The sequence below is a fragment of the Plectropomus leopardus genome, chromosome 19 (assembly GCF_026936395.1).
Source record: "Plectropomus leopardus strain MGB_pleo_1.0 chromosome 19, ASM2693639v1, whole genome shotgun sequence".
NCBI lineage: Eukaryota > Metazoa > Chordata > Actinopteri > Perciformes > Serranidae > Plectropomus > Plectropomus leopardus.
Window position 1 is genome coordinate 2,172,922 of NC_142194.1, and position 70,320 is coordinate 2,243,241.

Genomic DNA, 70,320 nt, shown 5'->3' on the forward strand with positions numbered 1-70,320 from the left:
GATGTGTGTGTGTGTGTGTGTATGTGTGTGTGTGTTTGTGTGCTGGTGTCCTCTGTCTGTCCTGCTGTGTTTTAACCCTGCTGTGTCCTGTCTGCAGCCCCTCTTATCGCTCCAGAGACGCTCAGTGCCGTCGCATGCTGCCGTCGGTTAAAGACAACAGCGGCAGTCATGGGTCGCCCATCAGCGGTAAACTGAAGGGCGTCTTCTTCAGCTGCAACACCGAGTTCAACACAGGAAAACCCCCCCAGGACTCCCCCTATGGACCCTACCGCTTCCAGGTATTATTGTTTTATTACTGTATTCCTGATACGAGCAGATCGACTTGCTGTCCAGAGCCCGGACTTTGAGAACGTCTGTTTTATGGTGTCTCTTTACAAAGTTACACCGCCAACTGCTGTCTTTGCATAAATATTACATTGTTTTTGCTTGTTGCTGCAGATTTGCGCACACGAGGATTGTTCTCTCAATTTTAACATATGTTTGTAATTTTTTTTTTAAAATGTGAAAGTAAACACCATTTTTTAGTAAGGCTATTCTTGTTTAAATGTGGCTTCAGAGAGGAGCTCAGACATCGGGGAGGAGCTCGGAGTAGAGCTGCTGCTCCTTCGTGTTAAAAGGTGTTTCAGACAGTGAAGACCCAAGGCCTGGAAAGGGTTGCTGGGAAGAGGGATGGCTGGAGTACTTTGCTCAGCCTGCTGCCTCTGGCACTAGATAAGCCGTTGATGTATTAAGAAGATCTGGATACAGCTTTGAGGCGGGGCACCGTTAATTTCTGAAGTAAAAAAGAAGCTCTACTTTAACAGTATGAAAGTACCAGGATCTTTCATATAATGGGGCCCATGAGGCTTGCAAACTAGAGACTTACAGCGGCCAAGCGTGACTGAATCTGCCCGAGCAGGTAACTACCATCGGCAGAGCGACTGACTTCCAGTGTACAACTTTGCTAGCTTCAATGGCGGTCTGCGCCTTTTTTAGACTTTTCAAATGTTATCGAACTGGACAGCTTCAGTCTCAATAGTAAAATTAGTTGTTTGCAGGGGGTTTGATGCTCACAAAAAGTTATTTACCGATTTACAGATGTCTCTTACCCAGTCTAAGTCAATGGGGAAAAAATGGGCATCAGTGACGGACCTGGACGAAGTAATTTCACTTTTGGCCACTATGTAAAATTAGCTTCAGAGCTGGGAGCATTTCCTGGGATCTTGGAATAAGCAGGGATGGATGGATGGATGGATGGATGGATGGATGGATGGATGGATGGAGAAGTAGCACTCACACTGCATTTGTCTTTGCACAGATCCAAGCAGAAATCCTCTTCAACCGGACCACCAACATCTACTTTGGGGATTTCTACTGCATGTACACGTCCTACCACTATGTCATCCTGGTCCTGTCTCCCGACGGCTCTGACGGAGACGCCTTCTGTAAAGGGAGGCTGCCGGCACTGGACAGGTCCGACAACCGCTTCCTGAGCTGCACCGAGGAGGAGGACGGCTCGCTGTCTTTCCGCCACGCCCAGGACGTCATCCTGGAGGTGATCTACACTGAGCCGGTGGATCTGTCTCTGGGGACGGTGGAACAGATCAGCGGACACCAGCTCATGAGTCAGTCCACCGTCAATGCCAAGAAAGACCCCAGCTGCAAGATCTGCAACATCAGCGTGGGACGTTAGCCGGATCTTTTGACTGGACGGCCGGCTAACCTGCTAATAAGCGACATGGTGATTTTAGCCGCTAATGAGCTACTAATTAAATTCACCACCTGCTCGTTGCGGGATGCGTGGATAGTTGCTTGTAATGCCTGTTAATCAAACACTAAAACCACTACTGTTTGTCGTCACCTTATCACACCTTCAACTGATTCTGGTTTTAAACCATCGCTCTCAGTCATCCAGAAATTATAGAGCCATAGTTACGTATGTAACTTTTAAAGATAATGCAAAGCCGATGTGAAACCAGAACTTTATGATTCTGTGAGAGATATGTGAGTCCGTTAACGAGTCGAGTGTCTCTGGTGGGTTAACGTGTCAAAAGTAATAGCAGGACAACAGGACTGAATTCTGAAATTTAACCTTTTAGGGCTCCGCTTTAATATTACACATACACACTCATGCTGCTCTGCGCACAAAATGCACTTTTCAAAATCAAGCTTTAAAAAGATATTCTACATAATAACATTTGCTTCTTTCATTTATTAATTTTTTTAATTGAACATCAGTCCTAATCGTAGTTTTCAAATATTAATTCATTTTCAGAATTTTAATCTTTGAAATCATTATGCTTTTATTATTATGTTTTTAGATGAAAAATCACTAAATTAATTGAGTCATTTTCAATACACTATATGCAAAGTAGATTTTTTTGTATTATCACAACCTCAGATGTGTCAGTGATTAGCAGCAACACATAAGAGCGCCTTGAGGGATTTTTTTTTCCAAATTTAGCACAAACTCAATGATGAACTGATTGGATTTTGGTGGTCATCGGTCGAAGGCACTATGACCTAATCTGTCTCATTCTTATGAACACAGTATCTCAAGAACACCTTAAGGGATTTATTTTTCAAATTTGGCACAAACGCCCTCTTGAGTCAAGGATGAACTGATTCAAATTTGGCGGTAAAAAGTAAAGTTTGGTGTAACCTCACGTCCCTCTCATTCTTGTGAATTGAATATCATTTTGAGAACATGTTGAGTACATTTCTTAAAATTTGGCACAAACATCCACTTTGAGTGGTCGAAAGTCAATGTGATCCTGAACACAATATTTTAAAAAAACATGAGGGAATTTATTCAAATTTGGCACAAACATCCACTGAGACTCAAGGGTGACTTTGTTTTGAATTTGGTGGTTAAAGGTCAAGGTCACTGTGACCTCACAAAACATGTTTTTGTCTGTAACTCAAGATCAACTTCACAGTGACATCATAATATTGAACAAAACACTTCATTAGTGTCGTATCTCAGGAACAGAAGGGGAGACATTTCGTTGCTGAATTGGTGACAACAACCTGTAAATTGGGCTGACTGTAGAGAAACTCTGTGTGACTCGTCCGTGTTTTCACTGACATGGATGTAATCTTTAACTGTAACTTGACTGGTTTGTGAAGCGGTAATTCTTGTCTTACATTTTGCCAATTTGCTGCTGACATTTGCAAAATGTCACCTTTACCCACACAAGAGAGAGACCCCCTGCAGAAGGCAGCATATTTGAAATGTCAGTCAGAAAACGTATGCTCACGTAAACGCCATCGACAGCTGCTGATGACGAATCAGGGCGTTGAACAGTTGTCCCATTTTATAGAGGAAGATTTCAACCATAAAGAATAAGAAGTGGGAACATATTTTTCAACATCTATTAGAATAGAAAAAGCTCCTCTAATTAAAAAGTATTTTTATCTGGCAGTTAATGTGTTACTTTTTAGATTTATTTCCAGACAAGTTAAACCTTGTTGCTGCTAAATGTCTCACTACTGACAAGGTGCATTTTCTCAAATATATATTTTAAATCAAGCCAAGACAAACAAAGTGTAGTCTTTTTTTGTGACGGATGTTTATTTAAGCTAGAAAATATTTTATGTGTGATTTTTTTTTATTAACTGTGTTCTGCTTGTCTTTCAGTTATAAATGGACAGATAATACAAGAGACTTAATTACCTGATTGTTAATATGTTTCTGCTCTCGGCAGGTAACGTCACCACACGCTGTAACACTTGAATAAGACAAAGGGCTGCTGCTGCTGTTGTGGAGATGAAACTCCATGCTGCAGATTTGAATATGAAGTTTATGAATGTTTTTTTTTAAACTGGTTAAAACACTGAATAAAGCAGTTCACGTTAAAAGTCAGTTTTTCTGATGCTGCTCATCCCAAAGGTGTTGCAAACTATGGTTCCTGAAACAAAAATCTGAATGTCCCTATCTGTCACCACAGTTTGGTGGTGGAACATGGCGACCTGCGAAGACGAGGATCTGCTCCCTATGAAGATATAAACGGCTCACTTTAAGGTAACAAAAACACAAAAAATCTTATTTTCAGCTGATCATACACTAAAGAAAATACACTGATTATATCATATTCCATTTTTTGCCGATATATCCCTCCTTATCCTACACTCAGAATACAATTTTACATCTTTTTCATTGTTTTCATTTTGTGTTAAGTAATAGTCAAAAATAAATTTTAAGTAGTACTTGAAAACCTTTTTTTTAAAAGAACAAATAGTCTAAGTTTCAGTTTTATTTATTATTAAAAATAAAGTCAAATTGTTTGAATCAAGAACCAGCTGAGTAATAATGGTAATACAGTCGGCCCAGTTGTCTGGTGGCCACAGATGCGTTAGATTTGTACGTATTTACATAGCAGATATGTTGAAACTTTTCAGCTCCATCAAAGCTGTAGTTAATGTGTGGTCAGGTTTAAGTACAAAAACCACTCAGTTATAAGTAGGAAAAGAGCATGTTTTGTTAAAAATATCCGTTTTTGATGGCACTAAACCAACAGGAAACGCTGTGATTTCTCTGTAAATAAGAAAATAACCACTTTTTGTGGCACTTTTGCCTGAAATACCATTGAGAGTTAATGGAAGACCGTATAGCGATAGGTCACGAGAAAATGCACATTTATAGGTCAGGTCACTAAAAAGTGTTTTGTCGTTTGTTGGTCTTGAAGAGTCGTCTGCAGCTCTAGATGAGCAAGTCAGCTCATGTATGTAATCAGAACTAGATTGATATGATATGTATGAAATGCACATATATAAGGTATCGGTAGTTTGCAAAAAGAAACTGGGAGTATAGGGCCACTGTTAGGAAAAAACATTTGATTTCCATATAAAAGTTGAAATGCATATTTTGAGCAAGGCATCACAGAGTAGAGACAAAGTTAGATTTTTATTTAAGTCTATAATCAGTAGTTTCACCACCAAAATTACTTTCCATGCATTTCAACTACAGTGCTTCATGAAGCTATGGAACTTGACAGTTTTATTTTGGATTTTTTCCCCAGATATGTTTAAGTTCAGCAGTTTCACAGAAACACTAATCTGATTTATGTGTCCTCTGTGTGTTTTATCGTTTCATCAGTTTCACACGTGTTCGCTCTGACAGGAAGCAGCCAGCAGTTTCAGCTCTGAGCAGATTCATCATGTGACCATCCGTCAAACCTCTCAGCCCCTTCACATCAAATCTTCACTTTCCATCCACTTAAGGCAAGAAAGTACAGGTGAAAACATGTTTTTTTTCATGCATGTATGTCAAGTTTTTGAGATTTTGGGCTTTGTTTTTTCTTTTTCGATCTACCTTAACATGTCCTCTGTCAGTCTAGTGGAAAGAAATTGTCCAAAATACACATCAAGGTGTTTATTTTAGATAGGATTTTTCTTCTTTAAATGATGCAAAAAGTTTGTGTGTGTCTGTGTGTGTGTGTGTGTGTGTGTGTGTGTGTGTGTGTGTGTGTGTGTGTATGTAATAATTTGCAAATGTAAACATAAAATACAAATGTTGCAATCAAAAAAAAAAGTCTTAATGTAAATAATAAACTGGGAACGTTTCATGATGATATCGATTGGTTAAAATTTTCAGCCCTGTTCACCTGTAGTTTCTTTTACAATATATGTCTTTAAAGGCCGTTTTCTCAAAATGAATTTTTCTTATGGTATGAGTCAAAAAATCTCAACTTTAGTAGCACTTACACACACCAAATATTCCAATTTAATTCTGAACCACATTTTGAAGGTTTTCACTGAAGGGTTTGTTAATATGTCATTTATAGCCAGATATAACATTTTATTCCTAAGAACATGTGATTTGTTTTATGGATGTTGACTGTGTTTTTTGATTTATAAAGTTATATAAACAGATATCCAAAATTCACTCTGTAAAAACCTTTGTCTGGAATATGTCAACAAAATGAAAGATTAATTTTAAATCTGGTAATTTACAGGTGTTCAGATTTTTTAATAATAATAATAATAACAACAACAACAACAACAATAATAATAATAATAACAACAATAATAACAACATTAATAATAACAATAACAATAACAATAATAATAATAATAACAATAATAACAATAATAATAATAATAACAATAATAACAATAATAATAATGTCAAATATTTTCAATGACAAAAGTCTGATGTTTTGGTGATGCTGCAGATATTATCAATGTTTATAGATAAATGAGGATGAAGACTAAGTCACGATATCTCAAAATCTGGTCACACCAGAACTCACCCTTATATTTGTCATATATCAGTTCTGAGAAGCTGCTTGTCAGATAGCTAATGATGAGATAAAACAAGAAGAAACAGGAAAGAGCATTTTAGCAGAGGAACGTTTGACGAGTCTCGCAGACGAGAAGAGACAGACGGACTGACTGGACATGGATCACCTGCTGATGCTGTTTTTCTTGCTGTGGAGCTCAGGTAAGACTCTGTTTTTAAGATAAACGTGATTTAAAAAAAACTCGGTGTAAAAACACTGAAATATAGTCACTCCTGCATATAAAGCTTCAGTAAAGTAAACATCATCTGGTAGTGTCTTCAGTTCACTTCAGTATTTAAAATTTAAAAAATAAATAAAAACAGATGAAGCCAAAAATGAAACACTAATTGCATCCTGTATGTAAGAATTGAAATATATTATTAAAACCAATATATAGATCTAAATAAAGTCTCTAATAGTATTTTACATCATTTCAGACAAATTAATACCACTGCAAAACTTTTTGTATGATTTTCTACTACTTGTTTTTTTATTTTTTATTTATTTATTTATTTATCTTTACCAGATATTAGTGTTTTTTAGTTTTTATGGAAAATCTATGGATTACAAGGAAACTGTCAAATACTATTAATGTAGTGAGGTGAAAAGTACATACACACTCACCTTTGTTTTTATAACTTTGTGTGGCACAATACATTTAAGTTCTCTGTGAGGACCACCTTTTCCACTGGAGGTACAATGGTGCAAAATACAATCCTTTCACCAAGTGAGAGTGAGAATATTACTTAAGATTTCAGAAAACTCCCCAAAAAAACTCTTTTGTCCATATATATATATATATGTATATATATATATATATATATATATATATATATATGCACAAATTTAAAATGTGCATTAAAACAGGTGAATAAAAACTTACCTTCTGTTGGCTTGTATTATGACTTTATATGACCTTATATAATTAAAATCATCATTAATGTTATGTGTTAAGTGTCGTAAATGATCTCTCACTTCATTAAAACGTGTGGAAATAAAATGCTATGTTGAATGGTATTTCTTCTCTGATTTTTTCCGCAGGACTCCAGGCTGAAGGAAATAACCCGACAGGTAAAAAAAACAACATAAAGATAAATGAAGTGGAGGGGTGGGTCAACATAACATGATCTCATCCCAAATCATCACATTATGTTCCTTTGTCTCACTGAGGCATTTCACTAATCGAGAGGTGTAAATAGTGCTCCAGGAGAGAGATGGTGTGTGCTTCAAATAATTCTCCAACATTAGTCATCACAGATGTAGTGTAATAACAAAGTGCAGTAAGGTTTTTTATTTTGTGCCCATTTTCATTATACCCAAATGTCTTTTTCTCCCTTTTTAAATGCAAAAATAAAAAGTTACAAGATAGCCGACGGGACTTAGATCATGTGGTGAAGTAGAGATATAAAGTTGTGTGTCGTCTGCATAGAAATAAATGACAGTGCAGTAACACGCATGTTTTTTCCCCTTTCCACGATGTCCAAAAAGTTTTTTCCTTTTTTGAATGCAGAGGTTAAAATTACAACATAGTCGGCAGGACTTAGATCATGTGGTGAAGTAGAGATTTAAAGCTGTGTGTCATCTGCATAGAAATGAAGCGGATTATATTCCAGAGAGAGAAGAATGAAGCCTTAGACAGAATTTACAGTAAACCACATAAAATGCAGATTGATGCCTTAACTTTTCATATAGCACCATCAGGTCAACATTTCTGTGTCCAACACTGTAGTTTATGACCAAATACCTGCAGAATTAAAGACGTTCCCATCAGCCTGAACTGAAGTATAAGCGTGTTAACCTAAACTAAGATTGTGAACATTGTACATTTTGTACCTGCTAAACATTAGCATGCTAGCATTGTTAGCATGATCAGGATAGCGCACTGATGTTAGCATTTAGCTCAGGAAACGACTGTGTCTTAAAATAGCCCCACAGAGCTTCTACCGCAGCTGTTAGTCTGATCTCTACATTTGGTCTTTTGCATATCATATCCCACAACCTTCTGTTTTTCTGCAGGTGCTCAGTGTGAAACCAAATTCGAGGCTGACATTGTTCTGTTGGTGGACGACTCTGGGAGCGCCTTTGACACCATCAAGTCCTTTGTCACTAGACTAGTTCAAGGTTTTGACATCGGCCCAGACAAAGTCCAAATTGGTAATATTAAGTAGTAGTAGATTAGTTCTTTTTTTAAAGTTAGTTTTGGTTTTTAATCATTGCTGTGCGTTTTCTGCAGGTCTGGTTCAGTACAGTGGCGCCCCAAGGACCAAGTGGCACCTCAACACCTACCAGACCAAAGATTCCCTCCTGGAAGCCATAAACAATCTTCAACAGCAAGGAGGAGACACCAGGACAGGTGATGGACAGCATGTTGTCTCTGCCAGGCTGTTTTCATGCACAGTTCAGATGTAGACTTTGTAACTTTGACTTTTTATTAAAGAAGCAGATATTTTCAGCTATTAGTCACCCAACAGTGTGTGACAAAATGAAATTGGATTTCACTCCTGAAACAAGGGGTGCTCGAAATAACTCCCCCACTTTTACAGCTCTACGCTTTTTGATGCCTTTTTATTACAGGAATTGCTTTGGAATACATCCTTAAGAACAACTTTAATCTCAGTGTGGGAATGCGAGCCGACTCCCACAAAATTGCTATCTTGATCACTGAACAGCAGTCCGTTGATGACACACGCCTCGCCTCACAGAACCTGAAGAACGCCGGCATTGAGGTCTATGCTATCGGTGATTGACTTTTAGTTTGAATAATGCCTTTCACAGGCTATTTAGACCCTGAAACCTGAGCAAACCAGTTTGATTTCTTTTGAGAACACAAGGAATAATGCATTGAGGAACTATGCAAAAAATGTCCAGCATATTGCAAAAAATTACTAAAAGGTGACAAAAAATGACCTAAAAATTAGGAAAATTGAAAAATTATAATTATATTATATATTATAATTATTACAACCATATATTCAAAAATTATGTATGTATATATATTTTTGTTTTTTAATTCCCTGCTAATTTCTGGCCCATGTCTTTTTAATTTACTTAATGATTCCTAAGCATGATTTTGAATGAAGTTAAACTAATTTGCCAACGTTTCAAAGTGTTAAGGTATTAAAAAGTGACTGGTTTTGTCTTTTATATCAGTTAATGTCTTTGTTAAAAAAAATAAAGTCAGCATGTTTCAAGCCTTTCTAATGGCTGCCCAAAAGGAAGACAGTCAAACCAAAAACACAGGCTATTCTTTGGCAGTTGTGAAGAATGTGCACATTGTGCTGGTTAATGGCAGTATGGTCCATCAAAGGTTTAGAATAAGCAGCAGAAAACTAAAATTGTATTACTTTAACATTGAAATACTTTTGTCTGTTTTGAGTTTCATTTTTCGGCCACAGTATTAACTCCGTATTTTTCTCTCAGGTGTGAATGATGCAGAAGCATATGAACTGACTTCGATTGCCTCTGAACCTACTGAAACTCATGTGCATGACATGATAGACTTTCAGCTCCTGGACATCATCGACAGCCTCACCATCGACATCTGCAGCAGCATTAATGGCTTTGGTAGGAAAGAGTCCATCATCATTTAACTATACATGTTAGCACCGTGCTCATCTGCTGGTTCCTGAATCAAAATATCAAGATTTTAAAGGATGTTAGACATCAGCTAAAAGCTTTTAAAACTGTTTCTTCTCTGATTTTCTCCTCAGGAGTTCAGACTGCAGGCAAACGTATCTTATCAGGTAAAAAGAGATCATAAAGATAAATGAAGTGGATGGACGGGTCAACACAGTGTCTGACTCGTCACCGAAGACATTATTTACATTCTGTTTCCCGCTAATATCAGTCAAACAATCAAACGCTTTTTAGATAGCAACTTTCATACAAATTGAATGCAATTCAAAGTGCTTTATGGTTTGAGTTAAGAAATAAAAGACGTAGCAACATAGGAAATAAGCAAAAAGAGTATAAACAAAAAATAAAAAAAAGTATAAACCATAATGTTGTGATAATAAAACTTCATAAAAGCCAGGCTACTTAGTTACTTCTTGTTTAAACATCTTGTAAATATCCACTGTGCAACACTGATGTGGATTGTGCAATGCCTGCAGAATGTGAATGTCCATCCATCCATCCATCCATGCATCCATCCATCCATCCATCCATCCATCCATCCATGCATCCATCCATCCATCCATCCATCCATCCATCCATCCATCCATCCATCCATGCATCCATCCATCCATTCATTTTCTTATCCGGAGTCGGGTCGCGGGGGCCGAATGTGAATGTGTGTGTGTAATGTGTCTCCTGTTTGAGGCTGCTATTTATTTATTATATTTATTTTTTTCACACTTCTTTTAAATTCTTTCTTTCTTTTTTTAAAACATTGTGAGTAGTTTTCTTAGACAGTTTTTATACAGTATCTCTACTTGCACTGTAAGAATTTCATTTGAATTTCGTTGTACTTGTACAATGACAATAAAGACAGATTCTGTTCTGTTCTATTCTATGTTTGTCTTTTTTTTATATTGTATCCAGCAGTCTCCTGTTTTATCTCCAGGTTCTCAGTGTGAAACCACAGCCAAGGCCGACATCGTGCTGTTGGTGGACAGCTCCTCTAGCACCGGTTTCATGTTTCAAACCGTCAAGTTCTTTCTATCTGGAGTAGTCAAAGTCTTCGACATCGGCCCTGACAGAGTCCAGATTGGTAATATTTTTCACTACTACTACTGTTAATACTACTTTTTGTCCTTAAATTTTGTCCTGTTAATTTAGAAAATTACACTTATTTGTAACTGTGCCACTAAACTTTTAACCAAAATGAGGAAGAGGGAACACTTACCCCACTGTGATCCGTCATGAGCTGTCAGATATTCTGATGATGTTTTTTTAAATACTTTTGAATACTATTATAAGCACAAGTAAAAACCAACATAGCTTTTGTTAATTGTTCTCAGAGATTATTGAATACCTTTCCAAAAGCCATAAGAGAGGCGGGCTCTGTGAACATTTTTAAATGACAGCTGAAACTTGACAGCTGTTTATTTAGTCTCACTGTTAATTCATGTAATTGAAAATGCCATTGTCATTTTATATCAGTTCTTTTATTTTTACAAGTATTACTGGTGTCTGTGCTTTCCACTTTGATTTTTATATTTTGTTTATTATTTATTGTCTTTTGATTTGTATGATGTTCATGTCTGATATTTTTTTGTGTTGCTTTTTTATTGTGTATATAAATAATAAAGCTAATAAAGTTCATAATAATAATAATAATAATTATTATTATTATTATTATTGTTGTTGTTGTTGTTGTTGTTGTTATTGGTAGTAGCAGTAGTAGTAGTAGTAGTATCATCCCAATACAAATATGAAAATATTTAAATTAAAAGAAATGCTGAGTCAGTGTTTTACACGTTGCTGTGTCTTTTCTGTAGCTCTGGTTCAGTACAGTGATGACCCAAAGATCGAGTGGCACCTCAACAACCCGCAAACCAAATATTTGCTGCTAACGGCCATAGCTGATATGCAGCCGTTATATGGAGGCACCATGACAGGTGATTTATCAGCCTGTTGTCCAGTCCAAACCAGGTCCACACTGTGAAGGACTGTGGCACCAGGGACTCCATTTGGGTCTTGCCCAAAATTTGGATTCAAATATATTTACACAGTCTGTGAGAAAATGAGGGGCTCCTGAAATAACTCCTTAACTTCTCTTTATTGCCTCTAATTTCTGTCATACAGGAAAAGCTCTTGACCACGTCCTCCATAACAACTTTGAACACGATGAGGGAATGCGAGCGAAATCAAAAAAAATTGTCATCTTGATCACTGATGGAGACTCCCAGGATGAGACAATTCTCCCCTCGCAGAACCTGAAGGACACAGGATTCGAGGTCTACACTATCGGTGACTGACTTTTAGTTTGAAAAACGATAACGCAGCACAGCTTTAGAAAAGTTTGTAAGCTGTGAAATGCACTGAAACTACATGGCTTTATTAAGTGAGCTCAAAATATACTACAAATTCTCAATGTTATGAAAATTAAGTCAACATCTTATTATTATTTGGGGGTATTTGGGTCTATTTTTTTTCGGCACATTGGTATAAACCTACATTTTTTTCACAGGTGTGGATGAAGTAAACATGTTGGAGCTGAGATCCATTGCATCAGATCCCGCAGAAAGTCACATGTACTTAACTACGGAGGCTTTTCTCCTGGACGTCGTCAACGACCTCACCAGCAACATCTGTACCAGCCTTAAAAGCTTAGGTAGGCAAAGAGGCCGTCAACATTAAACAAGGACACATGTCAGCACCATGCTGATCCACTGACACCAGAGTCAAGATATCAAGCTTTTTAAAAAAAGATAAATTGCCATGCCATTAGAAAAATGGCCCCAAAGCAAAGCAAGTTGAGTATCCCTGATTAGATAAGGTTTGCCCCAACTCTTCATGGTTGTAGATCTTGTTTTTGTTCTTCATTGCTGTCTTCCACAGTGTCATTCTTCATGCTCCTAAAAGACAGTGCCAAAATCAGAAAACTTTCAAATCCTGTAAATCCCGTAGATATGTGTTTTTAAGAATATTTTTATACATCTGAATCTGAGTGTGAATGTGCTCTCTGTCTCTCTCAGTGTCTGTCCGGCTGGTGAACGGGACGAGTCTGTGTTCAGGCAGACTGGAGGTGAAGTCTAACCAGTCTAACCAGTCAAACCTGTTGTGGTCCTCTGTGTGTGAAGCTGACTTTGACCAGCAGGATGCAGAGGTGGTCTGTCGGGAGCTCGGCTGTGGGGCCCCTTCAGTCCACCAGGAGGCGCTCTTTGAATATGTGCATGTTCAAATGTGGACCAAAGAGTTCCAGTGTTCAGGACACGAGCCTGCTCTCCGTGCCTGTACAACCTCAGACTCAGAAACATTCAGCTGCTCCCCTGGAAAAGCTGTTGGACTCACCTGTGCAGGTAGAAGAGGAGCTGCAGCTTTGATTTGGTTTAAAAACATACTTTTGCCAGTGACGCTCTTGTTTCTGTTCAGATCCTGTCAGGTTGGTGGGAGGATCCAGGCGCTGTGCAGGAACACTGGAGGTGAAACAGGGAGACTACAGACCAGTAGATGGCTCTGACTGGACTCTGACGTCAGCAGATGTGGCCTGCAGAGACTTGGACTGTGGCTCTGCTGTGTCAACAGAAATAATTAATGAGTCCTCCCGCAAATCTACATGGAAGATCATTCCTGACTGTATTCAGGCCGGGTTTAATGCGAGGGAGTGTGTGAGGTCAAGTTCCTCCTCCTCTATTGTGGAGCTCACCTGCTCTGGTAAGCCTGATGGTGCCGACATCTGGGACAGTGATCATCCAAGTTTGTCCGAACAAATTTGTTATGACATGGTTTTATGAAATGCTGAGAAACAGAGGTCAGCTCAACAACATGACAGATGACACTCTTGTTTCTGTTCAGAGCCTGTCAGGTTGGTGGGAGGATCCGGTCGCTGTTCAGGAGCACTGGAGGTGAGGCGAGGACACTGGAGACCAGTAGATGGCTCTGACTGGACCCTGAAGGAAGCAGCTGTCGTCTGCAGAGACTTGGACTGTGGCTCTGCTGTTTCAACTGCAGTAAGAAATGAGTCCGTCCGCAAATCTGCATGGAAGATCAGACCTGACTGTATTCAGGCTGGATATACCCCGAGGAAGTGTGCAACATCCGGATCTTCTTCTTCCATCCTGGAGATCACCTGCTCAGGTGAGCCCGTCAGTGACATTATCTCTGGCAGTCATTTCAATATAAAGTTCTTACAGACTGGACTAAACGAATCTGTATCCGACTTCCTCAATATAGTGTTCTGCCTCCTGTGGTGGATGAAGTATTCAGCTCCTTTACTTTTAAGTAAAAGTACAAATACTACCCTGTGAAAATACTGTGATACAAATGAAAGCTCTGGATTTCACGTTTTTTAAGAAAAAAGTAAGTTAGTAGAATCAGGAAAATGCATTAAAAGTATCAAATGTGAAAGTACCCAATGCAAAAAAAAATCTTTAAAAAGGAAGAAAGGAAGAAAAAAATCCCCCCAAAAATTATTATTAATACACCTAGAACTTCAAAATTAAAAAAAAAAGAAGAAAACATCCCAAAATCTTAGAACTATTAAAAAATAAACAAATACAAAAACTCAACTCAACTCAAAATTATTATTAATATTTTAAAAAGAAGAAAAAAAAGAAATTTTGAAAGACTCAAATGTTTACCAAAACAGCTGGCAACAAACTTTTTCTGTGAATCATCTTAATGAAATAATAATAAAAACCAATGTTGCAGTTGTGCTTGTATAAAGTCATAGGTAATTTAATTTATAAGAAAACACTGTACATTTTTATAATCTTATGTTTCTAATACGAACAGTCTTATTTTGTAAAGTAACTGAAGCTCTCTGATGAATGTCGTAAAGTAAAAAGTCTTATATTTCCCTCTAAAATGCAGAGAAGTAAAAGTATAAAGTGCATTAAAGTACATTAAAAGTCAATACTTAAGTACAAGTACCTCAGATTCATACTTAAGTGCTGTACCTGTGTAAATGAACTTTATTACATTCCACCACTGATTGCCTCCCATAGTTAATTATAAGTAGAATATAGACAGCATTGATATTTCTGCCCTTGTCTGCCTGTATGCTCAGCAGTGAAGCAGTTAATTAAACATTCAGTTAAAGTCTTTCATAATTCATGGGTATCATGTCTTTGATACTGACACAAATAAAGACCAGTTCTAAGATTTAAATTCTCTCCGTCTCTCCAGACTCTGTCCGGCTGGTGAACGGGACGAGTCTGTGTTCAGGCAGACTGGAGGTGAAGTCTAACCAGTCTGACCAGTCTAACCAGTTGTGGTCCTCTGTGTGTGAAGCTGACTTTGACCAGCAGGATGCAGAGGTGGTCTGTCGGGAGCTCGGCTGTGGGGCTCCTTCAGTCCTCCAGGGGGCGCTCTATGAAGAAGTGGAGGCTCCAACGTGGACCAAAGAGTTCCAGTGTTCAGGACACGAGTCTGCTCTCCTGGACTGTACAACCTCAGACTCAGACAGAAACACCTGCTCAGCTGGCAAAGCTGTTGAACTCACCTGCGCAGGTAGAAGAAGAGCTGCAGCTGATTTGGTTTGAAAACTTGCTTTATTGTTTTGCCGATGACGCTCTTGTTTCTGTTCAGATCCTGTCAGGTTGGTTGGAGGATCCAGGCGCTGTGCAGGAACACTGGAGGTGAAACAGGGAGGCTGGAGACCAGTGGATGGCTCTGACTGGACTCTGACGTCAGCAGTTGCATTTTGCAGAAAGTTGGACTGTGTCTCTGCTGTTTCAGCAGGAAGGAGAGAGGACTCCTCCAACAGATCTACATGGAAGATCAGCTTTGACTGTGTTGAGTCTGGATCTGCTCTGAGGGAGTGTGTGACATCAAAGCCCTCGTCCTCCTCCATCCTAGAGCTCACCTGTTTAGGTAAAACCATCAGTGACATCATCTATAGGTGATCCTCCAGTGATGTTTTCTCTCTGATTTTTTAAAGTTATCCAAGACACCAAACGTCCAAAAGCCCGCTTCAGCGCAGAAATGTGCCACAGCCCGCTCCAGTGGACATGTCCAACAGTCGCTCCAGCATGGACATGTCCAACAACTTGCTCAGACTGGAGCAGTTTCGCAAACTGTCTTGCTCCTGCGAAGTTTACCAACAAAACACCTGTCATTGCACTCCACCAATACGCACAGAGGTGGCTATTAATAGCCCCCATACCACTGATTCTTGACATGTACTTGTAAGCCAAGCATCACCAACTGCCGGCCAAGTTGTAACAAAATGTAAGAATGACAGCAATATTTTTTAAGGAGTTGTGCTGGGCAATTGATCGAAAAATAATCAAAACTGACATTCAGAACCTCTAAGTGACACAATCTAGCCCATGTTGGGTATATCGGTTATTTGAAAATTCTGTTAATACTTTCCCTACCGGGGCTGCCGACTCCCACGCATCTGCTGTGTCTGTCTCACGCTCTCATGACACCGAGGAAAAACTCTGCCAAAACACAGCGAGGGCAGAAGTGCTGAACAATCATGTAAAAAAGTGAAGAACTTTGACTCTAGAACAGCTGAGTGTTTGACAGCCACAGCATCTCATCATGGCGGATCAAACAGCTGATGGTCCGACAGCAGCGCAGTGAGACAGACAAACAGAGCGCAGCTTCTCCTCACAGCACCAAAGTGTCTGAAAGTGTCTGTTGGCAGCTATAGGAGAAGTAGGCCGACTCAAAAGTTTTTAATTCCTGAGTAAAATGATTAATAGCACAGAAGTGAGAGTCCTGCAGTCAGGAGAGGTTAGCCTTTTATCAGCACAATGTGCTTAAATTTACCTAAAGTTTGTTTAAAATGGAGCTTTTAATTTTTGTATAATGCTGGAAAGTTTAATAAATGATAATACTTACAGCTCTCACATTTAAATAGATTTTTCAAATTCTTGCACAATTCAGGATAAAATAAAAAAATATCATGATCAGGGAAATAATAGCAAAAGTAATTTATTAAATAAATATAAGCTAAATTAATTATTTATTTTATTTTAATTATTTATTTTTTATTTTAATTATGATACTAAACCGTGCATGAGGACCCTCCTGGAATGCAAGAAATTATTATTTTTCTCATCAATGAATCGCATTTATGGAGGCCTAAACATGCCCAAAAAGTCAAAAAGTGGTTTGTTCATTCGGCTCAGAGAAAAATTTCATATTTTGGTGGTTTCAGAAGTGGGCGTGGCAAAATGGCTCCACAGCGGCCCCTAACATGTAACCAATGCCCAGTTTAACCTACATTTACGAAAATCGGTACACTTATGTATCATGCCTAGACACACAAAAAAGCCTCTTGGACCCACCCCCAAAACCCAACAGGAAGTCAGCCATTTTGATTTATTTGCTGATTTTTGGTGATTTCAGACCTCGTACTTTTGCGAATTTGTCCTGCAGAATTAATCCGATTGACTTGGAATTGGGTGTATCCAATCCTAACCCCTTCATGATTAAAAGTTATCAATGGTCTGTGCAAAGCCTTTACGGTTTCCATGTGACACAGCATACAATTTTGATGTCTCGCCATCAAACACGAAATTTTTCACTAACCTGATGATGTTGGTTAGAATATTAACTCAATGAAAGCAGAAAATCATATTAATGTATAATATGTTTTAAAGCTTGATTTTGAAAAGTGCATTTCATGCGCAGAGCAATATGAGTGTGTTCAATATTAAAGCAGGCCCGAAAGTTAATCAAACTTCTGTATGTAACAATGTTGATCGCAAACAGTTGTGTCATTTCGACCAGACAGGAGAGCATCAGCAGGCTTTAATTCATCCCTTCACTGTAATGTTAGTTGTCTGCATATGTGATTTTAGGAGATTTAATGACTAAAGTTTAAGGTTAATGGGAGCTGTTGTACTCGTGAATCTAACATGATGACTGTGAATTTGTTTCATCAGATCCAGCAGACTTTACCATCAGATTTGTCATCCTGCCGCTTATTCTGCTGCTGCTCATCACCATCATCTATTTCATCCTTAAGGTACCGTACACACCTCTGCTGATCAGATTGGCTCGAAATGAGGCTCTCAGATTGTGTATATTGAATGACAGAGAGGGCTGATGCAGTAACTTATATGTATGTGCTGTCATGTCTCTCCAGGCCACCAGGGGGCAGAGGCCAGGCCCACAGGAGAACATCGAGCTGCATTATTAAAACCTCTGTATTTGCAGAGCTGAAGGAGGGCCAGATAAAGAGGAGTAAGCCCAGGCAGGAGAGTAGGCCCTCCAAAAATCTCACCTAACATTCAGATGGATTTTCTTAGCTGCCACTCAGCTCTGACAAGGATTTTTAATAGATGCAGTCTCTTTTAACTGCTACTAAAATGTAAGCAGGAAGAGAAACCTAAAGAAGTGCTGTTTTCTCAAATTTGAACTCACACAGGTTTTTGCATCCCAGTATTTACTAGGAATTGAGTCCATTTTGAAGAACTCTCCACCTCAAGATTTAAGTCTTATTCCAACGCTTAGTGCCAATGCAGCAACTGTGACTGTTATGAAGCAAGATGACAAGTAAGGGCATGGAGGTCAGGACTGGTATGAACGGTGTCTTGACTTTTTTTTTAACATAACCATGTTTGCCTTACTTTAATCAGCTGTTTATTTGCCTAACCCTGACTATACTCTTAAGGGATACTTTGCCAATTGTCAACCAGCTTTGTATTAAAACAATATTGGTAGTATGTATAAATGAACTGAAAAAAAACATTGTCGCAACTGTAAATAGTCAAAATAAAACTTAAAAAGATTAAACAAATGAAAATTCAGTATTTCAAATTTGGATTAAGGCTAATCTATGATCATTTTTATGCTTTTTTGATATGCATTTTAGCGTCAAATAACACATTAAGAAAGTTTTTAGTTATTTGGGTTCTCAACATCGTAAAATGTTTACAGAAACATGCTTTAGCGTGCTGTTTAACTAAAGATTGATCAATTAAAAGCCAAGAAATTGTTTCAAAAACCCATCCAATTGTCTCATAAATACATTCATTGCTTCTTATATGCTCATTTTTTTTTATCTGTTCTTTAAGTTCTGACTCAATAAATTAAGAGGTCATTGAGTGTGGTAACTGTTTTCAGGTCCGTCATGAGTGCGTCTACCCTGATGAGAGCGTTCGTGCAGAAAGACGCAGGAGACAAAATGAAGACATCAGATCTCATCAGCTTTGATGCTCTGCTTATTATTTATTGTCACCGTACAGCTGATAATGATTCACATCAGGGTTTCAAACCTTCACCAACATGCAAATTTCTTTTTAACTTTTAACTTTTTCCACTTTTAAAACTGTGTTGAAAGTTGATACGGTGATTTATATTTAATCAGACTTTTTATATGTGTTTCTATTTAAAGGTTTCAGGCCTGACTTTCCTACTGCGGCACACGGACTGAAGTCACACTGAATGTGTTCCTGCTTTAAGCCACCACAGAGGGTAACAAAACTAACACACATTATGTGATTTTCTTGTGTTGATGGATTGTGTTTGTGCGCAGTTTTAGGAAAATAAGGCCCATCATGAGATTATGTTGAATGAGAGAAAGAAGGAAAAAATCACAAGAGATCAGCTGATTATATTCTGCTGTACGTGGGTCCTGGAGATCTACTGCACAGGACGGATCTTCATGCTGATGGTCTTCAGGGAGTAGTCATGACCTTTCCAGGAGGACCACTCAACTCCAACAGCAAAGATGTTTTTATCAGACCCATGACGGTAAACCCCGTTGGGATTTGTTTTGTGACAGTCATTGTACCAGAATGCCCCCAGATATTTTTTGGCACAGTTGACCGTAGTTTGAGAGTCCTGGTCTTTGTCGAAGGTGGAGAACTTCTGTCCATTGTGATAAATCAGGGAGTTTCCTACAGAAACACAAAGAAAGTATGATCGCAGCACTAAACTGCTAATGACATGATAAACTAATAACACTACCACTCTGACTATTATCACTGCTGCTATGGCTACCCTGCTGCCACTCTTACGAATCTGTGGTACTGACCGCAGTGGAGCTTTGATTCTCTACCCGAATCTAATTGGGCCTGGCCCAGCCTGACTCGACCCACCAGGTTCTGGTTGGGTTGGGCTGTATTTTCTCACTATTCCCTTGGGCTTGAATGAGGTCGGACAATCCACAGTTTTCCTCTCAAGGCTTGCCACCTTAACGTGGTAGAGACGTTTGTGTGTCCCTGTGATCCTGAGAGCTGTGTTGTCTGGGGCATTAGCTCCCGGTAGGGTCTCCCAAAGCAAAGTGGCCCTGGTGGTATGGCACATTCGAGAGAAGAGTACCTTGCCTGGTACAGGTGCACCGGGGCCCCTCCCTCTCCTGGAGCCAGACCTCGGGGGGGAGGCTCGAAAGCGAGCCTCTGGTCCATGGGGCCCAAATCGAATCATTGACATGATAATCGTAATTGAATTAAATTGTGAGATCAGTGAAAATGCACAGCTCTACTATCTCAGCAGAGGAGGCAACAATAGCTCGATAAAAACCACTACTGTTCATATCACCACCCCTGGTGAAAACACAGAAACTTCCACATTTGAGGCCAAAAACGCCGCTGGAAATGCAGACTTGACTTGCAAAAATAAAAAGCCAGATTTGTTTTTTGTTGGTCTCGAGCAGTGGTTTTTTGCCATGATTGTATTTCATTTGCTATTTACGACATCTATTGCTCGTCTGTCTGCCTGGAAGAGGGATCCCTCATCATCCTCTACCGCTCTTCCTGAGGTTTCTTCCTCTTTTTTTCCCCGTTACAGGGGTTCTTTCTGGGGAGTTTTTCTTTGGGTGATGTGAGGGTCTAAGGGCAGAGGGATGTCGTACACTGTAAAGCCCTCTGAGGCAAACCATGTTTTGTGATAATGGGCTCTATAAATAAAACTGACTTGAACTGACTTGACTTGGTCTACAGCTTGGTAGGTTTCTTGACTAGTTTGCACACGATCCAGCATTCCCTCAACTTCTCAATGACAAACCCAGATCATATACGTCGCTTTAGGAACATAAGCATGAAATGTACAGATTTAATATTTTCATAGTCTGCGGAAATGTACAATGCCATTTTATTCTGGCAACTCGGCCCTGAATGTTATTACGCCTTTACTCTCATTTCTGAGATAAGAGTGGAAAAATCTGCAGCAGAGCCTTCACAGATGGTATGAAAGCAAGTATATCTTCAGCTTTACTCACCTGCCCCTCCATTAGTAAATCCAGATATATGCAGTCTGTATCCATAGGATTCTGGGTCGATGGAGAACGAGGAGTAACGAGCAAACACTTTCTTTCCACTGAAGTCCTCCATGTTGACCAGCAGCTCGTACTTCTTTCTCAGAGTCAGGATATAGAGAGTCTCGAGACCTGAAAACAAACGAAAATATAGAGAAACAATGAATTTCATGAAGCAATGCATTCTCATAGAGCGAGTTATATGATATCCTATGAAAATGAATGCACAAGTTTGTATGATCATACATGCAAACTGTGAGAACAGCCTGTCTCCCCAAGCAATGCTTCCTCACACAACGGTCCATATGATATCAAAGGAGTTAGCACCCTACGACTGACGTTGCGTAGTTAACGTAGTTATATTGGTGGGGTTTAGATTTAGAATAAGTTAGATTTGAAACCAAAACTTTGGTTAGGTTTCAGAAAAGAAACATAGTTGGCTGTCTTTAATGGGCAAATAAAGTTCTAAAGTCCGATCCACCACGACAACCTGCTTCCTTACGCAGACTACTTCCCTCTTTACTCCCCACAGCACATCAGACGTGATCGTAGCTTCCCGATTATGTGGCTCACACACAGGTAATGGCTCAAGATAACATGGGATATATCCAAATTGTTGTGCATTACTTTTTGTACTCTTCAGTATATGTACAAACGGTGAGAAACCGCCTGTATGAAGTTGTAACTGTTGGTCTGGTTTCTCACCGAGCCAGTACTCTCCAGCAGAGTTACCAAAGCCCATCTTGTATTGATCCCAGGGACGGTAGAAGTTCACCGAGCCGTCCATCCTCCTCTGGAACACCTGGAGAGACGGGATGGAGGGTCAGCTAGCTAAAAACGCAAGATATCTGACAGCTTTTAGTACCAGACTACATATTTTTACTAGTATGTGATTTATTGTGAAGGCCCAACAGGAAGTAGTAATGTATTAAAGTCATCTGGCTGTGACACTGAAGTTAAAGTTGACTCACCGTCCACCTTCCTCCGAATGAGCTCATGTCGCAGTAAACCTACACACAGACACCGTCATTACAACACAGTCATTCACTGACACTGATGCTGGTGCCACAGCGACTTGTATCTGGAGCATCAGTCAGAGTTTTGCCACAGGAATCCCACACATTTTTAAAATTATACAAAAACATTATATTTAACCCCATCTCATGACTTTATATAAGTGGTTAAAAATGAGAAGGCCTATATTGCAGCACAGCTGTCCATTAATAAACACAGAGGCCTAGCAAGCACTTGCTAACGTTACTCACTCGTTAAACATTCGTGCCACCAAATAGCTGCATATGCCAATTAACATGACCACCACACAGGTGTACAGGTAATTCACAAAATGTCAAGGCTGACTATATTTTTGGGGAAAAAGAAAACTGAAGATCCTATTGGTGATTCTCAAATGTAGTCCTATCTAAGCACCTAATGTCCTAAAATCCTACAAATGTAAAAAAAAAAAAAAAAACAACAGAGAAACATCCTAAAAATGTCCTTAAATTTAAAAAATGTACCAAAATCCTAGAAATGTCCTAAAATTCTAAAAACGTTCTAAAATCCTAAAAACATCTTGAAATCCTTGACATTTCCTACAGTCCAAGAAACATCCAGAAATACTCCTAAAACCCTAAAAACATCCTAAAACCCTAGAATTGTCCTATATTTATATTAAACAGCCAAAATAATGTAAATTCAAAAAAAATCTGTAAATTCTAAATCATTTCCAGGCCTGGAAAACAGTCTTCTATCTTCATAACTCTCTCAGGAATTACCGTGTGAACTCTGATGTAACTGTGCTTCCTTTAGGGCCTTAACTAGCTATGATGTCCGGACCTCGGTCAACATTTCAGAGATAAAAAATGAAGCCCCGAACAGCATGGTAAACACATCACACAGCTTTTAATTTGAAAAGACACGCAGCGCGGGTGACGCAGCAACTTACGTGTGACGTAGTTACGCAGGGCAGACCGCGGTAAACAAGAATGTTGACAGGAAGAGGACCGAGAGCTGACAGCCCAGGTGAGCGACGCTGTTTTATTAATATTACCGACGACCAAGCAGCCCGCAGCACAGACAGACGGACACAGGGAGGACCACAGACCGACTGACCGCACAAACTACCCCGAGACTTTTCATATTCTCACTAAATATGGAGACACTTAAAAATAACATCACATAATGGGTATGTAACGATACATCGCGAGGCAGTTTAAAATCGATAAAGTATTTGAGATTCAAATCGGTGAAATGAAAAGTGAACCGCGATATTGTTTTCTGATCAGCGTAATCTCTTTATGCTTTCCCGCTCGCTCGACGTGCTACGTCACCACATGTTCAGCGTCCTGCGTCACGTCCGAGACTCGCCAACGTAAATACGACGAAGCAAAAGCTCCGCCGCAGGCCACATTGCATAGCTTGTGTTTTGGTATGAATTTGGCTCAAACTGTTAAAAGCAGTCTCTTTACCTCTCACCTGAAAATATATATATGAATGTAAATGTGTTTCTAGAGCCCAGACAATAGAAAATTGTCTCTTAAAAGAACATTATAGTTATTTTAAGCAAACTACAAAGTAGCCTGCCATATAAAAACTATAACCTCACCATATAGGATTATTATAGGATTATGAGCAGCCTACTATAAAGTAGTTGCTAGCTATAGTGGTCCAAACTAGTGTTAAAATGCATAATTTTTTGTCAAATAATGTGAATATTTTTTGCCACTGGGTGAAATTTTAGGCCAACCTCCACCTCCCCCTCTCAAATTTTGGACCTCGCTAAATTTCTAAACCGTGGTTACAGCCCCGTCTCACAGTCGTCACGTTTTGAATAGTATTTTTTTCATCCAAAGGTCGACCTGCGTGGAGAGGATGAAGCGTACCTGGACAGCAGACGTGGCTCCGATGGGATAGATGGTGTACACTCCGCTGGATCGGCTTTTGTCGTGATTATAGATGTCGCTGCAGTCGACCGGGAGGATGAGCTTGTAGCTGCTGGTCAACACCGGAGCCAAGAGGAGGACGAGGACTGAAACCAGCTGGACAAGAAGACATTTTGACTGAGGTATGAATCTCACACGTTTTTACAGTTTGGCCTTTTGAAAGTGAACTTGTAAACATATCACAAAAATCACATTTACCTTCATTGTCAGGTTTATGCTGAAATGGATTCACGGCTGCGATGTAAGAAAACGGTGAGAAAAAATTAAAAATAGTTCAGTCAGTAAACTCACAGATTATTATGTGAATGCAGAATAATTTGAACTTTGGCGTTCAGGTTCTGGCCGAGTCACACCCCATAAAAATAAATAAACAAATACACTCAAGTCAGTATAACAGGTACTTGGAATGAGAGTGATAACTTCCCCCAAAACTACATTTTCCCAGAAAAGACAATTGAACTACAACAATCTTTAAAAAAGTCAATACAGGGGAAAATACAAACAAATCCATCACACATAAGCATTAAATCAATAAATCAATAAATTTCCATTTTTTTGTTTTGTTTCTACAGTTTGGGAAAAAATCACCTGAAAAAATCACATGAAAACAACAGCTGAATGATCAGTCATGTGTGCTGGCTGGATGCTCACCTGTCTGAACTCACCTGCAGGTCGAACTGTGGAGACGTTGTTGCTTCACCGTCAAAAGGACACAAACTGCTGCTTCTGCTTCAGTCCGTCGCTGTCAGAGCTTATATCTGCTGAAGGCACCGTGCTGTCACATAAAAAAACACATTCAATAAATGCACGATTCCAGCGAACTCTGGACGTGTGTTTATAGCTTAAAACAAATATTTAAACGCCAGAAGAGCAGGGCCATTTTTATAGCCATCTAATTTATTATGTGATAAACTCAATCATCATGAATGATCTGAGTGTTTGTCTTTCCCTCCAAAAGTAGTTCCTGTTTCTCCTCAAACAGACTTTATTCATTTATTTTTTTACATTAACGATGAGTTTCTTTTTCTGCTCGTGACTCTGTAGTACGTACAAAGAAAGATCATGGCCATGTTAAAGAAAAAAAAAGAATAAAGTCATAATATCTCGAGAATAAAGTTGTAATCTCAAGAAAAAAAGTCATGATATTACGCGATTAAACTTGTTAATTTATCTGAAAAGCAGTTACAGATTAAAGCCAGTTTTCTTTTTCTGATAAATTTATGACTTAAATCACGTCATATTACGACTTTTGTTTGTAAATTCATGGGTTTAATCTGAGAATATTATGTCTCTTTTCTTATAGATTTATTAGCTTACTCATGTCATATTTCAGCATTTTTTCAAGTTCAAGTTTCAAGTTCATGAGTTTAATCGTGTAACATTATCGTTTTCCTCGAAGTTATGACTATACGCTGTAACATCATGGCTTTATTCTCAAAATTACGACTTTATGTCACATGACCATCGACGTACTGGCACCTTGTGGTTGACTTTGTGAAAACGCGGGTGTCTCCTACAGGAACATAAACAACGTGTGAATAACAAATCCACTCATTCTGCACTACTGCTGTGACTGCTTTTCTGGGATTTTAAGACACCTCTTGGGTTTTGGTACATTTCTATGATTCTCAAGAATTAAACATATACTATCTGGAAAAAGTTATACACACTTAAATCTTCTCCAGGCTTGACGACTGTAACTCCCTCCTCTCCGGCATAAATCAAAAGTCACTCTCAATGCAGCAGCTCGGCTTCTCGCTGGGTTCATCGGACATCATGTGACAAAGTAGTGGTCCGCACACCGGGGGGGCTCCCCTGACAGGATTTTATTCTGCGAAAATAAGTGACGTTTGAGCCAAAACGCTCCTCTACAGACTCAATGAGTCATGAGTCTGAGATTTTAGGAGATTTAGGGATGTTTCTAGCATTTTGAATGTTTCTCAGAGTTTTTCAGTGATTTTCTGTTATTTATAGGATTGTAGGACATTAGTAGGATTTTAGAAATCTTTCAGGATTTTAGGACATTTCTAGGGTTTTAAGGCATTTTTAGAATTTAGGACATTTTAGGATATTTCAAGGATTTTAGCACCTTGTTAGGATTTTAGATTGTTTCGAGGATTTTCAGACGTTTCTGTGATTTAGGACATTTCTAAGGTTTTAGGATATTTTAAGGATTTCAAGGTTTTTCATACATTTAGACTTTCTTAGAGTTTAGGACATTCATAGGGTTTTAAGACATTTCTTAGATTTAAGGACTTTTCTTATATTTAATCACGAAAGATTCTAGCACGTTTCCATGTTTTCAGGATGTTTCCATGATTTAAGGTATCGACTGACTCAATAAATTAAGAGGTCATTGAGTGTGGTAACTGTTTTCAGGTCCGTCATGAGTGCGTCTACCCTGATGAGAGCGTTTGTGCAGAAAGACGCAGGAGACAAAATGAAGACATCAGATCTCATCAGCTTTGATGCTCTGCTTATTATTTATTGTCACCGTACAGCTGATAATGATTCACATCAGGGTTTCAAACCTTCACCAACATGCAAATTTCTTTTTAACTTTTAACTTTTTCCACCTTTAAAACTGTGTTGAAAGTTGATACGGTGATTTATATTTAATCAGACTTTTTATATGTGTTTCTATTTAAAGGTTTCAGGCCTGACTTTCCTACTGCGGCACACGGACTGAAGTCACACTGAATGTGTTCCTGCTTTAAGCCACCACAGAGGGTAACAAAACTAACACACATTATTTGATTTTCTTGTGTTGATGGATTGTGTTTGTGCGCAGTTTTAGGAAAATAAGGCCCATCATGAGATTATGTTGAATGAGAGAAAGAAGGAAAAAATCACAAGAGATCAGCTGATTATATTCTGCTGTACGTGGGTCCTGGAGATCTACCGCACAGGACGGATCTCCATGCTGAAGGTCTTCATGTCGTAGTCATGCTGATTTTTCCAGGGGAACCAACTTATTCCAGCAGCATGAGGTGTATTCCTCGGCCCCCAACCATAAACTCCATTGGGATTTGTTCTGTGACATGCATTGTACCAGAATGCCCCCAGATATATTTTGGCACAGTTTTTGAAATTGTGGTCCTGGTCTTTGTCGAAGGTGGAGAACTTCTGTCCATTGTGATAACTCAGGGCATCTTCTACAGAAACATGGACACACACAGAAAGTATGATCACAACACTAAACTGCTAATGACACGATTAACAAAAACACTACGACTGTGCCTCTAATCACGGCTGCTGTGGCTGCCCTGCTACCTCTCTTACAAATGTGTGGTACTGAAGCTGCAGCTGTTGTTTCTATAACATAACATGTAGGGTTAAATCGATCATCGTATCAATAAATAATATTGGTTAATAACCAGTAATATAAGTCAGTAGAATGTCAGTAAATGTCAGTAGAAGAAAGCCAAAATGTCTTTCTTACGTTGTTGATCCACCAGATAGCTGAGAGGTCGATTTTAATGCAGGATAAATGTCGGCATGTTATGTGTTTTTCAATCACTGATAAGTTACATTTGTACGTTATTATGAAGCGGATATGTTAAAACTTTATGTTTAACACTGTGGTTAGTATGTGGTTAGGTTTGGGTACAAAAGCCACTTCTACAAGCATCCCAAAATCCTGGAAATGTCCTAAAGTCTGAGTATGTCCAAAAATCATAGAAATGTCCAAAAAAACTAAAAAACACCCTAAAATCCTAGAAATGTCCTTAAGTCCTCAAAGTTCTGAAATCCCAGAAACGTCTTCTCATATGGTATGCGTGAGATGATTTAACGATTTAATGTTTTAATGTACACATACAGATTTAATGTTTTTATAGTTTGCAGAAATGTACAAAGTATTTTTCCTCTGCCGACTGTACAGTTTTACACTCCTGCAGCTTCAGGTGTGTGAAGGATGTTACTCGGCTTTTATTGTCATTTCTGAGATCAGGGCAGAAAAATCGGCAGCGGCGCCTTCGCAGATGGTATGTAAACAAGTATATCTTCAGCTTTACTCACCTGCCCCTCCATGAATAAATCCAGATACATGCAGTCTGTACCCTTCGGACTCTGAGTCGATGGAGAACGAGGAGTAACGAGCTGACATTTTGTTTCCATCGAAGTTCTCCATGTTGACCAGCAGCTCGTAGCTCTTTCCCTTAGTCAGGTTATGAAGAGTCTCGAGACCTGAAAACAAACATAAAGAAACAGTGAGTTTCATGAAGCAATGTATTGTCATAGAGCGGGATGTTTGGTATCCTGCAAAAATGCATGTATGATATCATATTAAGTAGCGCCACACGAATGCCGTTTTGTCCTCAACAGGCAGTTACTCAGTTAACATACAGTTACGGGGGTTAAGTTTAGGAAGAGAAACGTGGTGAGGGAGCACCTTAAAATGACTCGCGGTTCACGTGGTTCTGAACGCATGTTTTCAGGGGAAAGTCTGGTGTCGTGACTGATCGACCACATCAGCGGGGTTTCCATCAACCCTCAAAATGAAATTGCAAATATAAAATACGCCTAATGGAAACACATCAATTTAAAAAAAAACTTTTTACGCTCCATGAGGTGATATTTCAGGCAATTCTAAAAAGCCATATTCTACAAACCCTTAGTCTTTCTAGGTCACATGACGCTGTGAGGTCACATGACGCTGTGAGGTCACATGATGCTGTGAGGTCACATGACGCAGCAGGAGCTACAGGAGCTGTTATTGCATCACATAACTGAGAAAGTTTTGAATCCACAATTCCTCTGTGAGATCGTGGACTACATCTCCCAGAAATCCCTCATACGTGGCCGCTCCCACGTATAAGGGGCTTGCCTTTCCATCGTGGCTCCATAACACGCCTATGTGTCCTTGGATTGGAAATAATGACGGCTAGTTTGGTGGCTGCAATAGAAATAAAGCTGCTGATGTTTCAAACATCCATCACCATGGTTACTGGGATGTTATCACCAGTCGCTCGACATCACTCAAAATCTGCAATGGAAACTCACCTACTGTTGGGACTGCTACCTTGTTTACTTTCATTAACGCATTGGTCCTGTCAGTGATGTCACAAAGAAATGATATTTCGGCTACATTTTCCCTCTAAACATTTTAGTCACTTACCTCAGAAATAGTGGAGAAAGGGGTGAAGGGATGGACGAACAAATGAAGGAATGTGACACAAGGAAAAAAGGAATTATATTTTTAAAGTTCAAATTAAAAAAGAAAAGCGCATTTTCTTCAGGAGTAACATCCGTGTTTACGCTGGTAAACAACATACATGTTAAAAAAAATAGACTTTAAAATTCTCAACATTCTGACTGCTGGAGTTTGAATTTACAGCATTTACTTGTACTTTTACTTTCAGTACTTAAGTACATTTAAATGTTACCCGTTCTCATTCTGAACTCGTATACGTCCACTCTGTCAGAGCATTTGGCGGACAAACGCGTGATGCCAAAAGCCACGTTCGGTGTCCAACCAGAACGCGTCTGGACAGAACTGGAGACAGCTCCCCGATCATGTGGCTTACAGACAATTTGTATATGCACATATATACAGATAGTTTTGCGTTACTTTTCGAATGTATATGTATGGACAGTGAGAAACAGCCTAGTCAGTTGGTTTCTCACCGAGCCAGTACTCTCCACTGGCGTTACCAAAGCCCTTCCTGTATTGAGCCCAGGGACGGTAGAAGTTCACCGAGCCGTCCATCCTCCTCTGGAACACCTGGAGAGACGGGATGGAGGGTCAGCTAGCAAAAAACGCAAGATATCTGACAGCTTTAGTACCAGACTACACATTTTTACTAGTATGTGATTTATTGTGAAGGCCCAACAGGAAGTAGTAATATATTAAGGTCATCTGGCTGTGACCCTGAAGTTAAAGTTGACTCACCGTCCACCTTCCTCCGAATGAGCTCATGTCGCAGTAAACCTACACACAGACACCGTCATTACAACACAGTCATTCACTGACACTGATGCTGGTGCCACAGCGACTTGTATCTGGAGCATCAGTCAGAGTTTTGCCACAGGAATCCCACACATTTTTACCAATCAGTTAAAAAAAACGTTTCCATAAAGTTTTGCCTATTTCATGTCTTTATTTAAGGAGTTAAAAATAAGTAAGCTTATATTTCGATACAGCCATCCCTTAATAAACAGAGGCTACAAGGCATTTGCAGATGTGCAAAATACAAGCACTCACTAACTTTACTCACTCATTAAGCATTACGGCCACTAAATAGCTGCATATGTCAATAAACGTGACCACCACATAGGTGTGCAGGTAATTCACAAGATGTCAAGGCTGCCAATAGTTTTTTGGGGGAAAAGAAAACTGAAGATCCTATGGATTGACGATACTGAAATTATGACCTGGTAGACAGAGATCCTGGCTAAGCATCATAAAATCCCAGAAATATCCCAGAAAAAGATAAAAAAAAAAAATCATCCTAAAATCCTAGAAATTTCCAAAAAATCTGAAAACGTCTGAAAAATCCTAGAAATGTCCTAAAATCCTAAAAACATCCTAAAATCCTAGAAATGTCCTAAAATCCTAAAAACATCCTAAAATCCTAGAAATGTCCTAAAATCCAAGAAATGTCCTAAAATCCTAAAAACATCTTAAAATCCCAGAAACTTCCTTAAAATCCAAGAAATGTTCTAAAATTGTCAAAACATAAAGTAAAATCCTATAATTGTCCTATATTCTAAGCATAGCTAAAATAATATACATTTATATTTTAAATCATTTCCAGGCCTGGAAAACCGTTTTTCTATTTTCATAACATTTTTAGGAGTTTCGCGACCGTGTGAACTCTGATGTAACTGTGTTTCCGTCTCACAGTCGTCACATTTTGAACGATTTTTTTCATCCAAAGGTCGACCTGCACCGAGAGGAGGAAGTGTACCTGGACAGTAGACTCGTTTTTGAAGGGATAGATGGTCTTCACTCCGCTGGTTTCATCGTTGATGTCGCTGCAGTCCAGTGGGTTGCCGCTGGTCAACACCGGAGCCAATAGGAGGACGAGGACACAAACCAGCTGGAAAAGACGACATTTTTTACTGAGGTATGAGTCACATGTTTTTACAGTTTGGCCTCCAGTTTCATGGTGGTGTGCACAGAGCTCTCACAGTCAGAACAACAACAATAATCTGTGTGTTATTCCTATAGAAACCATCTAATCTACTGATCAAACCTTTACAGAGGATAACAGAACTTGTTAAATATCACTGGAGAAATTTACCTTCATTGTCAGTTTTATGCTGAAATGGATTCGCTGTGGATCTATTGATGCTGTATGAAAATAAAAAGAAAGAAAAAAATCAAAAGTAGCTCAGTCAGCAAAGTCAGAGATTATGATGTGAATGCAGAATAGTTTGAAATGTGGTATTCAGGTTCTGGACCCGTCAAAATATACATATTGACTCAGAATAACAGATACTGTGCAGTGACAGTGATGACTTCCCCCTTTTCCAGAAAAGACAATCAAACTGGAACAACGTTTAATCACTGATGTTAATTTACAAAGTCAATCACCAAAAAAAAGAAAAAAAAAACATCACAAAAAGACAGTAAGTTTGCAAATAGCTGAATTATCAGTCATGTGTCCTGGCGGGATGCTCACCTGTCTGAACTCACCTGCAGGTCAAACTGTGGAGACTGAAACTGCTGCTTCTGCTTCAGTCCGTCGCTGTCAGAGCTTATATCTGCGCCGTGATGGCACCGTGATGTCACGTTTTAAAATAACATTCAATAAATACACAATTCCAGGGAAGTTTTGAAGTGTGCATTGAGTTAAAAACAAATACTCGGGCGCCAGCACAGCTAGACATTTTTTATTTAAGCATTGTTACGCGAAAGTAACTATTGTTGTTTCATCAGGGCTTTGATTCGGTTGTGAGCGTGACGCCGCAGACTGAGTGCTGAAGACAGTCACCGCCCTCGTGATACACACTACAACAACACAACCTCCAGTGTGATGTTGCTTCCATGCAACAGTCCAACAAGCGTCATTTATTAGTTAACAGCAACAGGCGACAATGATTTGTTCGTTTAAAGCCTGCAGGAACCCAAATTACCGAAAGCTTTGTTAATATGTAATTTTAGGTCTTACATGCATAATAAAAAGCATAAAAATGATCAGACATTAGTCTCAATCCAAATTTTGCAGGACTGTAATTTCAGTTTTTTTCACAGTTTCCTGTAGCTGGATTGATTTTGTGGTTATTGCCGATCCATATCACGTAACATAAGATAAAGACATTAAAAACATTAAAGTCAGGTGTTATTTAACTTAACATGCTAATTTTAAAACCAAAAATTAGCAAGAAAAACAAGAAACATATAAGAAAACTACCAGAAAATTCATATTTTCAACCAGCTGAAATCAGCTTATGCTGGAACTGGTTTTTGCTGGTTGAAGATGGTCTTAGATGGTCTTGACCCAGTTCTTGCAGGTGTGACCAGACTGCACATATTTATCTTTATGCATAACACATGACAGAAGACTGTTTTATGTCCCTTGCTTTTCACCCCCGATGACACTGTTTTTTTCCAGGTTCAAGGACAAAGGGGTGAAGGGATGACATGTTTTTGTGGGCCAACCAGAAGTTAGCATTGCATTGGTTCCCTCGTCAAAAACCCCATGGGATTTTCGATTATCGCCAATATTTTATGCTGCAGAACAAAACATCTAAATATCTTCAGCCTGTGTTAACCACAGACCTTATTTTAGACATTTTTACCAAAACCCACTCAGAGACTTTGAGACGAGGGAACCAGAAGTGCAAAAAGGCAGAAAACAGACGTCTGCGTTTTTAGGACTCATTACTTCACCACTCTGTTGATTTGGTGTCAGTTTTACAGAAGGTTCAACCATTTTTGGGTGGTTAAGCAGTTATTTTGGGCACAGACCAGCCGCTGAGCATCATGTGATTTATCGTTGTGTTCCCTGTTGACTCTGTGGCGTCCTGTGTGACACAGATGAGTTCGTTTGATCAGGTCGCTCCTGTGTGTCCGCTCACTGCTGTGATCTCCGACTCCTGTATCAGACCATTTGTTTAAGGCGGCGGCTCTCGGGCTGTGGTTGGTGAATCAGTTTGTGTAAGTAAATGAGTCTTTATTTATTTAGCACTTTTTAAAACATGTAGTTACAAAGAGCTTCACAAACACACTTTAAATAAATCAGCGTAAGAATTAATGAATTAACTGAGTTTCAATGCATTTCAGTACGAAACACAGTCCAATGAGGGACAGGCGAGACCAAAACAGATAAAACGTGAGACATGGAGCCGCTCTACAGGAAGGTCAAATATCTGTAATCTTTGAAGCGTTAACTGAACGTTCATTCACAGGCACGTTGCCTTGTCCTCTTTTTCTTTGACAAAGTAAAGACGCACTTTTGACCGTTTTCTGCAGTCCACCTTTCGCTCTTCAAATAGACTTTTTTAATTTAGTTTCTGACATTAATGATGAGTTTCTGTCTCGGTCCCTGGCTCTGCAGTACGTACGAAGGAAGATTAAGGCTGTTTAAAAAAAAAAAAAATGTTTCAATAATAAGTGCATACTATAATGAGAATAAAGTTGTAATTTCAAGAAAAATAAGTATGAATATTGTAAGATTAAATTAGTTAATTTATGATAAAAACACATACAGATTTTATGTAATAATTTAAACAGCATTGTGTTACCTCATTATTATAATTATTTAAACAGCACAGTCGTCCCTCCATTATGTAATCATTCAGTTTGTTAATTTATGACAAAAACAGATTAAAGCAGGACAGATAACTTTTTTCTTGTAAAATTACTAGTTAAATCATATAATATTACTGCTTTTGCTCATATATCTATGGGTTAAATCTGAATATTATATCTTTTCTTGTAAATTTATTAGCTTAGTCATGTAATATTATGATATTTTATCTTATAAATTCAAAAGCTAATCATGTAATATTATGACTGTTTATTTTTTAAATTATGATTATATGCTGTAGAATTATGACTTTATCCCTGTAATACTATTCCTTTATTCTTAAAATTACTTTAGCCCTGTAATATGATGACTTTATTCTCAAAATCTAAGATAATTGTAAATCTTTAAAATAAGAACAAACCCATAAAACATCCCTCCTTTTCACATTTTCGGGATGCAGGGACAGCATGATGATCCCTCCTTTATAAAAAATATTTGAACAGCATGGTGTTATATCTTTATTATTCTTATCAAACAGCATGATGATCCCTCCTTTATATAAATATTTGAACAGCATGGTGTTATATCTTTATTATTATTATCAAACAGCATGATGATCCCTCCTTTATATAAATATTTGAACAGCATCGTGTTATATCTTTATTATTCTTATCAAACAGCATGATGATCCCTCCTTTATATAAATATTGCAGTTGTTGTAGTAGTGGTTTCCTCAGAAGGATGTGCAGCTGGTAGTTCCGGCTAAATTCAAGATCACAAAATTTTTATTGTCTCCCGAGGGGCAGAAGTGCATTAGCGCATACAATACATGAAATAAAAATAATACATTTAAAATCACATTGAATCATTTAAAAAAAAACAAATGAGTTCCTCAGTCTGTTAGTCCTGCGTTTTGTCTCGCTAAATCTGCGACAATTCACCTTGACAGTTCCCTGCAGTCGGTTCTTGTTTTTGAGGAACAGTGATCCAAACCAACAAACAAAGGAAAAAGTGAGCACTGATTCGATAAAACGAGTAAAATGTTCTCATAAAAGTCCGGCCGACATTAAAACCACGAAGCTTAAGAATAAAAATACATGCGCTTATGAGCTTTTTTACAGACGGCATCAATGTGAGAGTCGAAGCTTGTCATCGATGACATTACTTTGGAGATAATGATGTAATGTCCATAAAAACGGTCAGGCGTCAGTCACAGATTTCAAGTCTCTGCTCTTTTGGACATTTCGAGGAATTTTTGCAATTTTTGCTTAGCTGGGACCTCTATCGGGGGCTGTGGGGGATCCTTAACTGGCACAGTTTTTGATAAACAAGCTCTATTTTAATGCTGGCAGCTTATCCAAATCCAGCAGCATTACTCTGGGGCCTTATTTATATAAAAACTCCACAGTCATGTGAATCACTTCATCTTTATTGTGAATTAGGAAATTTTTGGGGGCCACCTGGCACCCTATCAGGGGCCAGATTTGGCCCGCGGGCCATACGTAGACTATCACTGCACTAGCCTAATTTTGTTATCGTTGTACACCTAACCTGTAAGTACTTTCTGCGGGTCAGCCAAACGACAGCAAAAATAAAAATATATAATTACACTAAATTTAAAAATATAAATAAAGACACAGTGGAGCTTCTTCAGATTTGTGTTAGTTTCTTTATTTTGGGAAGATTACTGATCATGAAATGTCACAATTCATCAAAGCCCATCATGGTATGAAACCCCTCCAGAATACCCACAATTCTCTCTGCTCATTACAGATTAGTATTGATTTGGTTTCTCATGTATCTTGTTTCCAGGTCAATCAGAGAACTCACAATAACTCTATACAAATAGTGTCCGGATATTTATTCTTTTCCCTGATATAAAAATAACTTCTAAGTGCTTCACACACTTTAATACTGTCTCTGCTTTGGCGTGTTCACGGCTCAGATGGCGGCGCGTGTCGTAAAATTCTCCAGAAACTCTTAAAGACGCAAATATTGTGTTGGACTGAACTGTTTTCTGCTACTTTTAACCCTTTGAAACCTCAGCAAACTGGCAGGATTTCTTTTAAAACATGGAAAGACGACAATGAGCAACTTCAGAAGAAATGTCCCAAGAATAGCACGAAAATTGTACAAAAAAAGCACAAGGAAATTACCTAAAAATTAGAAGAATAGTAAAAGAGACAGCCAAGAAAAAAATAGCAAAAATGAAAGAAAATGACCTGGAAAAAGTCCTTAAGAAAAAACCCTAACCCTAACCCATTCTGTAACATAATTTTAGAGACACAATTATGCTAATTATATTATAGTTAAATTGATATTTTCTTTGCTTTAAAAAACATTAAATCTGCAAATGTCTTGCAGTTAGGACATTTCTTGTGAAGTTGGCAACTGTTTTTTTTCCATTTTTAAGAAAAATAATTAAATATTTAAATACTTTTGAAAGGCGTCTCAATACAACACAAGGCAACTGATGTTGTTCCAGGTTTCAAAGGGTTAACTCTGCATTTGTAATTATCCTGAAAAAAGACAAAGTCCCGTTGTCCTAAGCAGAACACAACTCGTACTTACAGTCACCACAAAGGGTGCAGCTAAAACACGAGATCCAATATCGTCATTTTTGCTTTAACTTGTAATCAAAATAGAAAAAATATGCAGTTTTTTGCAGACTGTAAACAGAAGACGGTTTTCATGCAGAAACTAATTTAAATGTTGATTTTTATTGGCTCAGACTGTTTTTTTTTTCCCTGTCAAATCCACAATGTCTGATTTGTAATCAGCATAGAGATACACGAGCGTAGAAGCTTTTTCCTAATTTGGAGCTCTTATTTTAGTTGCTTTTACCCCAAACCATCATTTCGTGACCATCACCACCACAGTTAGTGCAGCTGTTGTAGGAAGAGAGAAATTTTGAACGATGAATGTGATCTGGAGTTTGATGGTCTTGTTTGGCGAGAGGTTTGATATCCATGGATGTGGAAGTTTTAGGATCGTAGCTGGCGGATTTTTTTCTAGTAGAAGTTGAGCAAACGACACACGATGTGAACATGAAAATACTGAAACATGGAAAAGAAACATCAACCAAAAGGTGGAAAACAACCCACACGGCAGTGAAGACCTGAAACCGATACGTGAAATGACCACGAGTCACTGACGTCACATCATGTGATGGTGGCAGAAAAGGTGACAAAATTCTGTGTCACCACCGCAGAAACGAAGGCAGTAAACTTTTAAAAAAGTGCCACTTTGTCGGTGCTTTAGGCCTAAAAGCATGATGCCAGAAAGCACCTTTTGTGAGCGAGAAACGCCACTGGATGAAGTCAGGCGAGAACCCAGCCAGAGAAAACCATTTGCAGCGTTATTATACGTCAGCTCCTGCTGTGGCAGCACGTTACGCCGTTGGATGGCGTCAGGTTGAAATGCTTCCGGTAATCGTTAAATAAGGAGCACGGAGGTTTTTTTTCTGCACCTTGCCATGTGCCTCTTTTGCCTAATCCTAATCCAGACTGTGTTAGCATGTGCGTTTGTTGACGTCCCAGCATTGGTTTTGTTGCCTAAATATAACCACGAGCAGCGTAATCCCACCGTGTGCTTTTGTTATATATCACCGTAGCTGCATCAGCAGACGCAGAAGATACGTACAGCGTAATATGTGGACCCGGAGGTCCAGTGTATGGATGTATTAAGAAAGTCTGGATACAGCTACAGAGGCGGGGCCACATTCACTCCTGTGAGAGCTGCTCATTGGTGCATGAAGCAAATAAAGCTTTTTTTCAAGGTATAGAAAACTCGGATCTACTGGAGGCACGCGTACTAGAGGCTCACGGCGGCCGAGTGTGCCCGAGCGGGTAACTTCCGCCAGTGGAGCAAGTGACTTCCGGTTTAACGCTTCGTTAGCTTGAATGGCGGTCTAAAAAATGTAATCTTGTGTCTGTGAATCGAGTTGGTAACAGAGGGGGCGGGACTTAGGATTGGTCAAATAGTTTCTGTGGTGGCGGCACATCGTTTTAACACATTACGGGCAATCACCAATACATAATGCCAAAGAGTTCGTGGTCATTTTACGCATTTCCTGTTCTGAGGTTTACCTTCTGGCGTTTTTTAAAAGTATGCTTGCAGAACAGCGGTATCACAGCTCGTAATAAAGCTTTCAGCAGCTGACTGAGACAAACGCTTTAGTCTTTTAAAGCACCTCAAATATGACGATGAAAAACATTTCCTCAAAGTATCGCTCTCACGTTACTGATGAGGGAGAAAACGCTCATGACACGAGATTCAGTGGGGTTCCTTTCAGATGTACCCAAACAAAAAAACTACACATTCAGTTTGTAGAACTACAAAGTCCAGAATGCCTCAGTGAGTAAAAACAGGGTTTCGATGTTCAAAACTCTGTCCGAATTTCTGCTGTATCTTCAAACAAGACACAGACTGCCAAAAAACACGGGAATGGTTCAAAAGTGGACAACAGTGCAAAACTACATTTGCAAATGAGAGGCATTCAAAAGAACTACAAATCCCAGTTAGCTTAGAGATAATAACGCAAGGTTAAAAAAACATCTACTTTTTGTAATTATTTTTTGTTATATTGTAAACATACTACTAAAAACATGCAAACAGACTAAAACATAAAAAAAAAAAACTGATGAAAACTTTAATTCAAACTTACAGCCAATCACAGGCCGTCTGCCAACCACTCAATCACAAAATAATCACAGATATGTACGTATAATTCAGAGACGGATAAAATGAAGAAAGAAACAAGGTGTGACAGGTGAGGAATTTGTTTCAGGGCGACTGACGAGTCCGAAACGTTTTCTAGCAGCGTATTTTAAAGAGTCTTTTATGAGACCAAAGTCGACAACGGTTTGTCTTTCTGTAGAAACTGCAGCGTCAAGGCGCATCCACGGTCCGTGCACGTGGCAGGATTTTTTTTTTTTGGAATAAGAAAACCATAATACGGAAACAAGCTGTTTTCCTTACTTACACTGAGACACTGCAAAACAAAAGAAAATTCCTTTCCAATTTTTGTTTGATAATAAAAATCCGAAAACTAAAAAAACAGCTTAAATAACTGTTTCTACTGTGCTTATAAACGAAAATCTGTCATTAAACTAAGTGTCATAAATCCATATTTTTTTGTTGTAACCCAGAAGTTGTTGCAAGTGGTGTATCGCTCATAGATATTGAAGACGTAGATACCTCATTGGCTGCTGCTTTGAGGTCGCTGCGATGCTTCTCAACGGGGAGGTCGAGATCCGCGAGTAAACGAATCCACGTGTACCGAGAGATGCTAATTTCACTCCAAAATCGACTCTAACTGCCTCAATACTGAATCGATTTTCACGAAATTTGATTTGTTCAAAACATCAGAAAGTGAACATGATAGTCGTTACTTCATGTTAACCACTATCATTACAGTTACTGTAATCTAAGTACACGTGTATTTGTTTACTTGCGGATCTTGACGGTCCGTGTGACTTTTGGTCATCAAAAACGGGTATAAAAATAAAAACTTAGTGCTTATTGGATTCCAGCCTGGTACACTGCTCTGTATTTGACCACATCCGGTCACAGAAAATGTAAAAACTCATTTCTGCCTCTCGGTGATTTGTTTTTTTTATATACTAAATAGAGAATTAAAATTTAACCACTTTTTAAATTTGGCTTATTCCTTTTTGATCATAAATAAAGAAAAACACCTCATATTTTAATTTTGCTATTTAAAAAAAAAACTAATAGCCATTGTTTTTGTATTTTTCAATACTCATTTTTGAATGAAAATCCAGTGACCAAAGGTTACACGGACCCTTGACCTCCCCAAGATGGCGTTTGTGCAGACGCATCACGGCGAGCTCAGAGCAGCGGCCAATGAGGTATCCACGCGCGTAACATCGATGAGCCGTACACTGCCTACAGCAACTTCAGGGAACAAAAAAATAGTCGCAGAAGATTTCCGCACTCGTATTTTAGTTCTCGATTTCCGTTTATAAGAACATCAGAGAAAATCAGATTTATCATTTTTTCATTTTCCAATTTTTATTGTTACAATAAAACTCAGAAAACGGATTGTTTTCTGTTATTTGTCTTCCGATGTCTAAATGGGTGTAAAGAAGCAGCTCCTTCACCGATTTTGTTGTTTTTAATTTCAAAATGAAAAGGCGTCACCCGCCAAGTACATGAACCATCCGCACTATTCTGCTTTTTCTAGAAATAACTCGAGCTCAGGGGAGCGGCGCCACTCTGTTCAAACCGAACAGACACGGATTTTAAAAGGCAGTTTGACCAAAAAAAAGTAGTTTGGTGTGAATGCGTCTTTAGCTGCAGGTGTTTTTTTTCCCTCCTTAGAAACCACTCCTCTAGAAAACGCCGTATCCGTCAGTGTGGCGCGTCGCCACAGCGAAGGCGGGGTATCCCTCGTAGGTGGTGTAGGCGGTCAAGTCTTGACCCAGAGACACGGCCTGCTTCAGCTGAGAGGCGACCGCAGACGACGCCGGGCTCGCCAGAGTGTAACCTGGAGAGACACGAGGCAAAACTCACAACCCGAGCGAGTCTTTGACTTCAGAATCGGCTGTTATGTTTATGTGTGTTAAATTTGTTAGTCAGTCAACATGTTTCCATGCAAAATAATCCGGCCTTAATCCAGTCCCTCCAGCTAATAAAAAATTAATATTCCACTAATACTCCTGTTTACATGCAGCCGTGCACTCTCCGATTAATGTGCCCCAACATCAAGCCAAAGTGTAGGAGGGTGAAATTAACCCTTTAACACCTGAGCAAACTGGCCTGATTTCTTTAGAAAAAAGGCAAGAAATTACAAAAAAAAGTTTTGAGAAAATTACCTCAAAATAAGCAACAAGAACAAGAAAAGAAAAAAAGAGCTGAACAAAAATTCTGTAAAATTATATTACAAAAAAATAATAATTTCTGTAATAATATCATTGTAATTACTTTTTTCTAGATGTTTTTCAAGGAAAGAAATATGCTTGTCAAAGGTGTCTGTGAGCAGCACAAAGAAAACTGGTCATTAACTGCATTAATTCCCCAGACCTGTATTTTTCCATCCGGCCACCAGATGTCCCCAGACTGTCTTCCTCGCTCCATATCCTCACCTGTTTTCCATTTGCGATCACCTGGGCTTCCCTCCCCACTCACGCTGCTGTTCCCATCACCTCATCAGCCGCTGCAGTAAACCTGCCAGTGTCACCAGCTGAGCGACAATCTGCTCACGTTTCTTTGTGTTTCCTCTGCTGATTATTCCTGTCTGCTCGTCCTCTCATCTGCCCGTAAGCCTGTTTTTAACTCAAGTATATTTTTTGATTTCCCCTGCCTTTGTGTCAGTGTTTAGGCCCCTTCCTGTCTGGTGCTGCCTCACTCAGCTGTAACTCACGACCTCTTGTGTTTGCGTTCACGTCTGTGTGATGTCATCAATGCATCACACACGAACCAACATGCACGTTTGGGGTAGAGACGCTGCCCAAAAGAAAAGCCCAAACTTTTGCCTCAAAAGGAGAAAGACACCTACTTTTAACACTTTGAAACCTGGAGAGACATCACTTTTCTTGTGCTGCTTCCAGATGCTTTTGACAAATATTTACACCTTTGAAGCTCGAGAGCATCGGTTTCATTTCTTTAAAAATAATTTAAAAAAAAGATTAAAAGGAAATGAGCAACTTGGTACTGCAGAAACTAATAAATTCATTTCAATAAATAACAAATTCTAAATAAGAAAATGAAAAATGTCTGGTTAAAAACAGGACAAAGCCAGGGGAAAACTGCATTTATAATAATCATAATTACATATTTAAAATTACTCATTTTTAAGCACCTTTTCCAGGTAATTTTTCTTTATTTTTTTCCTCATCCTTTTGTTTGTTTTCTCTTTTATTTATTTCTTCTGTTCCTTCTTTTATTTTTTGTTCTTCCTTTCTTTCATTCTGTTTGTTTTTATCTAAATTTCAGGTAATTTTCTACTTTCTACTTTTTCTACTTTTTACCAATGCTAAGCTAATTTTGGGTCATTTCTTCTGTCGTTGCTCATTTCCAACTTGATCAGGTTTCAGAGGGTTAAACATGATGAAAGACTAAATTATCAACAGTTTTTTGGATCTGCACAAGTATCACAATGCCGGCCTTCTGAAGAAGCTGGCTGACGGTATTATTAGAGGAAGGTTGTGTCCAACATCAGCAGGAAAACTTGTCATAATGCAAAGAAGCGAAACGGCTCAAGCAGCTTCAGCGGTTTCACTCAGCATTTAAAACCTTCAGTCTGGAGCTTTAAACCTTTTCTGAATGCGCTCTGTGTGAGTCCTCTTTAGTTCTGGTCTTCCTGCATGCAGTGTGAGCCTCAGCTGTCAGTCTGTTAGTGGTTTTATTGAATGAAGAGTTAGTTGGTTTTGGGTACGGACCTTCACATACCTGGGAAGGCTACTGAGGCCACGGCGGCGGCAGTAGCACAGCCGGCGTCGGCGGCGCCCTCTGTCTGCAGGCCGAGCGTCTGCAGGGTGTGTTCGGCTGCGTGCACTTTAGCTTCCTCTACGGCCGCACACAGCTTAGCAGGGGTGAAGGGATGGCTGCAGAGAGAGGAAGAATGATTTCGTGTTTGTAGAGTTTATATTAGACTGAACTGTGTTCTACTGCACTGCTCAGCCGCGCTTCAACCTGACACCGTCCAGAGGCGTATCATGCAGACGCAACAGGCTCCCAACCAATACTGCCCGTCTGCATATCATGTTGTTGCTGCAGGTGCCATTCAGCGGTGTGTCATACAGCCACGAAAGGTGACTTTTGTCGTTGTGATCTTACGACTCTGCAGTGAGAGGCTGCGTCTGCATTAGAGCCATGCTTAGACGGGAACGGCTTAGTGATAACGGAAAAGTCTGACCTTTGTGTTTTTTAAAAAATCTAGAAGAATTGTGAGGCCAAAATGCATGTTTGAGTCTTCCAGTTATAGGCAACTGGACTTTCTTGAGTTTCTTTAAGACATTTCACCTCTAATCCAACAGGCTTCAGAAGAAAAGAAATGGGCTTTCTGTCCACAGTTTTTGGACTAATGGGACTTTGGCATGGCACCACTCACAGATGGAAAATTAGTAGAAAGTGCAGAAACAGAAGTGGTAGTGATGTCAAAAGTCGTAGTTAATAATCAGTCACTCCAGGGAGCAGCTTTTGTCAAAAATTGCATATTGCAGTGTTTTATTTTTTTAAATGAAACTACGAGAGCTTGTACTTGTAGTATCAGCAATAGCAGCAGAACCAGAATATAGAAGTATAGTCACAGAAGAAGTAGTAGTACTCTTACACGTTGGGGTACTGTGTAGCCAGAGCTGGTATGGTGATCTTGTAGAGAAACAGTTGTCTCTGGTCAGGACCGATGGCAGAGTGGAGCTGGTAGACGGGTTGACCCCAGTTATTCTTCTGACACAACTCCTCCAAAACCTGACACACAGACAGAAATAATCAGTTAATGCAGTATTCAGTTAACTGCATGAAGTACTCTTTATTATTTCAGTGTCGTCTTTATTGCATTTGCAGAGTTTTGCCATGTGGCCATTGTCATTATTGCAGAAATGCTGTCCGTCCACAGGAGGGTGCTGCTGGCCTCATAATTGTTTATTTGAAGCAGTAATTGAGTTGCACTGTGTTCTGTTTTCTTACCCTAAATAACTCCAGATTATTTTCTTTATTAACTGGAATTTTTGGATTTAATTTAACCTGTTTATTTAATTAAGCATCTAAAACTTGTACTGCATTTATTTCTTTTGACTATTGTTGAAATACACACACACACACACACAGACACACACTTCAAGTCACTGAAGTTATTTGTAAAGAACTCTCCATGCCCTGCTTTCTTGTCCTCAGAGGAGCTGTTAAAACAGCATCTCAGAGATCCCATATCGATACGATACGATACGTCTGTCCTGGTCATCGAACGCTGGACTGTGCTCCAAAATCTCAAGTGCTTTGCTGAGTACAGTGTTATCACTGATGGAAAATGTGGACAAAACGACTTCAATAAAACTGTAGTTTAGTTTAGCTGCTATAATCCTTCAAAGGTGTCCTGGTTTTCAGGTGTGCTCTGTTACCTGTGTGGCAGGTTTGATGGCGGCGGCCTTCAGGCTCATGGCGGCAGGGTTCATGGGGGTCAGCTCCATGCCCGGCAGCAGGTCGTACAGCTTCTCCTCCGCCTGTTTGTCTGCCTTCAGACCATAGGAGGCACCGCTGGCAGCGGCGGCGGCTCCACCCACAGCTCCCACCCCGGCGGCGTAGGCCAGGTACCCCCGTCCGCCCAGCCCCCGCACCCCCGCAGCCCCTACAGGTACAGTCATGTAAATTTCTACAGGAGACCGAAAAGGCAGTGAAATCAATCAAATCACCGGAAATCAACCGGGAAGAAGAATCACACAGTCAGACAATTATTCAGTCAGAGTCAGCAGGTACAGTGGTAGCCATGGTAACGGTACTCCACCTTAAATCCACCGAATGTTACAGGACCATCCGTCTTTAATTCACTGATGATTTTTTCTCTACATGATTCATTTTCCATTTAAATTTTCTGCACCATCCTCACACCATTCTCACCCTGATTTAATGTTTCATCAACGATAAAGTTTCACTTTTGATTCATTCATGATTCCTGCTCAGCTGCAATATTCAGACACTCACATAGATAAAAGGTGTGATTTTGATTTGAAACAGACCTGACTGTTAAAAGGGCTCTTGATTAATTCAGACAGAAGCAGAACGATCAGTTCACTGATCTGTGATCGTGTCGAAAACGTCCAGCTGCCCAGCAACAACACTGATTTCAGCTGTGTCGCTTTGCTTTTTATTTCAACTAAAAATGTGATATATGTCGAACACAACCTGCGAGATGAGCTCAGACTCACACAGAAGCAAAAAGTATTTTTCTTTCTTTCTTGTTTTTTAACCCTTTGAGACCTGGACTGATATGACTTCTGCTTTCAGAACCCTTCAAACCCGAACAAATGAGCTTGCTTTCTTTTGAAAACACAGGAAAAAAAGCAATAAGCAACCTGGAAAGAAGTGTTCCCCAAATTGCAACAAATTAATAGATTTGGAAAATTATTTTTGAGAAAACTGGGGAAAAATGTCCATAAAGATGTTTATATAATATAAAAATATATTTATAATAATTTTAATTGTATTACATTTTGTGTGCAGAGCAGTATGAGTCTGAGTATTTAAAACTGCACCAAAAAAGTAATAGTATAATAATTAATGTTGCTGCTAATCATTGACATATCCTAGACTGTGATCATAAAAAAACTACTTTCAGTGTAGTATATTGAAAATCTTTTTTTTCCTTTTTTTTTAAAAAAAAAAAAAATCTAAAAATACAGTGGTATTACACCAAAAACCTGGCATTTGAAGGGATAAAATTCTGAAGATTAATGAATATTTGATATTTATGATTTGGACTGATGCTGGAAAAGAAAAAAAAAACAATGAAATTAGAAAATAATGTGAATGTATACATTTTTGAAAGCTTGATTTTTGGGTCCCTGAAACTGGGTATTTTAAGCCAACACGATGTGATGTTTTCCTAACCAAAACCAAGTGTTTTTGTGACTGAATCTAACCACACGATAACCACAATTACGTCTATAATAACATGAAAATGTGATCTGTGGTTTTCAGAAATGTGTAATGCCAGCATTAATTCTGGTGACGAGGTTGTGAGACGTGTTGACTAACTGGCATTTTAAACTGCGGTAATTCTCCTTTTCTGAAACCCTGGAAGCAATAATCCTGTTCCGTCTGTAAATATGAGCTCACCTCGTAACGTTTTTATGAAGTAGAAAAATCACATTAATGTTTTTCTGTTTAAGATGTGGAGAAACGTTCGTCCGTCCTCACCTCTGACAGACGGCGTCCTGATCAGACCTCGACCTCCGACGTGAGCTTTAGCCGCTGGGAAACGGAACTGACCTGGGATGGCAGCGTAGGCCTGGGGGGCGTAAAAAACCGGCGGACCGAGGTACGCCGCCGAGGGGTCGTAAACCTGGAGGAGGAAGAAGTAAGAAACTTTTTAGAAATATTTAAATCATTTCTAAAAGGTAAACTTTAAAGATTTGGGACAATACCCATAAAAACAAGTCTATAAAAATGGGTTTTTAGAAGTGATTGGAAAGAAGTCACTGATATTCCTGAGAGAGACAGATTGCTGCTGAGTTTCTCAAATCATGTTTTTGGCGCTTTGAGCAGCACAAGCTGAGCGCCATCTAGTTGAGTTTTATTTGAGAGAAGGTCGATGAATCTCAGCTCGTGTTTCCTTCACGTGAACAAACACTGCTGCTGTAGTTTTGGGGATGAGGACCTCCTTCTACAGGCCTGACACGAACCTGGTGTTGGAGGTCATGATGCATTCAGGGTCTTACCTGTCCCAGAGTGTAGGCAGCGTAGTCGGTCTGCAGCAGGGATCCTCCCCGTCCTCCGGTCCCTCTGGTATAACGGACGTAACTGTCCTTGTCCACCGGCTTGGCCAGAGTCACCTCGATGGGTGAGCCATCCACTACCTGAGGGGTGGAGAGGAAAAAAACTCAAAAATATATGTTTGTACATGCCGTCAGTAGTGGAAGAAGTATTTGTGAACTCTTGCTGACCTTTCCGTTGAGAGCTTTCATGGCGTTGATGGCGTCTTCTCTCTGACTGAAATGGACGAAGGCGTAGTCTCTGATCTTCTTTACTCGCTCCACTGCGCCTGTAACACATTAAACTCTTTTGTAATTTAATCATAAAAAGTAATTTCTGTTCCATCCACTGACACTTCAGCCTAACCTCTAAAGAGAACGCTGCCCCTTATAAAATTTGACTTTTTACAATATTTACTTTTTATATTGCACTTTTGTGTAAATTATTTTGCAACTCTCAGCATTTCCTCATAAATACTTTGAATTAGAGATAATGTAAATCTGCATGTGCTAAAAAAAAGCTTGAGAAAATCAAAAAACACAATCAAAAGATTTACAAACTCACTAAATATAACGAATATAATTGAAAAATAATAAGGGTCCCAACATGGATCCGTGTGGTACACCTCACAAACTGTATCTGTAACTCAAAATTCACTATCACATATTAGTCTCTCCCATTAACTTGAAGCTTTTTTACTTTACACCCCAAAGTCATTAAATTTCTAAAGAAACATTATGTTGAAATTATTGTCTCTGCTGTATTTAAAGACACTCTCACAAGTATTTTAGTCCTTGAATCCTGAGCAAATTTCCTTCATTTCTTTCAAAAACATAGGAAGAAGGATGCAAGCAACTTAGCATAAAATGCTGCAAAGTGCAAATTAATATGTGTATATATATTTTAAGGAAGGCAAAATGTCCATATAACTGTGTAATATTGATAATTATTTAAAATTATTTTATAGAATTATGATGTTCAAGCATCTTTTTTCAGGTCATTTCTCTTTTTAAATTGATCTGTGTTTGTGGGTTTTTTTTGGGGGGGGTATTTAATGTACTTTTTACTAATTTCTTGATTATTTCTGGGTCGTTTGAAGTTGCTCATCACGCTCTCTCCAAGTTTTTGAAATAAATCAAGACAATTTTCCCAGGTTTCATAGAGTTAAAACAAAGTAATATTAAATTATCAGCTCGTTGCATTCAAGGACACTCCGACATCTGAGCTTTGAGAGCTGACTGCTGCCTTGTGTTGTGTTTTAGTACCTGGTCTGATGCTGTTGAACTCCTTCTCGATGGTCTCCTCGGTGGTCTGCAGCATCAGGTTCCTGACGTACAGTATTTTGACCGTCGCCATGGTATCCTCGTCCACCTCCACCTCAGGCTCAGCCCAGTCCACGGCGATGGCGTGACCCCACAGCTGGATACGACCTGAACGAGGCGGCAGGTAGGTTTCAGTTTATTGTTATTTTCACTGATGTGATAGTGCGGTTGTTGTTGACTTCAAGTTACACTGTGAATAATAAGAAATGTGAGTGATTAACACAAATACGCCACTACAAACCAAAGTTTATATATGTACTCTGTGTGTGTGCGTGTGTGTATTTAGGTACATGCACATACACCCATACTGTCTCTTCTGTTGTGTGCACGTTATTGTATGTAACCTCGATACTGTATCTTTGTTTCTTTTTCTTTTTCTTTACTAAAAACCTAATTATGGACAGAATTTGGAAACTAGCAGCAGCTATAATCTCTTCATGTGAAACATCAGTTTGTGACAGGCTGAAGTTGTATTATATAAATATATATAAATCAAAAAATGCAGCAAACATAGTAACACATGCTGGCTTCTGCATCGCTCCCAGAATAATGTAACAACTGGCACAGTTCAGACAATTTCATCACTTCACTGTGATTCAGCCTTTAAAACCATGATAAAAAAACACTTATATTACAATATTCAAAATCCAAGACAATATCTCGTCTCATGTATCAAGCTCGATAAATATCAATGTATTGCCTTGCCCTGATGTTACGTAAATCATCTCACTGTGTGAAAACCATAAATCTGCGTCTCTATCTTATCACTGAAGCTTCAAGGAGAAACAGCACTTCTTTATCAGAGTTTAACAAGTCATTTGTCCGTGAAATGTTTCCTAAAGTAAAAACGTGTCACCATAGTTTAAAGCTTTAGGTGACAAACGCACTGAAACCAGCAGAAACACAGAGGTTTGAATGTGGTTATATCTGATAGCTGTGATCACTCCCATCATACTGAGTTTATCTCGTCATCCCGCCCATCAGAGCTCCTCTCCCATTGGACGCTGACCCAGTGACACAATCCCTGACTGGATGGTGATATCGCACTCAGGCAGACTTTGACATTTTTTATGGTGTTGTGTTTACTTTTACAAGGTGTTTGACATTTAAAGGGGTCATGTTGGTGCTTTTGCAGCCCTAAAATAACTTTGTTTGCAAAATCATCTCCGCTGCAGCAACACATGATACGACCAGATTAACTGATTACCAGATTACGACTTCTCTGAAAGATAATTACAGAAAGTTATGATGTGAAAATTTGGTTATGTAGTTGATAACTGGAAGGCTTAAAAAATGGTCTTGTTGATGAGTTCAAGGACGCTTCAATATTTGAGATTTATTTGAAATCTTTTTGTTATTAAATTTAGTCCAGAGTGAGATGTGTCAACAAGTGTTAGATGGATTGTGGTGAAGTGTGGTTCATAATTTATGTTTCCTTCCGGATGAATTCATTAACTTGTATTGATCCTCTGACTTTTCATCAGGTCAACATTTTTATGGGTCTTATACTTTGGTTTATGACCAAATACTTGCAGAGCTAATGACATGAATATCTCAAACAAAATCAAAGACGAGGGACAACAGACACTGGGAACGTGTTTGACTAAACGTCCAGTATGCCTCAGAGAGCCGCGAGCATGACTGTAGACTCTCAGGCTGGTTAAGAAGCGACCACTTCAGCGTCATCCTTTTCTGAACGTCCCTGTGAGGTTATTGTTTGTAATTTAGGTTTGATTTCGAACAACAAAGCCTGTCAGTGCAAAGATTTTTTTGGTACACTTGCATCAGTTCTTGAATCATGCTTGAACTCAACTCTATAATTCAGTTACTTATATTTGACTTCAAAATAAATAAAGTTGGGTATTCAGGATTTGGTGTCTACCTGGCAGCAGTTTGCGGCGGGCCATGGCGGCCGCTCGGTGGCTCTCGTACTCCACGAAGGCGAAGCCTCTGTTCTTGGATTTGTCGGCGGCGCTCGGGTACACGATGACGTCCACGACCCCGTCCGTGACCTTCCTCATCTCGGACAAGATCTCTTCGCGCTTCTTGGTTTTTGGAATCCCGCCCACAAACAGACGGCAGTTGTCGACGCTGGCACAAACTCCGAGGAGGCGGCCGTTTCTGCAGGAGGGAAGAAAGAACGTGTGGTCAGTCGACGGCTCGTATGAACGAGGTCAACCAGAGCGCTCAGGTCGTCAGACTGGTTGTTTTTATGTGGTTGTGGGATTTTTTTGGGCGGTCCTAAACGTATCCGCCGGCTTCTTGTGTCTTTGTCATTTGCCTTTTTAGTCGCTCAGTTGTTGCTTGATGATTGCTAAAATATTTAGGTTGCTAAGGTGTGATAGTCGGTTGCTAAGGTGTTTCTTAATGATGGTGAGGATGTTGTGGGTACGTTTGGTTGCAGCACCGCTGATGCATCTTGTGTATATTGTATCCCGAATATTGTGTGTAGAAAAGAGACAAACCCTAACCTGATCTCGTAGTTGTTGAGCTGCTTCATGGCGGCTTTGGCCTCCTGTTTGGTGCTGAAGGTGACGAAGGCGTAACCTCTGTTGTTCCCGTTAAAGTCCATCATCATCCTCACCTCGTAGATCTTACCGAACTGGAGACAGGAAGAAAGAAACGCAAAAAGAACGTGAGAACAAAATGCTAACTTGTGTAAACGACATATCGTAGAAACGATCATCACCTTCTCACACAGTGGAACCAGTTCGTCTTCAAACAGGTCTCTCGGTAGTTTCCCCACAAAGATCTCGCTGCCTCTCTCCGGCGGCGGACCGTCCCATCCAGGTGGTGGGCCGCCGTATCGCCGCTGGCCATTCTCCTGAAACACCAGCCCCCCAAAATAATAGTAAATATAGTACGAAAAAACAATATTGAAATATTAAATATTATATTAAAATATTCACCAACAGCATTTCCTGGACACTCTAATGTCTCACAATCAAGGTTCATGCTGTGAAATCAGTAATTTGTTCGTAGTTAACTAAACCAACATCTGCTCACACAAATTTCATTTATTCAGCACTTTTCTAGGATTTTAGAATGTTTCTTAGAGTTTAAGACATCGAATTTTTGGAAATTTCTAAGACTTTAAGATGTTTTTAGGATTTTAGGACATTTTAAGGATATGATGACGTCTTTAGAATGTTAAGACATTTCTGGGACATGTTTAGGATTCTAGGACATTTCTAGGATTTTAGGACATTAGGGTCTTAGCTGGGCCCTGTCAGGGGTCAGGGGGTGTGAGGGATCCTTCACCAGCCCCTTTTTTTTCTTATCAGCAAGCTCTATTTTGATGCTGTTTTCTGCACTCTGGCAGCTTATGGATACTAAAGTACAAAAACAATTCCCAGTTTTAATCACTTTATTTTGTGAATTAGAAAATTGCCGGAGGGCCACCTGGCACTCTGTCGGGGCCAGATTTGTCCTGTTGGCCCTAAGTCGAGTATAACTGCGCTATACTACTATGAGAATGTAACATATCTGTGGTTTCAAGGAATGTCCAATGCTGACATTTTTTTCTGGCGATCGGGTTGGTGTTTGAAGACAGGCAAACATGCTGTTTGTTTGTATTGCAGAAAGGACCAGTCTTAATGTAGTATAAACCTCCTCTCGGTCTTGTTTATTATGAATATGACTTTTTAAGATGAGTTTTGTACCTGCTGCAGTTGGTATCCTGTGCGTTGCATTAGCGCCCGCAGCGCCGCCTCCTTCTGCGTCCCCGCCAGCCCGTCCCCGCTTGCTTTCTGATTGGATTCCATTGGGTGTGATTGACAGCGATACGTAAATCAGTGAAATTAGGGGTGCTCACTGGAAAAAAGACAAAAAAAAAGAAAAAAGGTGTTATTTTTGTGTCCTACAAAGCTGTAAATCAAACTTTCTGAACTTTTGGTCCCTTAATATGCAGACAAGTTAAGCAGAGCTCTAAAAGTTATACTCTGACGTGAAGCAGAAAGAGGTGGTGTGAACGTGGACTCTGTCCCTCTTGATGATACACTGATGATTTTGAAGTAGTTCTGAATTTGGGGGTCACATAAACAGCATATTCTGTTTGGATATGAGGGATTAGGCCTTATTCTTGATATAGTTTCCTCAGATTAGGACCTTTGGGATATGTAAGTGTTATGTTAGCACCTCCAGCCGTTTGACTTTTTCATATTTTGATGTGTTAAACAACATTTTAGGACACGTTAATCAGAGTATGCAGGGCTGCATGTAAACAGCAATATTAATGCAATGTTCATTTTCATTAACCATGTAAACAGCTTAGTAGGAATTTTGTTTTTGGGGTGTATGGCCAAAAAAAAAGGCAGTCAGTAATGTCTCTGCTCTACAAAAACGTCCTGACTGCTTGATTACATCTTTCTGCTCTCGGTAACAAAGTAAAAACGTTATTTCCGTCTGTGATGTCCACACTGTGACTGCATGTCCTCACAGAGCTGAACTCTGTTTTCTGCTCTGAACTACAGATACGAGTCGTGTTTTGAAGTGAGCAGCAGAGAGGTCAAGGTCTCTTCAGTAATCATTGACAGAGACTCTGGACAGACCGCAGCCTGACTGTCCGTCTCACTGTCTCTCTGAGTGGAAACATACAAGCGTTCATCAGGGAATTATGGGGATTTATTAAACACATGCACACATTTTAGAACTTTTAAATACATGTCATTGAGACCTTCAGTGACATAAAACTTCCCTTTTCTGAAACACTCAACCTGAAACCCTAAAAAAGATTCAGCCAAAAAACGAGTGAAGTGAGGACCAGACTACATATTCTCACTTTCCAAAAATGTCCTGCTTTTGTAAAAATGTCCTCACTTAGCAAAAAAAGTTTCCAATTTGTAAGATTGTGCACACTTTCCAAAACATGTCCTTACTTTCCAGAAAATATTCTCACTTTCCAAAAATGTCCTCCTTTTAGTACGAATGTTTTCACTTTCTAAAAATGTTCCCAAGTTGTATAAATCTCCTTATTTCTCAAACAGCCTAACGTTGCAAAAAAAAGTCACTTGCTAAAGATGTCACCACATTTTTCAATTTATAAAATTGCCCCCACTTTACAAAAAAAAAATCCTTGATTTACACAAATGTTCTCACTTTTAAAATTGTTCACATAAATTGTTTCTGGAAACATCCATATTTGTAAAAATGTCTTCTATTTCTAAAAAAAAATTCTCAATTTAAAAAGATACAAATAAAGAAAATCCTCTTTTTTAAAAAAATATCATCACTTTTCGGAAAACAATTCACCACTTTACAAAATTTGTAAAAAATGTCCTCAGCTTCTAAAAAGTCCTACATTTCTAAAAATGTTACCACTTTCTGGAAAATGTCCTCCCTTTTTAAAATGTTCCCACATTTGGAAAAATGTCCTCACTTTCCACAAAATTAGCATCCTCACTTGGCATGTCCTTCTACAGATGTCATCAGTTTAACAAAATTTCTAATTTCAAAAAGTTCAGAAATTATTCAGGATTTGTAATTAGTTCTCCTAATTTAATACATTTTACATTTATGTCTTTTTTCTGAGGAGGAAACAGCTGATCAGCAGATTTCTGTAAGTAAGCCTCATAAAAAAGCATCAGAGAGCCACACTGTTGTTCCTCCATTAAACATGAAAACACACACTAGATCCCACACACACTGTCCAGCTAACACATATACACACCAAATTAATCCGCCGCTGAAAATAGTCCCAAACAAATGCACTATTTCCTCCTGTTTGTTTGATGAAAACTATTATCCTTAATATTGTGGGTTAAAATAAAAGATAAAAAAAACAGCTGGATGCAACACACACACACACACACACACACACACACACACACACACACACACACACACACGCACTCAAACACACAGACACACTCAAACACACAAACCTGGACAAAGCAAAAGACAACAAAAACCCGACTAAATGGCTCCTTAAAGCGAACCCTTTGACCCTTAAAGAAAGGTTGATATAATCAGTGTAATGATAAACAGACGCTGCTGCATCTTCACTGCTTACATTAGCATGGACACACACACACACACACACACACACACACACACACACACAGATGAACACTTTCTTTCTTTCTGTTTCATTTCAAAGAGAAACTCGGCAGTGAAAATTAGAGACGAGCCCTTCACATCAGAGAGAGAGGTCAAAGGTCATGATGAGATGATGATGATGATGATGATGATGATAGTAGTGATGATAAAAGAGCAAACACACACCCTCTCTTTGCTCGCTGTAAAATCTCCAAGAAGTTTAATCATCAAAATGAAGTAGTAAAAGTGAAAGGACACATTGTTCATATATATATATATATATATATATATATCTGTCTATCTGTCTATCCATCTATCCATCTATCCATCTGTCCATCCATATCTTTTTTGTGAAAAGTACCACTATGTCAGAATTGTACTTGAGTAAATGTAATTTGCACAGCCAATATTAATTCATTACAAATGTAGATTATTTTTTGTGCAACAGAAAAAATAGAAATACTACCAGTAGCCTTTGAAACCTAAGAAAATTGATTTTATTTAAAGAAAAAGGGGGAAAAAAGCAGAAACGTGAGAAGAGAGCAATGAACAACTGATTAAAAAATTACCCAGAAAATACGAAGAAATTGGTCAAGAAGTTAAAAGAAAATTACTAAAAAAAGAAAAAAGAACAGCCAAGGGGGAAGCTAAATTGAATGGTGAAGAATGGTGATGCCTGGCGTACAGGTGTGATGAGTCGGTGGTATGGGCGCAATTAATAACCAATGACAGGTGTTTTGTTGGAAAACCAGGAGCGAGACAGTTTGTAAAACTGCTGGAGCGGACTGTTGGACATGTCTGCGCCGGAGCGGGCTCCATCTTAAACAAACTTCAGGTAAATTGAAGCACATTGTGCTGATAATAGGCCAACCTCTCCTGACTGCAGGACTCTGACTTCAGCTTCTGTCAAACTTCTGTGCTGTTAATCATTTTACTCAGGAATTAAAAACTTTTGAGTCGGCCTACTTCTCCTATAGCTGCCAACAGCCTGCCGACATTCACAGTTAGAGAAAGGCTGAAAATAAGCTCATGTGTTTGTGGCCCCGGGCCCCCAAAACATTACATCTGCCCCTGGTAATAATAATGAGAGCTCAGCGCGAGCGGCCGGATGAGACACGGAGCGATGCGTCCTGCTGTTTCTAAATAATTCATCCAAAGTCTGATTAAAGCTGAAACTAACACAAAGTCGTCTGTAGAGTCTAAAGAAGTCACTTTTCTCATGTTTCAGATTTTCAAAGATTTAAATGCTGTGAGAGGCATCTGAGCACAAAAAAAGTGATGTCACTACAGGTTAGAAAAAAGTGATTAAAATGTTTTAATTTTAATATTTAAACAGATTTTAATGACAGAGGAGAGACGGTTTAAAGGTGAACAGGTTCAGGTGACCTGAGAGTCTGCTGCACCAATCAATACTGCTGACAGAGGGGCGTTTACTCTCTCACACACACGCACACACACACACACACACACACTAAACAATACATTATTTTTAAGCTGCAAAACAGAAAAAAATGGTCAGTCTGAGTTGAGAGCGACTCTTAAAGCTGGGATGTGGATGTTTTTATATCATGATGTGGATTAATGGTGCTTCTTTCCTGATTGTAAAGGTTGCGTTACAGTAAAGTGATGTACTATTCTCAACTTATCACACATTTCTGCTTGTTTTAATACTTGCCTTCACCCCCTTACTCTACATTACTAAATGATTATTGATCAAAAACGTTAATATAATGTTAATATGTTACTTTTTTTCAGTAACAGTTAATCCTACAATATTATCACATCAAAAATGATTTTTTTAACAATTTAACACTCATCAAAGTAAAACTGAAACCTCAATTATTTCTTAACATGTAAACGCATTTTTCTGATAACTGAATAATATTATGAATTGGACTTTTTTTTTTAACAAAGTAATCCATTACTTTAACTAAGAAAGTATCTAAGTGTTACTCATAGTACCCCTGAGTACTCTTTATTGCTCTTTGTTACTTTTATTTTAACCCTTTAATACTCATTAAAGTAAACTACAAATAAGGTGAAATTAAATTATTTTTTAGAATTTAAGCACATTTTGGTTTTGAATTGAGTATTGTTACTTGTAATCCAGTAGTACATTACTTTTACATTTTAAAAAAGCAAGTACTTTTATCAGTATCCCTGAGTACTCTGAAAAAAGTATAACAGCCATGCATCACTTGATTTTACTATAATTAAACTACTTTATCTAATTATTATTAAGGTAAATAAATGAATAAACAATCTTACATGTGTGTAAGTATAAATATACACTTAAAATAAAGTATTTTTTTAAATGTTGTAATACATTTTTTTAAAATATTCTTGTTTCTTTTACTACAACAGTGTTATATATATATTTAACTATTTTCATAATGTGTTAATAGTGCAATAAAGTACTTGTTATTATTATCATTAAGGTATTAATATTAGTTCATTTACACACTTTAATCTCTCTCCGTTACAACACGTTAATGCTGCTCGGCCTGTTTGTTCAGTTAGCCGTGTTAGCTTCTCTGACGGCTACTGCCCATTAGACACCAGCGAAGAAGAGTGGCCGAACGACACTTAGTTTACACGCTCTCTCTCTCTGTTTTAAAATTTAAAAAATATAAAAACTTTGTTTCTTTTTGACGAAAAACAGAAAAACTCACCTGAGCAATTTCAGAGATCACCTCCCTCCGATCAGAGCCGTGTCATTCTGAGGGCCGAGTGTGTGTCACTGTGTGTGTGTGTTCACGTGTCATCAGCGACCTCACCGTGTGTGTGTGTGTGTATGTGTGTGTGTGTGTGTGTGTGTGCGCGCGCGCGCGCCGTGTGTGCGTGTGTGATCACATCATATCAAACTCCAAAGGTTCACTGTCTTGGTGTTAGCTTTACGAGCCGGCCGACATTAATGTTTAACCTGCTGCTATCTGTGGGGGGACACACATACACACACACACACACACACACACACACACACACACACACACACACACACACATGCAAATACACATGCATGACACACACATCCAGCAGGACTCTGTGTGTGTTTGTTGCAGGAGGCCTTTGACCGACAGTCACTATCTGGATCAGAGTGCTCTGCAAAGGTCTCTTCACCTCCTAACACACACACACACACACACACACACACACACACACACACACACACACACACACACGGAGGACATGGCAGCTGTTACTCTCTAAAATGTGTCACTTTCTTCAGTTGTTAAATAAAGCTTAAATACAACATTTAAAGCTCCTCTAACACATTTGTTCTGTTAACACTGATTTAAAAGCTCCGTTTGTTGGCGGGAAAATCGAACCGTTTTGCCGCCTTACGGTTCTGTATAAAAGGCACAATGGAGGGGGGGGGGCAAACTCGTCTCTCCTAAAGCGACATCGGAGGTAGTAACAGCGCCGAAACGAGGCCTGTGTAAATAGGACAGCCTGCAGGACAAGATAATAGACGGGACGGATGTGCTGTTTTGGTGGCGTGTTTTGGTGGCGTGTTTTGGTGGCGTGTTTTGGTGGCGTGTTGTGATGCGTGTGACCCGCCACGAGAGATTTAAAAAGCAGCTGTTAGCAGCGAACTCAAAGAGTTTCACTGTACTAAAAACTCCCAAAAATCAGGAGAACTCTGTTGCAAAGTAGAATGCAAAAATACACAATTATAACACAGGACATGCTAAATGTTCACGCTAACCCATACAAATATACTGACACATGTACACAGATGCAGTACATTTATTTTATTATTTTTGTATTTATTTTATGTTCTCTGCTTTATCATGTAGACATTCTTATTGTGCTTTATGTCTGTGTCTGCTTGATCTTATTTCTTAATATTGTAGGATTCTTTCTTTGCTTTTTATTTAGATTCTCTAATACGCCTTCAGAGGTTTTCTGTATCTCACCTGCACAATCTGCGTCTTTTTGTTATTTTGCTGTTTTGTTTTTTTTTGCTGCACGTTCATCAGCCGTGTTATAAACAACAACCAGAGTTCATACCCAGCTAGCAAATTTTGGTCCTAAAAATGTTGTGATAACGGTATAATGCAACCACTGAATGTTTTAATAATGTTTTCAGAGGCAAGTTTTCTTTATGTTCCCAGAACGTTCTTCTTAAAGTTCAGGGAACGTTCTCTATAATCATCAAGACATGTTATTTTTTTATCATTAATATATCACATTAGATTACAGTTTAATTAAAAAATAAGTTTTGTAATCTCAGGCCTCAGTAACATTTTCTGAATGTTGCTTTTAAAATGTTCTTCCTTTGTTTTCATGTAACATTGTGGGAACGTTTTATAAAAATATGTCATCTCGCAACATCACTGAAACATCCACGTTTAAGACAATTTGCTGTCATGACAGACAGCGAAGCTTTCTGAGTCTGAACCCGAGACTGATTTGAGTAAACAAACATCTGTTGTTGGTGTCATGAGGCCGAGCGGCCTGCAGGTCATCCAGCAGCTGAGGAAACACACAGACGCACAGAGAGCGATTTATTCTGCGTTTACGTCAGTAAATATTAACTGATGCTGACTGGAAAATTCCTGCACTTTATAAAAAATGTACAGAGCTGTGTGTGTGTGTGTGTGTGTGTGTGTGTGTGTGTGTGTGTGTGTGTGTGTTGGCAGTCAAACAGCGAGGTCCTTGATTCGATCAAAGCAGGAGGGACGGCCACACACACACTCACACACACTCACACACTCACACACTGTGTGAAATAGAGATTCATATTTTACAGTTTACAGTCATTAAGGAACTGAAGGACTCCACATGTAATTCTGACAAATTCACATTAAAGCTGTGAACTCTAGTGAGCTCGTGTTTGGCGTCAGTAAACACACTCAAAGTCGTCTCTTCCACCGCTGCATCGCCTCACTCCTGTACGTCTGTCGTATTCACGACACAGTTTCAAACAGAGTCAGTCCACGCAGGCCGCTGTGTTAACCCGTAAATACTGTTGCATCTCTTTGTGATTGTATCATATATGTTTCTTCTTCTGTAGTCATTGTGCATCTCTTTGTGGTAGTTTTGCATCTCTTTGTAGTTGATTTTGTGTTTTTGTGGTAATTTTGCATCACTCTTGAGTCTTTTGGCAGTAGTTTTGCATCTATTTGAACTCTGAAGTTCTTTTGTGTCTGTTTGTAGTTGTAGTTGTAGTTGTTTTGCTTTTTAGGTGTTTACATTTCATTTGCTTCTCTCTGTAGTCGTTTTGCATTTTTTTTAGGTGTTTTACATTTCTTTGTAGTTGTTTTGCATCTCTTTTTAGTCATTTTGCATCTCTTTCTAGACGTTTTGCATTGCTTTGTAGTTGTTTTGCGTCACTTTGTAGTTGTTTAGATCTCTTTCTAGTCATTTTGTGTCCCATTTTAGGTGTTTTGCATTTCTTTGTAGTCATTTTGCCTGCACTTGTAGTTATTTGCATCTCTTTGTAGTTATTTGCATTTCTTTGCAGTCATCTTGCATCTCTTTTTTGGTGTTTTCCACTTCTTTGTACTTGTTTGCATGTCTTTGTAGTCATTTTACTTGTCTTTCTGGTTGTTTTGCATCCCTTTGTAGTTGTTTTGTATTTCTTTGTGGTCATGGTGGAACTCTATTAAGTCCTTTCACATCTCTTCGTAGTTCTGTGTGTGCGTCTTTGTAGTTATTTTGCAGCTTTTTGTAGTTCCTTCGCATCTCTTTGTAGTTGATTTTGTGTCTTTGTAGTCATTTTGTGTACAGCCTTTTAGGTGTTTTGCATTTCTTTGCAGTTTTGCATCTTTTTTTTTAATTTGTTGCATCTCTATGTTGTAACTTTTGTGTGTGTCATCATTTTGCGTTTCTTGTGCATCTCAGTTATTTGCATCTTTTTGTTCTCATTTTGCATCTCTGTATTCGTTTAGTGTCTCTGAGGTGATTTTTGTATGTGTTTTTTGGTCTTTTTGTATCCGTCACTGTCTGCCCCCTCCCCTCTCTCCTCTCTCTCTCTGTCTGAACTCTGAATCAGTGAATCAGTGATGAGAAATCAGAAATCAAACCGACTGAACTGGTCGATAACCGGCTTTTACGCTGAAAGTTTGTCTCTTCGGGACAAATCTGGACCTGATTTACACCTTTATTGTCATTTCTTTTTATATTTCTGGAAAAACTTTAATTTCAGTTCCTGTTTCTGTTTTTTTTCAGCTCCATCCCGTCTGTCTCTGTCCCGACACTCACCGGAGCAGCGGAGCAGCGGAGCAGCGGAGGATGAGCGGGCTGGAGGCGGACCTGTCCCGGCTGCTGCGGCTGAAGGACGAGCGGATCGTGCAGATGGAGCGGAGGCTACGGGAGAAGGAGGAGGAGGCGCTGGAGCTGCGGAGGAGGCTGCACAAGTGTCAGTCGGTGCTGCGGAGCCGCGGGGTCTGCGGGCCGGACTGCTGGCCGGACAGCAGGCGCACCCGGCGGGCAGCGGGGGTGTCCGCGGAGCCGGCGGAGGAGATGGAGCTGCGGAGTTTCTCCAAGACCCACAGGTAAGGAGACACACCTGAGACCCACTCACCGACTGTTCACTGAAGAGTTTTATTTAGTTTTTAGTCACTTATATATCCGCTTATTTTTTCTGATCTGTCCTCACTCCAAATAGTTAAGACCCTTTGAAACTTGCGCATAATGGCTTGACTTCTTTCCAAAACGTAAAAAAGACAATGAGCAACTTAGCAAGAAATGACCCACAAATTTTAAGAAACTAGTAAAAAGTGGCAATGAAGTACCTTAAAATTAGTTTTAAAAAGAGAGGAGGATTATTCGGAAATTATTCAAAAATTACATTTATACTTTAATAACTCTGTTTAAATTTATGTTACAGAAAAAATATAATAAAGTATATTAAAAGAGTACTTTTTTCATTTTCATCATTTTTAGGTCATTTTTTAAAAAAGTTTTTGACTTTTTTATTATTATTTTCAGTTATTTTTTGGGGTTAGGGTTTGGGTTATTTGCTTATTTCTGGGCCATGTCTTATGAAGGTGCTTGTCGACTTCTCGCGATGTATTTGAAAACATCGAACCAATTCGTGCAGGTTAGTTAGTGTTACAGTATCCTAAATGTACATTAAGTATACATCCTTTCTACAAGCGCCAGGACAGAAATGCACTATTTAATGAGGCGTCTTTATTTAAAACAACGTAGCCGCAAAGAGAATATAGTTTTACCCCCCCCCCCCCGAAAAACAAAAGTTACAGGCTAAAAATAAAGTCCCTGCGTTAGTTTGCAAGAGTGTGTGTGTGTGTGTGTGTGTGTGTGTGTGTGTGTGTGTGTGTGTGTGTGTGTTGCAGTTTGTTGTACTGATGGTGGTGAGCCAGCAGGGGGCGCCACAGGGCAGCAGCAGCGCGTACTGATGTCCTCTGATAGATTTATTGACTCTGCTCCTCATGATGAAGATAAAAAGTTTGCAGTTTTTGAAAAGAACTGACTGTTTTAAAGCTGACTTTGCATTATTTTGGCCGTTGAGTGTAGATGGATTGTTAACAAAGCTGTGGGTGGGGTCCCTCTGAGGAGACAGAGGGTAAATATGGAGGAGATAGAAATCAAACTGGGAAAGAGATTTTGCTTCTGTGTACTAAATGTTCACTTTTTTAGGCTTCTTGTTGTCATTTTGCATCTTTATGTCGATGCAGAGATGTTTTACATCTCGTGGTGGTTGTTTTTGTCTCTTTGTTGTCGTTGTCTCTCTTTTGTGTCTCTAGTCTGGTGCTAGTCAGGTAGTCACGTCGGAGCTCTTTGTGGTCATTTTGCATCATTTCTTGGTTATTTTGCATCTCTTTGTTGTGTTTTGCATCTCCAGTTATTTTTGTGTCGTTTGTAATTGTTTTGCATCCCTCTGAAGCTGTTCTGTCTCTTAATAATCATTTTGCTTCTCTTGTCTCTCATTCATCCTGCATGTTTTTCTAGTCTTTTTTGCATGTTGTTGTAGTATTTTTGCATCTCTGTAGTTGCTTTGACTCTGTAGTTGTTTTACATCTCGTCAGAGTCATTTTGCGTCTTTTCTCGGCTGTTTCACGTCTCTAAGTTGTTTTTTGTGTCTCTTTGTGGTCATTTTGTGTGACTTTGTGGTTATTTTGCATCTCTTTTGTGCCTCTTTCTGGATGTTTTGGATTTCTTTGTTGTTGTCTTTGGATCTCTTTGTTGTCTTTTGAATCTCTGTGGTAGTTTTGCATCTTTGTAGTATTTCTTTGTAGCTGTGTTGCAGCTCTTTGTGGTCATTATGCATTATTTAGTGTTTTTTTTGGCATCTCTGTGGTTCTTTTGCTTGTCTTTGTTTTGTGTTTCTCTGCATGTCTTTGTAGTTACTCTGTGTCTCTTTATAATCATTTTGCATCTCTTTGTAGTCATTTTGCTTGTTTTTGTAGTCAATTTGCATATTTTTGTAGTTGCATTGGCTATCTTTCTAGTTTTTTGCGTCTTTTTGTAGCAATTTGCATCACTGTAGTTATTTTTGCATCTTTTTGTAGCTGTTTTGCATCTCTTTTTAATGGTTTTGTTCCTCTTTTAATAAGTCTGCCTCTTTTGTCTCTCTGTTGTCATTTTGTATGTTTTTGTAGCCTTGTTATTCATCTCATCGTTGTTGTTTTTCGTCTCCGTAGTTGTTTCACCTTTTTTGTGGTTGTTTTGCATTTATTTTGTTGTTGTTAAGAATCTCCGTGTCGTCGTTTTCATCTCCTTTCAGTCTTTGTTGTTTTGTCTTAGTGTTACAAAGACGTCTTTGTACAAACAACAATTCCTACTCACACTGTGTAGTCACTGATCTCTTAACTGTTGATGGACCAATCGAATTAGGAAGCAATCGTTGCATCATGGTGTTCGCACCTTCAGATTCATAAATGTTTAAAAGGCAAAGAACACGCTGAAACAGGTTCAAGACAGAAAAAGTTTGTGGTTGTTGTGTTGTTAAATAATAAATGCTGATGCTCTGATGGGTTTTATGGAAATCTCACTCGCACAGAGGGAGAATGAACGAGGCCTCGCACCCTCAGGGTGTGCTGGTATTGCAGAATGTTTTGGTAATATGACCAACAATAAAGTGAAAGAAGAACCTGAAGGTGGCTTTAACCTGATCTTGAGGTCATGTGTCCGAAATTTAATACCTTCATTACGTAAGGTAATGCTATGCTTGGGGCATATGCTGCAGATTCTCTGAATAAGCATCACAAACTAACACGGAAACCAGACGTTATTCCAGCATGAATGCAAAATATAGACAAAAAACATTAATATGCTGCTTTTATCTGGATGTGAAAATGCTGTAGTCCTCGTCCTCTGAATACTGGAATACATCGTTTAAAGGGGACCTGTGCTCTGCCGTATTTTATGTCTTAGAGTGTCACAATGTTGGATGTTCATATTGAACGTGAAAAAATTTATGACAAACGTAATTTCTGTGAGCCAAATCCTCAGTCTTCAGACCTTTCTTAATACTCTGCTTCAAACTTTTTCTTTTTTTTCTGCTCTGGCTACTGAATGATGCCATAGTGTGCATTTGCATTCAGATCCTCCAGAAAGTTGAGTTTGTTTTAATTTTAAGTTGTTTTAACCCTTTCAAACCTGGATCAACATGACATGACAACATCAAAGGCAATGAGAAACTTTGCAAGAAGTGTTCCTCAAATTGCAGGAAAATAGTTGATTTAGATTTTTTTTTAAGCCAGGGAAAGATGTTAAAAAAATATATTTATTATTCTTTTATTACATATATACTCTGCAGAGTAATAAAATCAAATCCAAAATGGCTCATTAAAAAAAGTTCTGGTTCCTTGTATAATGAATTTAATGAACTTTAACCAAAAAAAAGATTAATAATGAGGAGCAGCATCTAAAGACTGACTGATAGACTATGATAGTAAAATAAAAATAAAATAAAATGAAAATAATGGCTCATCATATGTTTGTATGGTTCCTTGTTCAACAGATTTGTGTTCATGAACTTAAAAAAAGACAACAAACACACACACACACACACACACACACACACACGATTTTAATGATGAAGAGCAGAATCTATACACTGATCGATAGGCTGTGAGGAAGAGGAGGAGGAGGAGGCGGAGGAGGAGGAGTTGAGGCAGACCAACTTTTGGCGCACCGGCAGTGTCGCTCCTCTCCGCTTCACTCCTCGTTAAATCTCCTGCTGCTCCGCGTTAAACTAATTAAACTAATGAAGGTGATTAAACCGGAGCAGATCTGCAGCTCCACATCCTCTCTGCGCTCCGCATCATCTCGTGCACCTCCACCGGATTTCTGCACGTTTCACCGCCGTTTGTTTCCTCCGCCGGCGGATTCAGTTTCCAGCCTGAAACTCACACGTGAGGCGGATTTCATTTCCGCTCGCTTCAACATCGGAATATTTTCTTTTTTTTCTCCCTCCTCCGACTCGAGCATCAACCCGGGAAAAGTGATGTGAAATGTTAATTTGATCCGGATTCCTGCAGCTCTTTTCTGTTGTTTTGATGTTTGAGTCCGTCAAACCACTTTTCGTCCTCACTTCGCTGCGGATTTTTTTCAGACACGTTTTCTACTTTTCCTCCACCACCTGACTGAGCTGCAGGCTGAATCAAACCACAGGATGTTTTTAGGTTTTATTCCGGATTTAAAATGTTTCACAGCTTCTTTTTTTGTCTTTGAATCACCTGTTTTGTTTTTTTTTACTTTAACCCTCTTCAAGGAATAAATCCAAACCACAGATGTATTTCTTCTGCCTGGATACATTTTGAAGAATTTTAATCGGGAATATAATACATTTTTCTGTTTTACTGTCCCCGACCTGATTTTCCTGGAACCTGTGGATGTGTATTTTTATCTCCCTGGACTCACTTTCAACTTTGTTTTACTCACTTTGCTTTCAAATTGCTTCAGACAGAATCACATTTTCCCTCGAGACTGGAGGCAAACCTGCTGCGTCTGGTAATATTTCCTGGAGGGGAGGAAATCCTGGAGGTGGTGAACGGTCCCACGTCGTCTTCAGTTTTCACTTCATCGCCTTTGTTTCAAATCAGAATTTAATTTAGAGGAAGGAGGGAGGAACCCCGAGGACCAGTTATTAACTCTAGTTTTCAGACTTTTTGAAGTTTTTATTCTTTTGTCATTGAGAATCATCCCGGAAAATGAGCAGATACGTTTAATTCAGAGGAACCATGGGTATCTGGAGGAACCCAGAGGAGTTAAAGGACTAAAGTATGAGGCATCCTGGGAAACCTTTGGATCCTGAAGGCAACTCTGGATATTGCTTAAATCTAAAGCAACCTCAGCACCCCTCTCTGAGAAGCTCTAATGGGATCCGCGTTAAATCTGGGGACTGCTGAGAATCTGAAGGAACTGAAGAGGAGACCAAAAGAGACCCCAGAGGAACCCTGATTACCTTCAAGACACAAGAGGTTTTAAGTATCCTAATAAATCTTGAAGACTCTGGGAAACTGCAAACATTCCTGTAGATCCTAAAAGAACCGGGAAAATCTCTGTTGAGAAGCTCTAAAGGGGTTCATTTTAAATTTGGGGATTGCTGAGAACCTGGAGGAACCCAAGAGACCCCAGAAGAACCCTACTGTCCAAATGTGGGAACTTTAGAAAATCTTGAAAAGCGTTGAAGTTTCTTAAGGAACATTGAAGGCTCTTGGAAGCTCAGAACATTCCTGCAGATCCAAAAAGAGCCTTGAAAACCTCTTTTGAGAAGCTCTAAAGAGATCTGCGGGGAATCTTGGGACTGCCGACAATGTGGAGGATCCTAAGACGAGACTAAAAAGAAACCCCAGACTCTTAAGAGGTACTCTGAGGACCCTGATGTAAGTTTTGGAAAATCTGGAGATGCTCTAAAGTCTCTTCAGTAATCCCAGAGGAACCCTGACAACATTGAAAACTCTTTGTGAAGCTCCAGAGATTCCAGCAGATCCTAAAATAACCTTGAAAACCTCTTCTTAGAAGCTCTTAAGGGACCTATAGAAAATTGGAGTACTCTTGAGAATCTGGAGGAATCCAGGAGGCTCCAAAGGGACCCCAGAAGAACCTCAGTTACACCTAAGACTCTTAAGAGGTACTCCAAAAATCCAGAGGAAATATGGGAATTTCAGAATATTTGGAAAAGCACTGATGTATTTCAAGGAACCCCAGAAGAAGTCTGAAGACTCTGAGGTGGTCCAACGTTTAAGACCCCAAGCAAATTGCAGGGACCGCTGAAAATCTGGAGGAACCCAAGAGGAGACTCCAAAGAGACCCCAGAAGAACCGTCATTACCCTTGAGGATCATAAGAGGTACTCTGAGTAATTGAGGAAACTCGAGAATTTCAGAAAATCTGGAGAAGCTCTGAGGTATCTCAAGGAACCCCAGAGGAACCCTGAGGATTCCTGCTGATCCTAAGAGAACCTTGAAAACCCATCTGAAGAGCTCTAGAAGAAACCTTAAGATCTCCAAGGAATGGTGAAGTCTGCTGAGAATCTGAAGAACTCAAGGAGGTAACTCTGAGGGGCCCCGAGGAACCCCAGAATAATCTTCAAGACCCTTGAGACTTAAAAGAAACCTCAAAAGATGTTAGAGGCCATAAAGGAATTTTGAAGAGCTCCTCGAAGAATCTTGAAGGATTCTTGAGACCCCAAGAAAATCTTTAGGACTCCTGATAATTCCCTGTACCCTGAAGAACCACAGAAGAACTCTGATGTACCTGAAGACTCGTTAGGAATCTCTGAGAATTGCTATACACCTCCAAGGGACCGTAAGACTCACCTAAGGAATCCTAGATCGACCTACAAGAACCCGTAAAGCGTAGAGGGTGGTATTATGTTGCCAGTTAAGTTACCCAGAAGTAACTAAAGTACCTTTACAACTCCCAGAAATCACTGAGACTCTGATGATGGCAAGGGGCCACAAACAAATCTGAAGGAACCCAGGCCCTAGGGAAATCTGGTGACATCCCTTGAGGATTCACTGAGTTAAGGACTTTGAGGAACCCTAAAGGGACCCTCACAACCACAAGGAAATCTGGGGACGACAGAAGCACCCCGAACACTCTAGAGAAACCCTGAACTCCTCAGGGAACTCCCAGAGTAACAATGGGCACCCTACGGGACCTGCAGTACGCCCTGCAGGAGAAGATCGAGGAGCTGCGGCAGCGCGACACGCTGATCGACGAGCTGGAGCTGGAGTTAGATCAGAAAGACGAGCTGATCCAGCGGCTGCAGAACGAGCTAGACAAGTACCGGTCCGTGCTCCGGCCCGCCACCGCCCAGCAGGTCCAGGCCCAGCAGCAGAGCCTCGTCATGCAGCCGGACCAGCACCGCAGCAAACGGCAGGCCATCTCGGCCGAGCCCACGGCCTGCGACATCACTGACCTCAGTCATGTCACCCTGCCCTTCTACCCCAAGAGCCCGCAGTAAGTCCGCATTCAAAACATATTGAGTTTTATACCTTATACGCAAATATAAATTATTAAGATATAAACTGTTCCACGGTCAGACAATAAAAACAACAAAAACAAAACAAAATCAGTCCAAATATGATAATTTAACCAGAAAACAAAAACAAAAAACATACATCTTAATACACAGCCACAGAAAACCCACCCCAGCACCGCGAGCAAAAATTCATTTTACAAATTTTACAGATCTACAGTTTATCTTCATAAAGAGCTTATTTTCTCCCCTCCTACGCTTTCTCCAGGTGGTGAGCTAAACTAAAAGTTTCATACGTAAATAACTAAACTAATAACTAAATCAGTTTCTTTTTTATGTTAATTAACAAAAAATTGGGCAGTAGAAAACAAAATGATATACCAGCCAAACAATAACTACGACAAATCCTAAATTCATAAACCGTGAAGTTTCTACCGTCTTCTTTTGGGTTTTCTCATTTGTTGTTACTTTAGATACCTGAGTTTTGACTTTTGGGATGGCCGTTGGTTGTTATCTTCACAGTGTGTTCATGTGCAGCTTTTTTATAAATATGCAATTTTAACAATTCTAAATATATTTTTCCCCATCTATTTTCTTTTTCTTTTCCCTTGACATTTTCCTGAGCTTTTATCAAATATATTTCTAAATCTACTAATTGCTCTTTACCCCCCCCACCTTTTGTTTGTAAAATCTGAATCTGCAGATTAACCAACAACATCTCCTTCAGTTTAAACAGGCGCTGCACTAGTATTTAGAAACCTGGATGAGGTGTTTGCATGTTTCATACACCAGGACATCATATTTACATACGCTACAAATAACCAGAATACTTCAAAAATATGATCATAACCAGGATACGAGTGCACATACAAACGCTCTCACTTCTGGTGGGAAACGCAGACTTGATGTTGTAAATTGAAGCTAATGAAGGAACTCGTGTTTTGTCTGTAAAAGTCTCTCGAGGCGATCCTCTGTTCTCCCCGTGCGGCTGCTGGTCGTGTTTAGTGACGTGCGCCGGTTCTGGATGCCCACCAGGCTCTGCTTCCGGAAACCAGACTGTTCTCACGGAGATGTTTGAACTCCGCTGGAGCGAAAGTCTCATTAAAAGCTGGCAGATGAGCGGAGGCTGCCAGCAGAACTCCTGCGCGCCTCCAGGCAGATTAAAACTTTCAAACGTTAATGTTTCCCAGCTGAACAAAACGCTCCCATCAGTCCGTGCTGCACAGGTGGTGGAGAAGGGAATCATTTATATCCTCTGACAGCGAATATTTGCATGTTGAATATTGAGTTTCTCTCCTCTCACTGCCGGTAACTCTCCAGTGAGACCGATTTGGTTTTATTTGTCCAAGTTTTCAGATATTTGTCTCTGAGATTACCGCCTGACAGAAAAGGATTTAACACAATGTTAAAAGTCGGATACCTGAGTTAAATAAAACACCAGGTGCTCTTTTTGAAATTAACCGCTTTAGATGTTCAAAACAAGCAGCACATTAATTTAGACATAGATCCCACATTTGTATTCGTGTCACTTTTAATAGCGTTTCAGAGTTTCCAGTGAAAGTTGAGGCACAGCTGGAGCAGCAGGTGGTTAAAGATTAATGATGCTTGAGCTTTTAAATTCCCCACTTTCTTAAATTTTCCACTTTTCTCAGTCATCTATGAAATCTGATGGACCTTTTAACTATTTTCTGACATTTTACAGAGCAGATGATCGATTGATGCTTTGGAAAATAATCATCAATTTGAATGATGATGACCGCGATCATTAATTGAGGCCCTGTGTTGAAGTCTGCTCTCTATTCTGTAAAAGTGGATGGAGGAAAATGTGCGATGTGCACTGAAGACGAAACCATGTGCTGGAGCCAGATGCATAAAACTCCGTAAATTTACACTGAAACTGTGCAGAAGTACATAGACAGAAATATGTGTATGCATATTTTTGTCAGATTTATAAACCCACTGCACATCTGCCTGAGTCTGTTTTATAAATCTCAAACACTAGGTGAGTTTTCATCAAAGATTTGCACAAAAGTTAAGCAATATAATAATAATAATAATAATAATAATAATAATAATATTACCTCCTCTTGTAGCTCCTGCTGCATCATGAGGGAGCCAGTTTCTCCCGACAAACACATAGCATCACGTGACCTAGAAAAGACAAAAAAGTGTTTCCATTGCACTTTATCTATATTTTGAATATTTTCAGTGCTTTCCCTTGCTGTAAGACAGCCCGTACTGAGGGAGATTTAAAGCAGTTATATCAAAAACGGCAGACTCCGTTGAGAAAAACGGTCATTTTACTCCACTGAACGGCGGAGCTGCCGCTGCACCGCCTCCTCCATCAGCTGCTGAGGAGAAAATATAGTGTAACTTTTAACTGATTGATTTTTTTAGGTGGGTAAAATATGTTTTCCCGTCCACGGCAGGACATCGCTTAGCTTCCGTGCTGCTGTTGTGGGACTGAACTTCATTTATCAGAGGAGGGGTGCGGCTGGAGGGTGATTTTTGTAGAATATTTAAAATAGATATAAAATATTACTTTTCAAGTTGTATGCCTCTCACCTAAGCCAAAATTAAAAACACTGGTTACATTTGGCCTGTTTTTCAGCCCCCCTTCCCTCCTCATAAGTGACGAACGGTCCCTAACGAACGCGTGCGGCGATGTGGAGCATTAACAGATCACAGAGTCCAGTCAGTCTGTCACGTTATCGGGGCGTTTGTCCGATTTTGAGAAATTCAAATTAGTCCGATTTCAGTCAGACTAACATGTTCACATGTAATTTAAAAGTCTATTTTTAGTTTGACTAACTCAAAAACTTGACTTAATTTAACAGCATGTAAACATACTGACCGTTACATATCCCTTGTAATCTGGTCCGTATGACCTCACCTGCAGCTATCGTGGCTAAAACTGTGTGAACTGGTCTGAAGATTGTGTCAGCTGCACACATTATTCCTTTATGAATGTCTTTTTTTGTGTGGGAAAAGCGTACGGAGGGTTTTCGTGTAAACACATCATTTATGCATCTGACCTCAGGTTGATGCTGTAAGAAAGATGGTTAATAAACCAGCTGCATGTTAATATCAAAGATAAAATAAATCACATTTTTGATCCTTCCTCGCTGTAAAATCAGCACTCAGGTTTCAGCATTTCAGTATTTGTGACTTAAAGTCTGTTTCTTCTTGCACAGAAAACGTTTAGTTTCCGTCTGTGGCCGACGCGCAGGTGATGAGGCGTTCACATGGTCCCGCAGTGTTTCAGTGAAACAGAGTCCAGTTTCCTGATGTGTTTGTCAGCAGCTCGTCTGCTGAGCAGGAAACTACCAGCTGCTGCTGTCACAGATCTTTATTTATACACGTATGAATATGAAAATGTGTGCGTGACGTCTGATG

The 70,320-nt window shown here is 39.3% G+C and overlaps 6 protein-coding genes across 12 annotated transcripts in view; 3 read left to right on the top strand and 3 right to left on the bottom strand.

Moving 5' to 3' along the window:
- The window catches only part of LOC121940120 (phytanoyl-CoA hydroxylase-interacting protein-like), a 9,721-nt gene extending 6,210 nt beyond the window's left edge, over positions 1-3,511 (top strand). The window contains exons 5-6 of the mRNA XM_088070307.1: positions 98-278; positions 1,298-3,511. Coding sequence (XP_087926433.1) covers positions 98-278; positions 1,298-1,672 — 556 coding nt within the window. The 3' untranslated portion in view covers positions 1,673-3,511. The remainder of the gene's footprint in view (positions 1-97; positions 279-1,297) is intronic.
- Positions 3,512-6,117: 2,606 nt separating this feature from the next.
- On the top strand, positions 6,118-18,884 carry LOC121965602 (uncharacterized). Its single transcript, XM_088069722.1, has 18 exons — positions 6,118-6,424; positions 7,305-7,334; positions 8,280-8,417; positions 8,497-8,616; positions 8,838-9,002; positions 9,684-9,827; positions 9,974-10,006; positions 10,828-10,974; positions 11,705-11,824; positions 12,012-12,176; positions 12,397-12,540; positions 12,905-13,228; positions 13,302-13,583; positions 13,725-14,006; positions 15,057-15,380; positions 15,459-15,743; positions 17,771-17,853; positions 17,974-18,884. Exons 1-18 carry the CDS (start codon positions 6,382-6,384, stop codon positions 18,025-18,027), a joined length of 2,883 nt encoding a protein of 960 aa, XP_087925848.1. The 5' UTR covers positions 6,118-6,381; the 3' UTR covers positions 18,028-18,884.
- Positions 18,885-19,038: 154 nt separating this feature from the next.
- Positions 19,039-24,843, bottom strand: LOC121937953 (microfibril-associated glycoprotein 4-like). 2 transcript variants are annotated; one of them, XM_088069723.1, is made up of 7 exons: positions 24,695-24,843; positions 24,228-24,263; positions 23,970-24,125; positions 22,059-22,097; positions 21,793-21,889; positions 21,052-21,219; positions 19,039-19,729 (listed from the first exon to the last, which is right to left on the bottom strand). In XM_088069723.1, the coding sequence occupies exons 2-7, from the start codon at positions 24,231-24,233 to the stop codon at positions 19,473-19,475; spliced, it is 723 nt and encodes a 240-aa protein (XP_087925849.1). In that variant the 5' UTR covers positions 24,234-24,263; positions 24,695-24,843; the 3' UTR covers positions 19,039-19,472. The 2 variants fall into 2 exon arrangements, with proteins under 2 accessions (XP_087925849.1, XP_087925850.1); XM_088069724.1 differs by having other exon boundaries at positions 24,681-24,798.
- Positions 24,844-26,493: 1,650 nt separating this feature from the next.
- LOC121938286 (microfibril-associated glycoprotein 4-like) lies at positions 26,494-31,794 on the bottom strand. 2 transcript variants are annotated; one of them, XM_088069725.1, is made up of 7 exons: positions 31,658-31,794; positions 31,277-31,326; positions 30,941-31,072; positions 29,923-29,961; positions 29,658-29,754; positions 28,050-28,217; positions 26,494-27,184 (listed from the first exon to the last, which is right to left on the bottom strand). In XM_088069725.1, the coding sequence occupies exons 2-7, from the start codon at positions 31,280-31,282 to the stop codon at positions 26,928-26,930; spliced, it is 699 nt and encodes a 232-aa protein (XP_087925851.1). In that variant the 5' UTR covers positions 31,283-31,326; positions 31,658-31,794; the 3' UTR covers positions 26,494-26,927. The 2 variants fall into 2 exon arrangements, with proteins under 2 accessions (XP_087925851.1, XP_087925852.1); XM_088069726.1 differs by having other exon boundaries at positions 31,672-31,788.
- A 3,579-nt stretch (positions 31,795-35,373) lies between these two features.
- a1cf (apobec1 complementation factor) lies at positions 35,374-56,350 on the bottom strand. Of its 3 annotated transcripts, none has more exons than XM_042508533.2 (13): positions 56,193-56,350; positions 51,147-51,297; positions 50,174-50,308; positions 49,956-50,086; positions 49,367-49,605; positions 47,428-47,592; positions 46,354-46,451; positions 46,129-46,266; positions 45,608-45,752; positions 43,813-44,039; positions 43,026-43,162; positions 42,143-42,297; positions 35,374-40,238 (listed from the first exon to the last, which is right to left on the bottom strand). In XM_042508533.2, exons 2-13 carry the CDS (start codon positions 51,246-51,248, stop codon positions 40,084-40,086), a joined length of 1,827 nt encoding a protein of 608 aa, XP_042364467.2. In that variant the 5' UTR covers positions 51,249-51,297; positions 56,193-56,350; the 3' UTR covers positions 35,374-40,083. The 3 variants fall into 3 exon arrangements, with proteins under 3 accessions (XP_042364467.2, XP_042364466.2, XP_042364468.2); XM_042508532.2 differs by having other exon boundaries at positions 43,813-44,063; XM_042508534.2 differs by having other exon boundaries at positions 40,100-40,238; positions 42,133-42,297; positions 43,813-44,063.
- A 3,268-nt stretch (positions 56,351-59,618) lies between these two features.
- prkg1b (protein kinase cGMP-dependent 1b) overlaps positions 59,619-70,320 on the top strand; it is a 65,266-nt gene continuing 54,564 nt past the window's right edge. Inside the window, exon 1 of one of the 3 annotated variants that reach the window (XM_088069831.1) lies at positions 59,619-60,023. In XM_088069831.1, coding sequence (XP_087925957.1) covers positions 59,761-60,023 — 263 coding nt within the window. In that variant the 5' untranslated portion in view covers positions 59,619-59,760. Of the gene's footprint in view, positions 60,024-63,642; positions 66,906-70,320 lie in introns of those variants that run through there. The other 2 variants (XM_088069830.1, XM_088069829.1) reach the window with 2 other exon arrangements.

What these genes read in the sequence shown, in the direction of transcription:
- LOC121965602 (XM_088069722.1), top strand. Translation starts at nt 6,382, where the DNA reads ATGGATCACCTGCTGATGCTGTTTTTCTTGCTGTGGAGCTCAG. An exon ending in TGAAGGAAATAACCCGACAG is followed by an intron (nt 7,335 to 8,279) that starts GTAAAAAAAACA and finishes GTTTTTCTGCAG; the next exon opens with GTGCTCAGTGTGAAACCAAA. An exon ending in AGGCAAACGTATCTTATCAG is followed by an intron (nt 10,007 to 10,827) that starts GTAAAAAGAGAT and finishes TTTTATCTCCAG; the next exon opens with GTTCTCAGTGTGAAACCACA.
- LOC121937953 (XM_088069723.1), bottom strand. An exon ending in GAGCCACGTCTGCTGTCCAG is followed by an intron (nt 22,098 to 23,969) that starts GTACGCTTCATC and finishes GTCTGTGTGTAG; the next exon opens with GTTTACTGCGACATGAGCTC. An exon ending in CATTCGGAGGAAGGTGGACG is followed by an intron (nt 21,890 to 22,058) that starts GTGAGTCAACTT and finishes CCGTCTCTCCAG; the next exon opens with GTGTTCCAGAGGAGGATGGA.
- LOC121938286 (XM_088069725.1), bottom strand. An exon ending in AAAACGAGTCTACTGTCCAG is followed by an intron (nt 29,962 to 30,940) that starts GTACACTTCCTC and finishes GTCTGTGTGTAG; the next exon opens with GTTTACTGCGACATGAGCTC. An exon ending in CATTCGGAGGAAGGTGGACG is followed by an intron (nt 29,755 to 29,922) that starts GTGAGTCAACTT and finishes CCGTCTCTCCAG; the next exon opens with GTGTTCCAGAGGAGGATGGA.
- a1cf (XM_042508532.2), bottom strand. Translation starts at nt 51,248, where the DNA reads ATGGAATCCAATCAGAAAGCAAGCGGGGACGGGCTGGCGGGGACGCAG. An exon ending in CTGCCTACACTCTGGGACAG is followed by an intron (nt 45,753 to 46,128) that starts GTAAGACCCTGA and finishes TTCCTCCTCCAG; the next exon opens with GTTTACGACCCCTCGGCGGC. An exon ending in GCTACACAGTACCCCAACGT is followed by an intron (nt 42,298 to 43,025) that starts GTAAGAGTACTA and finishes CTCTCTCTGCAG; the next exon opens with CCATCCCTTCACCCCTGCTA.